The sequence below is a fragment of the Cyprinodon tularosa genome, unplaced genomic scaffold (assembly GCF_016077235.1).
Source record: "Cyprinodon tularosa strain WSP-4 unplaced genomic scaffold, ASM1607723v1 ctg189, whole genome shotgun sequence".
NCBI classification, from domain to species: domain Eukaryota; kingdom Metazoa; phylum Chordata; class Actinopteri; order Cyprinodontiformes; family Cyprinodontidae; genus Cyprinodon; species Cyprinodon tularosa.
Window position 1 is genome coordinate 2,354 of NW_024038669.1, and position 71,575 is coordinate 73,928.

Consider the following 71,575-nt stretch of genomic DNA (forward strand, 5'->3'; position numbering starts at 1 on the left):
TAATTACTTAAAGCAATTTTAATTTTGATTGATAAGTCCAGATTCCTCTTAAACAATAAAATAGTCCTTTAATTTATCTCCACACCAACCGCATAACAGCTTTCATTCAACATTTGTGCCTTTCGATCTGTTTTACCTGCAAACACCCAAATATCACCAATCTAAGAAATCTTTTTAAGCCTGAGGAACCTCTTTAATGTCAGGAATTCAAAATTACTTTAAATAGTCAAAAATATTGCCAGTCTTCTCTTACCTCTAAATACAATGTTGATACCTACACTGAAATACCATAAGTTACAAAAAACAGGACAATGAAAAGCATTTTATCCACTACTGTACAAAGGCATTCATTAACAATAGCATTGATAGTAAAGTATTTCATCTCTGTCACTCCACTCGACACACACAACAGACAGAAAATAAGTAACATTCCCTCTTTTACATGAGTCTTATTCCAGTGTATTAACCTGTGTAACTAACTACATAGGGTCATTAAACTACATCATTTGACTGTGCTAATGCTAGATGCAAATCTGTTGGCATATAATGGGATTTACAGCAGTGTAATAACAGTGCAAACAGGGCACTCAGTTATAAGACCAGCAGCACCTTGTGAAGATACAGCTCTGTAGAAATTTGAAGGAAGAAAATTAAAGTTTTTGCCGGCATTACATTGGCTTTTATACAGTAAGAGTATAAAACTTGTATCACTGCATTATTACATGGTGTTATAAATCCTCCAATGTGCAGCAAAAAGCTTCCACCCATCAGTTAATACACAACAATAAGTCACTGCAGGGTGTTACTGCATTTTGATTTGTCCATCCATTCATTTACAATGCCAGCAAGAATAAGAAAGTTGTGTTGTACAGTTTTATATTCATCTTAGTAGTATTGTATCTTCACTTAAAAAAAATGAAAGAAAAGAAACTGAGAATGGCTGAATATTGACCTGTGAGGAGTGACAATCAGTGGCCAGTTTCACTGAGGGTGGAGATTTACAGACATGAGGATGACGCTCTGTAAGCCCTTCAGTTTGCACTACTCGGACCACATAGGGCTGCCACACAGTAATGCGGTCACTAGTACACGTTCTGTTGGAAACGGGGTATCAGCTGAAATGTATCTGATCCTTCAGGACAACGAGTCCGCTGAGTAGAGAACCTGATAGAGATGGACAGGGGGATTGTACAGAGCCTGTCTTATATTGCTCAGTGTGTGTGTGTGCGTGTGTGTGTGTGTGTGTGTGTGTGTATGTAAGGGTGTGTGTAGGCCTCTCTACCAGCATAAATGTGCCCAAGTTCATATTCATCTCAATAAATTAAAATATCATAAAATCATAACTTAATTTGATTGATCACATATTGAAACTCAGATTTGTTACACAGATGGACTCATTTCTAGCATTTTTTTTTTTAAATTTTGATGATGATGGTTTGCTGTTAATTACATTTTTTGTGCTTTTTTTAAACATGTAAATAAAAAAAATTAAATGCAGAAATATGATTAAACCTACCGCATCATAAGAAAACTAGGTGTCACAGAGCCAGGTGTCAGCAGGTGTAAGCCACCAAAGATTTTTTTTTTCTAAGGAAGCTGTCTATTTAAAGCACTGAATCCAAATACATTGAAGAAAAATTAAGTGCAATGAAAACATAAAAAAAACACACAAAAAAACACATATTGTATTACAAATTGAAGCTTGACACTATAGGTGAGAAGATCTCACCTACTGTATTTGCTATCAGTTAGTAGCCATGTTGGATTCTGAACTAAAGTTAAACCTGGAAGCGGAAACTTTCCCTTAAATCTTCAGCTTGGAGGCCATATTAGATACATATCAGGACGTGCTAAGAAAATTCAACCTGCAAAAACAACACAATATTAGAAACTAAGATAAGCACAACCTTAGATAAACTGGGATTAGAAGCAGCTTTTCAGCAGTACAGAGATTTATAAAGTATAGATTGCCACTGAAGTCAGGGCAAGCAGATATATCTACATATGCTAAATCTCTCACTCCACGCTTTAAACAACTTCTAAACCAGAGACCAAATCAGAAGCATATTAAATGAGCTATCAAAATAAAAGTGCCAGGACTGTTACTCAGTGGTCCAAAGCCGATCTTTAGGATGAAATATTTTTGCTTTCCTTTTGGAAATATGTCCCTATGATAGATTCAGTTGTAATATAATTATTGCAAAGACTTTATTAGTTTTGTTTTACCCTAAATGTTCTTCACATCTTATTTTTCTATGTTATAAAATTTCCTATCCATGCCCTGTGCTCAAGCATCTTGATCATTAAAGATACAGATAGCCTTCTGCAGGAAGTAAGCATTAAGGAAATTAAATATGTGTCAAACTTTCATACAAAGGGGTTGTGTTTTAAAATACATTTTGACGTATAATGCAGGTTTTATAGTCCTGCTTAATAACCAAAATATCACTAAGTTTATTTAGCCAGCAAACCCAACTGAGAGTCGATGGTGTATTTTAAATTCAAACCAAAACAAGGGAGACAGGATATGAAAGCTACAGGGTGTTTAATCACAACATTTCTGTCTTCATTATTTTCTTAGTATTATGTTGTATTCAAATTTTCTTAAGTCCAATATTTTTTGGGGGTTGTGTTTTCTGTAAGCCATCAAAAATGACATGAGGAAAGATTTAAATCTGTAATTAATGTTATTAATAAGAATTTTGTCTTTTTTTAGTAGTTGTAATCCTGAAAAAAAACTAATATCTCTGATATTATAATTTATTGAGATGCACCTTAATGATAACACACATCATGTCAAGCCTCATTCAGGACACACACGCCACACTGAGTATGGCAGGAAGACAGGTCAGGTTTACTGCGATGATGGAAGCTGTGTGGATACACGTGTCTCATTTAAGATGTAGTACCAAAACAATTTAGTGTTGCATGAAAATTGCCTTCTGGAAGATTCATTGCTTTTCCGTCATAGGATTCTGTAATATCGTAGGGGACACACTTTCATTTCTACTAAAAGAAAATATATAGATATCAGACTCCACTTCCCAGCATCCTTGAGAATTCAGGCTGGGGATGTGCAGCAATGCCAAAGCAGTTACCCAGTTACATTCCTCTGGCAGCCCGGGCTCAAACGCGGGTTCTTCTGTTCAAAACTTCTCTGTACAGTAAGTCACTTTGGATCAAAGCATCTGCTTGTTAGAGGACAATATTTTGGGGGGAATTGGCAGCTTTGGCGCAGTTCTTTAGGTCTTAACGGCAATTATTTCCACATGACTTTTAACATTTGCCACTGGATGGGCGGTTTAGAGAGGAATAATGTGCAATGTGTGTGTTGAGTAAATGCTGCACACTATGGTGCAGCTCTCCCATTCAGACAGCAGATGGCGCTGAGGCACAGTTTTTTTTGTGTTTGTTTTAATGTGTGGCATCTCTACAAATAAGCTTGACCAGTTTGATCAAGGGTACAACAGCCAATCAGAAGGCAAGCTGAGGTAGTCCCTGCATCGTGTTCAACTACAGGAGTGCTTGCAGTAGGTAGAAACCTGATGCCCTCAAGGTAAAAATTAGGGACCCACTGCCCCTTGTGTTTAAACTGTAAGTGGGGGCAGTGCAGTGTCTCAGATTTATGTAGGTGAGGGGTACACAAGAAGAAAAAGTATTTGAAGGTGGGATTGGTCTGTGTGCTGGGGCTGTAAATAAATCATCATATGGCTCTCTCTGCGGAGGGTGAGACCTTCTGTCTCTAGCTGGCTTCCTCTATGAGACGAGCCAAGGTGTCTCTGAGCTCTGTCAGCTCAAAGATCTTGCCGTCGAGAAGTTCCAGCAGCGTCCGCAGGCTCTTTCTGAAATTTTCCTGCTCTTCCTGGTTCTCCTCCAGTCGCTGCTCTGCTCCCGCTAGCTGCTCCTCCAGCACCCGACTGCGCAGCTCCGTCTCCTGTAGAAGGGGCCTCAAAGTTATGAGTGTGTTAATGCTATAGGAACAGGGGTAGCTGGGTGTTTGTTTTTTAATCACACAGCAAATTTTGTTACTGAGATTATATTGATGGACCAACACAAAATGAGACACAAGAGGAAGGAAATGGAGAAGATTTTTCTTATTTGTTACAAATATAAACTCAGAAAAATGGCTTTCACTTTTATAAAACCCTAATTCTGATAACATTAAATACATTCAATTACAGTTTAAGAGGGTTCAGTTCCACTGAGTAATACTTGGTAAAACCTTGCAATTCAAATTACAACTGCATGAATTTTCGAGACCATTCCAAGACATGACAAACGTGGCCCTGACTGGGTCTCTGGAGGGCAAACTTTCCCAAGCTATTCACAGCCTCTAACAGGTTTCCTATTAATACTTTATCTGAATCTGACCTGAAGAAAGCCATTCCTAAATATGAAGCTGCTACCATCATATTTCACACTAGGGATGGGTCAGGACTGGCTATGCTGTTTTTTGTATAAGGCATCTCTTTAGTGCACTCTTCTTTAGACGGTGCTCCCGAGAACAGAGCGCGGCTTCTTTATCAGCTTGCTGGGTTTCTTTAAGTCATTTGCTCAGATGCTGTTACCCCAGCAGAAGAGACAACACTCTAAAAATCAGAGTTAAAGGACATATGCAACATCTTGCTGCAAACACTGAAGGACCAAAGTCTGCTCTGCCCCCTCTTGCAAATGGCTTCACTGTTGCACCTCAAGTCCAATCCAGATAAACACAGAGGTAGATATACTCTGCCACTTCTTCCACGATGTAATAATGTTTGATGTTTGTTTCTCATGAAATCTTCAAACATGTATTTTGTTTTGTTCATATTCATGAAGAGATTATTGTCCTTCCACTGTGCTAGAGATGCTTCATTAACTCTCTAGAGTCAGAGCATCGTCAGTCGCCGACAGACCTAAGGCCCAGGGGTGGATTTAGGAAATTTGGGGCCCTAGGCAAAGACAGGTAGGGGGCCGTCTGAATTGAGAGGACAACACCTAAAACAGACACATTATAGATACAGAAATTTTAATAGGATAGACATTCATTTTTTTGTTCTACGTTTTGTCCCTCTCTTCATGTCCTATTTTCTTGTTGTTTTGCTCTCTATGTTTTGTATGAGACAAACTTAATATTATAATATAAGCGTTCTGATGGCATTTTAGTGAAAGGATTTTTTATCAAAAACATAATATGCACCAATAAGGAATAGTTGTATCCACCATACATGTAAACAGATTTTTATGTGGTCCCCAGGAACTTGGGGCCCTAGGCAACTGCCTAGTATTACCCCCCCCCTTTCTAATGCTAATTGTTTTGAAAGGTAGAAGAACGACAGCTTTACCTCAAGCTTCTGAGTCAGAGTGTCTTTCTGCTCCATCAGGTCATTCATGTTTTCCAGTTCTTCTTTCAGCTTCTCCATTTCCTGAAGGATGACAGACAGTTTTATGGTTGTATAAGGTAACAGAAGGCGAGCGCTGCAATACTTCAACTGCAAAAAATGCAAATCTAAGTAATTTTTTACTTAAATTAAGTGCATTTTTCTTAAATTGAGCAGGTAAGTGAGACACTTTGCCAGTTGAATAAGACAATTTACATATAAAATAAGAATAAAACACCTGAAGTCTCTTATTTCAAGTTCATATTATCTTATCTTATTTCAAGGGTAAATATGCTCATTCCATCGGCAGATCATTTTATTTTCCTGCTCAAATTAATGGTAAATACAATTGTTTTAAGAAACTTTTAGTCATTTTCCAATTTTCTTTTTAGATATTTCCCTCCTTTACTCTCCAAACAAACCTCTTCTTTATCCCGCAGCGCATTCTCTAGCTCCTCTATGGTTTGGTTGAGCTCAGTCTTTTGGGATTTGATCACTGGGGTTTGGTTGCTTTGGCACTCAAGCTCTGTCACCTGCAGAAACATGACATATATCTTGATTTAGTCACAAAGCTCCTGATCTCAGCCTGTCTCCCAGTCTGCCTTTTATTTACTCTCCCATCCACTCATCTGTTTCTTTCATTCATCCTCCCTTCAAAGCGTCCCTCGCAAATGAGTGCTCCCATTTGATCAGAAATGATTTAATCACACATGAAAACAAACAAGCTCTCCTTGCGCTCCCTTTGCTCACCCGTTTGTGTAGTCTCTCTGCTTCCTCTTGATAGGCAGCCAGTTGCTGTTTCCACTGTTTGACGTTGGCCGTGGATTCCAGCAGAGCCGTAGTTAGCTTGGCGTTGTTCCCCTTCAGCGCCTCCAGCTCAGCCTCCCAGTGTTTTGTCATGGCCGGGCTGAAGAACACAGACATGTACAGTTTGTGTGTTTTTAAAATGGACAACATTTGGGAGCCTGTGGATGTAAGCAAAGCATTGCAGGTGATAAACGGCTGCAGAGCCATAGACACAATATGCTTAGTCTATTCTTTAGGTTCATTAATAAAAAAATTATTGTGGGCAAAAGTTATTTGCAGCAGCATTCCGATCATAAAGGCACTTTAAAGCTGTTTACAAACCAAACTTTAAGTCAGATAGGATGAATCTTTTGGTAACTTGTTACTTTTGGTAACTAAATGCAAAATTTTCCCCTGGACCTCACGAGTGGTGTGATGTTATTTTGCTAGATGTTTTGGAGTCTCCTTCTTTTCATAGACGAACTGATCATTGATCATGATAATTTCAGGCAAGTAAATATAACGTACGTCTAGTTAAATACCCCAGTATGGTGCAGTCAAGAGTTAAATTTGATGTTAATGCTTATAGTATTACAGTAATATGTCTAGTAAGCATGGGAAGAACATCACATGTTACTTTATTTAATATACAGATGATTATAAAGGAATTATATATGAACAGCTGCATGGTCAAAATGATTAGAAATGTTGCCGTACAAAATAAAAACTAGGCCAAAAGGTAGAAAAAAGCAAAGTATACCAAAAAGACTGAATCTCACATAATTTGACATAATGCAAATGATCTGTCCAAACCGAATCCATATCTCTATATATTATGGTATAATCTCACCCAGAACAACTGAGCAGAAAAGAAGTCCATCATTAAAGTATATTCAGTAGCAGTGAGAAGAATCTCTGGTAAAGAGTTGATTAATTAATAGAAATTTACTATTACTGGCACATGTGAATACAATAATTTTAACTACAGCAATTTAATTCAATAGTACTATTATCTCATTAGTTGTTTACATCTTTCCTCTTTCGAAGGCTGGAAAAATTTGACTTTAGAGATTTTTTAGAATAGGAAATTGAAGAAAACCCACCATAAGGTGTGCTGTAAGGAAAGGACTACAAGAAAATATCTATTTGATTCCAAAAAAATGAAAAACAATGCACTGGACTTGGTTTCCGAGTTTGAAGACATTTCTCTTCCCATCTAGGAAGCTTTTTCAATTCAGAATATCAGGAATAGCGTTGAGTTCAAGGTTTTATACACTAGCCCAACAAAGCCTTGTTTTTGTTTTGAAAACATTTTGGCCTCTTTTGTTAGACTGCAATACCCCATACCCATCTAAGTGTCTGAAAGGTTGGTCGTTAAAGGGGATTGTCAGACTGGCTGAATAGACAGACGAACAGGACTTTGTTGGGCTACTGTATAAAACCACAAACTCAACGCTATTCCTGACATTTTGAATTGAAAAAGCTTCCTGGAGTATGTTGAGGATGAAGCACCTATGATTCAGTTCCCGATGAAGCGGAAGAAGAGAGTACGAGTGTATTTTTAAAACCAGCAAAAACATTCCTCTTGAAGATTATTGCTCATAAAGCAAAAATAAATAACTAGGGTTGAAACAATGGATCAGATTAATCATGACTGATCGACTATTGAAATAATCGTAAACTAATTTAGTAATTGATGAATCTTTAACTAGAGTGTAGAGACTCTAAAACAAGCCTTTAGCTGACAGAGCTATATTCTCTATCCAGGACTCAGGAAAAGTTTTAGTTTCACCTGGTGTGATTTCGTAAAAATGTTCTTTAAGGAACGTTTTGCTATTGGATTATTAACCGAAAAAATTATCAAGAGATAAATTGATGTGCAAAATAATCATTAGTTGCAGCCCTAAATATAACACTAGTCCAATTTCTTCCAAACGTATTCAAATCAATGCAGATTTTGAATTTTAATGGCAGAGTAAAATTTTCTCATAAATGACTGCTCTTTCCAGGAGAAACTACAAAGCACAAAGTTTTTAAAGTAATCCATGACTGACTGTAGTATGAAAAGAAAAAACAGACTCCAAGACAGATGGAGGCGGCTATAATCTCAGTTACGCTCCATTCTTTCCCTCACACACACACTCCCTCACTGTATATCCTCACACACTGCAGCAGCCCTCCTCTGAGCCACAACACTTACTCTGCGAGGTGTGAAAGATGGAGAAAACCATGATATAATTCCCTCTGAACTCCTACAGCTCGCCTTCAGTCCTTATGCAACATCCACCCCCCTCTGCAAGCGTGTCTGCATGTGTGACGCATACAGGGAGACGACACCTCATCCTACACATGCACATACAAAACTGACACTCAGCCGTACGTACACACGCACTACAGCTCGCTCACACGGACGCTGCGGCGCTGTCACTGCTCCCGCCAATGTATAAACCTCACACAGCAGCTCGGAGAAGCAGAGAGCAGGCAAGACGTCAAGATGTGGAGATGGAGACAGACGGAGGGAGCAGAGATGAAGGATAAGATGCTGAGATGCTTTATTAGAGTCTGAAAAGGTTTTAGGCTGGTGGTGGGTGGGTTGGGGGGTCACCTGAGACCAGTTCTGGCTGAAGACTGAGACACATGGTGGGTAAGTTGGAAGCTGCTATGCTATTGATTTACTGAGTGAAAATGGATCCATTTATTATTAGAGAGACAATCAATGTTATTGTCAGTTTTTCTCTATAGCAAAACTTGCCGTTAAACAGGTTGCATGTTATTTGTCTTTCTGCTTTTGTACAACTTTTTAAATGAATAAAACCATTTTATAGCCTTTATGATTTCAAAGTTTCTGTATCAATTTATTATTTCTTCAAATGTACATTTCACTTTTCAAAAAAGTTATGCTTTATGCCTTTTCTCACTTCTGAATGTATTTTTTTGCCTGCTTGTACGTATATTACCAGTATATCATAAGCTTTTAATAAACAATTAACCCTCTGTTTTGTGTTTTACTGCATAAAAACATCTAAGAGGTTGTAATTCCTCTCACTCCTAATGAAATGATGAAGAAAAAAGTGTAGCCTATTCTGTAGCGCTCCCAAGTGCCCTGACAACTGCTGGCAATCAGGTAGGTCTTCCCTCCCCACACAGCAATTCAAGAAAAAAAAAAAAAAAAAAGGAAAAACAACGAGACACAGCAGTTGCCATGGCAGCAGCGGAGGAATGGAGGAGACGTCGCAGCGGTCTCCTTCTCTCAAACCCACAGCCTGACGCCTACATCCTCCAACACAAGAGGACCATTCAAATACAACCAAGGAAGTCCGAAAACCAAAGGTCCTATGATATCAATAAAACCATTCAAAACTACTCCAGTGAAGATTTGCCAAACACGCCTACATCCTGATTTAAGAAACTCGTCTTCCATCCACTTCTTTCTTCATCTTTTTCCAGACGCCCACACATACCTGCCCACACAGTGCACTGTGCATCCTACGGAGACAGGCAGAAATCCAACTCTAGATGTGCTTAAACTACTCAAGAGGTCCGGATCACACACACAAGAAAATGATACTAATACAGCAAACACCTGCATCTTTGCCATATAAAGGCATACATTCAAAACACATTCCATACATGTTTGAACACTAGAACCACATGTGATGAACCTTCTTCATGTTCTGGTGAATGTGGGTCGATGTGAGTCAGAGACATAAAAAAGCAGTATGTCTTGATAGTTCTTACATTCATTTTAGCTACATATTTGAGAAAATGTGAGTGAGGTTCGCTCGTTACGTGCACACTTGCAGAGTCGACCTCATCTCCCACGCATGCAGCATTTATAGAAACAGCAGCAAGGCTACAGCAGGCAGTGGGTGTCCTCTCCACATATCCCTCTCTCTCACTGCACTGATCTGTGCAGCCTCATGTAATAGTAGGGTACTCCTAACTCCTTCAACAATACCCATAAATCTGATCTCTGAATGTTGATGATTTCTTACAGTTACAGTCAGGGCTTTACGTAGTCTCACTGCGGGTGTGAGTGTCATGCTGTTTGGACTCTAATGATGCATTTAAAGCATTCCTTATCAACAGTGTCAGAGGAGATAGAGCAAACAACTAAAATCAGTTTCAAAAGCCAGAATCTGCCATTTTTCTTTCATTCCCACAAGGTCACAGTTATACATACAGGCTCAAATATATACATACAGCCTCATACTGTAAAAACATGTCCCTTAGCGAGTTATAGGAACACCACAGGATTTGTTGTGGCATTGAAAAGCTTCTACCACAGTTCTGGCTGGATATTTGACCACTTATCTTTCTAGAGCTGGTAAATTTCAATGTTTTGGCTCTCTGCCTCAAATTCAAACTATATACATAATCCACACATCTTAAACAGAGTTGAGTTTTGTCTACCGGGAATGCCCTTCTAATATCTCACTCATTCTTGATTTATCAGTTTCACAGCACAGATTGTTTAGCATTAGTGTTTTTGGGAACTCTAAGCTGTGAATATGGTTAAACCATCTGATCCAAACTACCAAGAAATTGATTAAAATCTAATGGAAAACCCCAGAAACCAACAGAGCTAGACCTGGAAACAACACAATCGTCATCATCTACTCTGTAGAGGGTTTCATATCAATGTGGACTGAGAGGCCGCTGACCATGTAACAAAAACATTTGCCTTGTGGAGAAAAAAACTTTATTGAGACAAAACTGAGATATTTGGCAACAATAACAATTATGTTTAAGGTATTTATGAATGAAGGTGAGGCTTTTGAACTGGAAAGCATAGTGTTAGCAGCATCATGCTGAGAGCTGAAGAAGTATTGTTGCCAAATCTTAATTTTAGTCTAAAATAAAGAGGTTGATGACTTAACCCTGACCATAACTGGATATTTCAGCAGCACTATGATTTTAAACAACCATCAAAATTGGTATTGGAGTTGGTACTTTTCTGGAAAGGCCCAAACCCATCAAACTCAAAGTGTTTGGGCTTTGATAAAAAGTCTTCCTTATTCCCGAAAACTGAACAATTTTGATCAAATCTGCTTTCCTGCCTAGATTAATGGTCACACATCCAGCCAGCATTATGGATATAGCTTGATCAGTGATAATAAAGGGGAATTCACCAGTAGGAGTTTATTTATATAAACCATTATGATCAAATTTGACCTTGTGTAGTTAAAATAAAATCCCACAAATAAAATCCAAACTTTTTCGACAAATTATTTAATGTACAATCCTATAGTGAAAAAAGGAAATGGTTCAAATGCATCATTTAGGACCTTAAATTGATGATATTCATGCCCGTAAGGAGTGTATGTAAACCTCTGACCAGAGCTGTATTTAAAAACACACTAAACTTCTTCACTCAAACACCAGAACAATCATCTTTTAAGTCAGGAATTGACATCTTTAATTAAAAGGAATCTCAGCTACAGATAACAACAGAAGTGGCACAAGTTACAGATATTTCACAAAGGGAAAAGCCCATGTACATTTCACTACAAAAGAAGACTTTACACTTTTAAAAAACTTAAACTCAGCTCCTCTCTCTCTATCTTTCCGTCTCTCTCCACTTTATTTACTTCAGCGATGCACTGTGTGCTGATGCTGGACATTTAGGTATCGGTGACTCATGTACAGACTTTATACAAAGCACGATCCTCTCTGACACACACGGTATGTGTGTGTGTGTGTGTTGCTCTTTCCATTCCTCCCACTACCCACATCATGTTATATAACTCTTACATAAACAATTCATCGACACATTTTTGGCGCTGAACCTCACAGCCGTACCTTTTGGAGTCATTTTACACAACAAAGTCTGTGATGTCTTACAGAGACAGGGACACATCAGCGAAGGTTTTCGTTGTTTTTTTTCTTCCAAAAAAGAAAAAAAAAAAATATCACATTTTAGATTTCGGTTTGTTAAGAGGACACAAAGAGGAATGTGTACAGCAGTAACTGTGCATGCATAGGTGTCCCACCAACACCCACTCGGATAAAAAATATTTGCATTTTATTTTATTGCACTGCAGTAGGCATACATATATGCATGCACAGCCTTACGCCTTGACATTTTGTCACAGTTTGTCACATTAGAATCAATATTATCAATGCTATAGACCAACAAAAGACGGGCACATAAATGTGAAGTGGAAATTTGACAACTTATTTCTACTAAAAGCTTGAAAACCTTTATATGCAAATGTTTTCAGCTGGCACAATCAATAAGATACCCCTGAAAAAGTTCAACTGCCAACATTTTTCTTCAGAGATCACCTTATTAGGACACTGCATTAATTATTTCATAGGATTACAAAACTTTTCAATAAACGGTCATCCAACTAAACTAAGAGACCTGATAAGGGGAGCACAGGATGGCCTATTGTAACTCTGGAGGAGCTGCAGAGATGCTGTTCATTGGAACACATTCAGTTCTGCAATTCACAAATCTGGCTTTCGAAAAGAAAGTTTGCCAGAAGGTAGAAGTTGTTGTAAGAAGAGTGTAAAAAGTTCTTGTTTGTTTTTTTGTAACAAGTCAAGTAAGCGACACAGTGAACATCTGAAAAAAAGGTGCATTGGTCAGATGAGTCCAAATCTGAACCTTTTGCTAACAAGAAAAAGGTAAGTTTAGTGGAAAACCAACAACACATCACTCTGAATGCCTGTTATTATACTGTAGGATACTTCAGCAGGGACACAGAGCTAATTAAGGTTGATGCAAAGATGGATGTGACTGAACAGGGCAGTGCTGCAACTTATTTAGAGCTTAAAGTAATGCATACTAAAGCAGAGTCCAGCAGGATGGGAACACCAAACATACATCCAGAGCTATAAAGGAACAGTTTAGATAAAGAATTCAACATGCAAGACTAACTACAATTTATAATTGGCAGCAAGACTTAAAGAAGTTAGGTAACCTGTTGTCAAAATAAAATGGGTGAAAATCTCAGTCCCTACATGTTCTAAGCTGCAGATAGTCCAATTGCAGCAAATGTTTTTTTAAATGTTCTGGAATACAAACTGCACACCACACTTTTGACATTTTTATTCAGAAAAACTTTAAAAACCATACCTAATTTTCCTTCCACTTGACATTGTGATGGTTTGCTACAAAAAGTCTTCATAAAACACATTGAAGCCTGTTGTTGTAACTAGATAAAATATGAAACAGGTTCAAGGGCACATACCTACATTTACAACCCTCTGAAACTAGAAATATGTATGAGGGTTCCTACAGAGCATGCTCAGTGTGGAAAAGAAAAAAAAGTGGATAATGGTTCATCAGTCCTGAGTAACAATCTATGTTACATGTCTTGCTGGTTTGAACAATTGAACAGACTTTAAATGCTTTAATTCCAGTAAAAAAAAAAGTTTTTTTTTCCAATCGCTTCTCACAGGATGTTCAGTATTTTATTATTCCTTCTAATTAGTAAATATTCAGTGCATCACATTTTTAAAAACAACCCCCACCCATCTGCAAACCTGGAGCCAGGCTCTTATTTTAACCAAACATTACATCTAAAAATGTTGTGTTTTTTTGTTTAGAGAAGTCACGGTGTCGCAGCAGTCAGGACTATCAGAAAGAGCAGACCCGACAAGTCTTAAGCTGCTCCCTAAAGAGGAAAAACACGAGAAAGCAGCGGTGAATAAAGGGAGTTCACTCTTCTGTGCCCACAAGGAACGGATATAAAGGTGAACGCAGACACAAAGAGAGACAGAGAGGGAAGAGTAGCTTGCACATCTGTACCGCAGATGACAGACAAGCAGGCAAAAACTCACATCCATCATTGCTTGGGTGAAGTAATTAAAGTGATCCTGGGTTAATCGTTTGGCGGTGAACAATGTGGGATATACCTGTGTGCAAAAGCTAGAGCGCTCTGCGCTGGCTCCGGACGGCTCTCTGAGTTGGGGGTGGTGTCACAGATCTCATCCGTGCCGTTGATGTTTTCCATGGGGGGAGTCAAAGGGGTCAGAGGGGAGGACAGCTCACCCGCCGGAGACTCCTGCAGGTAAGAGAACGTTTTACATTACTATCGGCATGAATCTATGAAGACAGCAACGATAACTGCATGATTTCATCTTTGTGCTAAGAAATAATTTGTTAAAACAAGAAAACCCGTCATTTATATTGTCATATTTAGGCAACAATGCATCTTAAGGACAAAATTTCTATTTTTTAGAAATTACCCTAAGCTTTAAGGAAATGTTTTTTTTAAGACAGCTAAAAATTAAGTACTGAATTGAATATTATCCTTCCAACTGATTAACTCGTTTCAAAGAAGACCAACTAACTAAAGCAAAAAGAAAATATAAAAAAATAATCATAGAATTGGGATACAAAAAAAACATTAATGAATTTACACAATAATTAGATAACTTTGAATGAGTCGTTTATGCTAATTTGAAATAATAAATATAAAATCAGATATACATTGTGTAAATGAGTATAATGGTGTTGAAACAGTTGTGGCAAGCCGTTTTAACATAAATTTGGTTGTACCGCCTTTACATTCAAGATATCTCAAATTGTTTTATGACTAGACGTTTTAGAGATTTAAGATATGTCTAATTATATTTTGACTAGTCAAAATACCTATTTGGGATATATCTCTAATTACATTCTGACAAGTCAAAATGACGTCAGATTTACCATTAACTTGTATGGAGACGTCAATTTAAGATATCTAGAATTAATTACTGACTATCTGAAATACACATTTCAGATATCTACGATTAAATTACGAAACAGCATGTTTTATTCATTAACCATGTGACACAAATTGTCCTAATTGGTTAGGATGTTAAAGGACAACCAATTAACCTTGAAAGCTTATAAAAAAGGGTGTTTAAAAAAGCTACTAGATACCACTGTGAGTTTCCACAACAGCAAGCTATAGTTCATCTTAAACTTAGAAGATATAGAGTAACAAAGAAGTTCCAGCTCTGAAATTGAATCTTTTATGCTCCACTAAAAAAGCAGAGATAACTAAATAGCTGGGATTAGCTTCTGCTTGATCACAAATTAACAGTCAGATTCAAACTGTGACACTAATAGGTGCTCTAACAGCCGACTGATGTCAACAGTTGGTACTGGTTTTAGGATTAGGGAAGCAAAGCAACCAGGGAACCACTCAATTTAAACCGACAACTAATATCTAGCATCTGGTCGAAGGCTCTCTTTTGGTTGCTTTGCAGCTTGATAATAGACATTTATCCAAACATGAGTATTTCACCCATTCAGCACCAAATTCTTCCGACCCAAATCAGTTAAATGTATATATTGTATAATCATAAAAATTTTAAAAAGGAGAGTATTTAAATGCACTAATATCTCATCACTAGGAATCCAGTAAAGCTGTCATCATTTATAGTAACCATTTAACTGATTCACTGCACTGACACAATTGCAACATGGCCTTTCGCTTCAATCTAAAACTGACCTTGATGTATTCCTGCTCTTAACTGGAAGCAACCACTATAGGAAACCTGTAAGCAAAGATGTTAAAAGGCAGAACTGGATGGGTTGCCGTTGAGAAAGTCATTTAAGCTCCAACAAATTTGGTGCAACAAATGTTGCCCATCTTATTGAACAATTCCTCATTTCCATGGGTGATTATACTAGCTTGCTTTAGCGCGGGGAAATTATAGAAGTACAGATTAATTCTTATCTTTATATCCCATACAAGCACAGACTTATATGAGAGACAAATCATTTAGTTGCTGCACTCACATAAAACAAAGCCATTAGGTCTCTGGGCTGGAGCTCAATACAGCAACACAATGACACAGAACCAAACGCCTCTGATGGCCAAGAAGGCAGAGAGAGATAAGAGGCAGATTATGGTGGGTTTTACATTCTGCGCTCCAAGTTCATTAACATTTAATAAAATATGGGTTTATGATGTGTTTCCACTGGGGCTGAGCCTGTTGTGGCCAGCATGGGTTTGGGTCAGAGTCTCCTCTTGTTTTATTGGAATAATGTCTCTGTTAGCTTTAAGTTGATTCAGAGAGGAGAAAAGAAGATGATGGAAATGCCAGCTGGCCCGTGGGTGAAGCTCTGACTCCCTATGATGGAGAAGCTTAAACAGACCTCTGCAGGCTTGGATCAGCAGTTCTGCAGGCTTCACAGTTACGGCCTGTCTCTGACTTTCAACACTGCCGTGTCGTGTGGCACATGCAGCTCTCAGTTCCTGGTGAGAGCGAAGCTGTCCTCTTTGCCTCATTAAAAGACATGCGGGGAGCAGAGACTGCACCACAGCGTGGGACTTTCAACCCTGGCTCCGTATTGAAGAGATGAGGATATGAAGCCGGGTAATGGCCTTTAGATTAAACCCCACATTTCTCTGGGGATTCCCTCGTCTTGAAACAAGTTAATTTTCTCTTACATACACGGCTGAACATCCCCTTAAGTGTGTTGTTGCTGTACTTCCTATATAGACTAACACCTTATATAAAGTAAATTCTGTTCTTCAGTGTAAGTAGACTTAATCCCCAGCATTGCTTTTAAAGCTTTAGGTTATTATGCAGAGAGGTGATCAATAACTGTTGTATAATAAAATCTAAAGTAAATTATGAACTTATTGAATTAAGTATAAACTACTTCCTCATTTAATATATTTTCATAAACTATGCAGATTTATACTTAAAATGTTATCTTTTCATATTTTCAGGAAGGCCTCACATCATATTTCTGCTTTCCATGTAAACCTGCATAAGAAATGATCATTTCAAAACATGACAAAAAAGGTTGAAACTACTTATCCTTCATACTTAATGCATTAATGGATTCAATTTCCCTACCAGAAAAACTTAAAAGTGCTTCGATGCGCAATCAAATGCTTGAGTTTCTAGGTTTGCAGACGGAAATAAAACAAGAATGGCCCGTTAAGTTAAAGGTGACCCCGAGTTCATTCTCCAATAGGGTCTCTGAGCACATAGAGCAAAAACAATGATGGATGTTTAAACCAGTAGCACACATTGTACCGCATAACTTTAATGAGTTTAACAGAGGTAAATGTTTTTCAAACTGTTTGAATAAGAAATGTGGTGAGAAATAAGTTATCACCTCATACCACCAACTTACCAACACAAGTTAAAACCCTAATATGTTTTATTAGTGAATTAAACAAGCTAAGCCAAAGCCATCTTCTACGTCTGAGACAAAATGAACACAGGTTACATTCCCAACTATAATTATTGAAGGGAGCTCTACTTTCCTTAAAATGTTGTTTCTTTGATGTGTTTACTGGAATTTTATTCCATAGGATTTTGTTTGATTAGAGCCTTTTGAGTGTGAAGTATTCCCCCATTTGGGAGAAAACAACAAACTGGCTAACTTCAAGCTCTGCTCTATAGAAAAGGATTATTTAATTTCCAAAATAGAAATGTCTTATGTTGAATCTAAATCCAGGTCTAGGGTTAACTACAGAAAGTAAAAACATCTAGAAGGTAAAAAAAAAATTAGTGATCAGGCAGTTTCTATTGGCTTTGAGAAAGTATAAACTGGTTAAAAAAAATGTAAGATATGATGTTTGAACCCAAAGAAGAAAAAAAAGAGGGGAAACCACCTAAAAAAGAAACCAAACATGAAACATGCAGATTTTCAGAAATTCAGATCTTCCTCTTTTAAATGAAGGAATTAAGAGTATGTTGATTCAAATTTACAATGTGCATTTTTAAGGTTTCTAAACTTATCCAGAAAATGGAAAATTATCAAATCAAATTCCAGACTTTTCCAGACACAGTACAAACAGCTGTGAAGAGCAGGGCTTGTAGCTGAATTGTGTTTTAGAAACAATATTATTGCTTTTATCTAAATTGAGTAAGCCTTTTTTTTTTACCAATACTTTGTACAATAGTTTATTTCAGAAGTCTTGGTTTCCGAGTTCACCCGTCTGAATTATCCATCAAGCATTATTTACATTGGCTGAAATGAGCTGGGAGGGTGCCTGGTGAATAGCATGTGCCGAACTTACTTGAGAAGGAGACGTGGCCATCTCCATCTTCTCCTGGCTCTTCTCCTTAGCAAGCCGTGCTGCTTCTTTGTACTCTGCAAACTTCTCTGCAAACTAAACAAACCAGACAGCCATTAGAGTGGGCTATAAAACCTGCACTCTGGTTTAATCTGATCAGTAAAGCTGTGCATAGGAAGAGGGGGGGTCAGCAGCATCTAATAGGTCAGATTTAGAGGATACGGAAAAGCTGCTTCCAGTAATAATCAAAGCTGAACCAATATCCACAGCCATCCATTATTCCCGCAGTGATCCCTTAGTCTGCCTTTGAGATTTTATGCAGTAGGCTGATTAATGTTGATCTGTCAGGGGTTTTATTTGTCTTCACACACCACCTGACCCAAAGACCTGACCTCAGTTAGGTGGCTTGCTACCCCCAAAACACCCAAAAAACACACTGTGCAAAAAGACAAAAAGTTTAATCTCACACTGCTTCCACAGTGATTAAGTACACATTAGAGCAGCAAGTTGGGTGCTGAGCAGAGGTGTCAAAAGCATTCATGTTTATTACTCAAGTAGAAGTATAAATCACTTTTGTGGAAGTTAGAGTATCAACTTTAGTTTTTAACTCATGTAAAAGTGTAAAAATAACATTTTTAAAGTTCTTAAAATAAAAAAGCAAAAGTAAAGCAGGAAAAAGTGTTAAGGACGGATACCTTAAACCTTATGGTAACTGCACTCCCCTATTAAAGGCACACTTTTTTACAATTCTGGATGATAACTTCCTTATACTTAATTTTCTTATTTTTCTAACTAATGGTAACAGTGCTAAATTTAACTTTGCATCACCTTGACTATTTACTGTTTACAAGTATTTATTTTGGTATGTGGTGAACAACAAGTTGGTACAGAACCGAGTCCAACCACAAAGAAATGTATCGTCTGGATGAAATCAATTATTTTCATGTTTTTTTGTTTGTTTGTTTTGTTTTTTATTACCAACAGGCCATAACAAAGAAAAAGTAAGGAGTAGAAGTAAAAAGTGGTCTAAAAAACAATTACTCCAGTAAAGTATAAATAGACAAAATTTCTACTTAAGTAAGGTAATGAAATATTTGTACTTTGTTACTTGACACCTCTGGTGGTGAGAAGAAAATCAAATTGAAGACTCCACTGAAGCCGTTTCTGCGCCGGCCATTAGCCCAGTTACAAAAGAAAAACCTGATATCATTTCACTTCGATGCAACATAAGAGTTGTTCTACATCATCTAAATGCAGATCTAAGTGCTTCTGAGACGTTTTTCTGCAGACATCTGAGAACTAAAGCTGCTTCTTAAAACTTTGATTCAGAGTAAATGCTTTCTAACAGGCTGCCAGCCTGCCTACTGACCCTCTCAGACAAATTCCAGGTAATTCTGTATTGATTACTTTTGTCAGTATCCGGACAAGTTCACAGATTAAAGACATTTATTTTCTACTTTTCTTTGATGTGTGTAACTATGCTTACAATTTCACTTTAAGAACGAAAAAGTAAGTTATTTTTATCGTAATATAACAGATAATAAAAAACACCTGAGAACACATCATGCATTTACAAGGTCACATTGAGGTTTAACAGCTTTCTTTTTGAAGATGGTTTTCTCTGCACTCAATAATTACATAACAGTTTCTTCTGAGCTCAGGACAGCAAGCAGGAAACTGCTATGTATGGCATCTTCAGTTATTTCCAAGTCCTTTATTAAAATAACATAAAATAAAAATTAAAGAAAAAATATTTAAGGGTGTAGCTCAATATCTAGTTTAAACCGAGTTTTGTTAAAATAATAATAATAATGCATTTTATATATAAAGCACTTTGCATTTGTAAAAACAGATCTCACACTGCACAATAATTGTTAAAATAAAAGTATTTATCTTTAATTTGTGCAGACAAAAAGAGGATCTGTTTCTGAGTATTTTTACCTTTAAGATAATTAGATATTATGCACCTATACAGTTGTTTTTATTACTTATTTTAAATGTAAACTGTCTCATTCCATTGGCCAAGCATCTCAGGTACCTGCTCAATTCAAGAAAAAATTCACCTATTTTAAGAACAATTGACTTTTGACAATTTCCAAATTGACAATTCATTTTTTGCTTTGGAAAGCTCTGCAAAGGAAAAGTTAAAATACATAAAAACATGCACAGTAATAAAACTAATAAATAACCTAATAAATAAATATTGGGGTTCTCTTTTATCAATACATTTTTTGTTTAAAGAAGGTGTTAAACTTATAACTACTGTAGAAAACTGTGATGTCTATGTTTAATACAAATTCAGATTAGTTGGCACTGGTTTAAGCTAAAGACCAAAGGGAAGATCCACTATCTTAAAATAGCTTTATTATTAAAAGTTTCACATAATTTATATTTCAGTGACCATTTAGGCCATATAACATATGTATTGTTTAATTAAACTGCAGCTGATAAACAGCCAGAATGAAGGACAGGAAAGAGTGTATGGGTGGAAACTTCAAAAAATTCAAAATGTATTTAAGTAAACTGAAACTGAATTTACTGGTTTTAAAACCTCATATTTTAGTTAACTTTAGTTAGAAAACTCAGACTGACATGTGACATCAGGTTAAAATGATTTTTTAACCAGATTTTGAGCTGAAACACTGCAGGGTAAATAAGCATGGTAGATGTTCATCCATTCACCATAGGAAGCGTATAATGGAGAAACACGGAGCGACGTAACGCCAGCAGAACACTGCGTTTTTAGCTACTGTAGCTGGACAGTTAGTACAACCACATCTCTTTCTTTTTCTTTTACATGACATTTCTTATAACTGATCATTTGACATGGTTATGATATCTAGTGAGCTCATGTATGCTACCCTGCTGCTGCTTAAAATGCCATAAAGTAAATCAAACCTAACATTAACTATCAATTTGTGAATTGGGTTTGATTACTGTGTGGCTGAATGACCAGGTTTGTTGACACAGAGAAACAGAATTATCAAACTAAAATGAAAATAGACTCAATATGATAACACTGACTTTTAAAACAAAGGAATTCATTTTCAATTTTATGTTTGATTTTTAATTACATAAATATAGATTCCATCAGGGTTGATTTAAAAATTCATTTTCTAATATTTCTGTCTTGAGAGCGCTCCCTCACTTTTCCTCCTGAGTGAAACAGATACCAAAAATGGAACATATAAGCAATTCCAGTCAGAGTTTCACTGATTTAAAGTATATTTATAAAAAAGAAAAAATTATCATGATAGAAATGACATTTAAAGTTTAATAATGTTCACTTACTTTGAATAAGGAAAGTTACATTCATTTCAGTTTATTTTTTTCCCATGGGGAGGTCATTGCTGGCACCCTGCCTCCAAACTTTATTGCTGTGTCTGTACGTCCACCCTAACCCCTAAATATCTCAATAACTATATACTGTAGAGTGGGGACTATATAGTGGACTTTATAGTGAACCATAGTCCGTTAGCGACAGCGGGCCTCTGTGAAAACAAATCCCATGATGCATAGCGAGGAGAGCTCTCACAAAACATTCAGGGACATATCTACTCGTCGAGTGACCATTGATGATCACTACCTTTCAAGGTGCATTGTGGGAAATTCCGAGGTCCACTACTTTTTCAGCCACTAGATGTTCGGACGCTCATTTAAAATGCGTCATCTCTATAGTGCCCTATATAGCGATTAGGGCGGACATTCGGACGCAGCCTATTTCTCGTTAAATAACGATCTGCTCTTGTAGAATTAACCAGCTAATCTAAACACAATAAAAATATATTGCTTTATAACATTTCTTTTGCATAAACGCTTATGACCTTTTAGAGATTGAAATACTTTTAAGATGGTATATTCACTTTAGTCTTGGGTCATCTTGGACTTAAGCTTTAACCTTCAGGATTAACTAATCTCGACTTGCTCAAACAGAAGACACCTTAAGAGTTATTCACATTTAATAACATAAGCATTTACCAACTAATTCTTTTCTATAAGCCTTATATTAAACATAGTTAGAGTCTTGATGCTATTTCCAGATTTGTTTTCTCTCACTGGTATCTTTGCCAATAAGCAGTTCCCTTAACTTTTAATCATAGGAAGAGCATTTTTGCAGCATGGTGCTTCCTCCAACATGTTTCTCCATGAGTTAATAACACTACAAGCAGTAGAAAGGACCATCTCAGCTGATATTCATACCATTGATTGTAAGTATATTATATACAGGTGCTGGTCATAAAATTAGAATATCATGAAAAAGTAGATTGATTTCAGTAATTCCATTTAAAAAGTGAAACTTGTATATTATATTCATACATTACATACAAACTCATATATTTCAGATGTTTATTTTGTTTAATTTTGATGATTACAAATGACAACAAATGAAAATCTCAAATTCATCATATCAGAAAATTAGAATATTACTGAAGACCAATAAAAACAAAGGATTTATAGAAATGTTGGCCAACTGAAAAGTATGAACATGAAAAGTATGAGCATGTACAGCACTCAGTATTTAGTTGGGCCTCCTTTGGCCTGTATTACTGCAGCAATGCGGCGTGGCATGGAGTCGATCAGTCTGTGGCACTGCTCAGGTGTTATGATAGCCCAGGTTGCTCTAATAGTGGCTTTTAGCTCTTCTGAATTGTTGGGTCTGGTGTATTGCATCTTCTTCTTCACAATACCCCATAGATTTTCTATGGGGTTAAGGTCAGGAGAGTTTGCTGGCCAATTAAGAACAGGGATACCATGGTCCTTCAACCAGGTACTGGTAGCTTTGGCACTGTGTGCAGGTGCCAAGTCCTGTTGGAAAATGAAATCTGCATCTCCAAAAAGTTGGTCAGCTGCAGGAAGCATGAAGTGCTCTAAAACTTCCTGGTATGTGGCTGCGTTGACCCTGGACCTCAGAAAACACAATGGACCAACACCAGCAGATGACATGGCACCCCAAACCATCACTGACTGTGGAAACTTTACACTGGACTTCAAGCAACGTGGATGAAGTGCCTCTCTTCTTTTCCTCCAGACTCTGGGACCTTGATTTCCAAAGGAAATGCAAAATTTACTTTCATCAGAGAACATGACTTTGGACCACTCACCAGCAGTCCAGTCCTGTTTCTCTTTAGCCCAGGCAAGACGCTTCTGACGCTGTCTGTGGTTCAAGAGTGGCTTGACACAAGGAATGCGACAGCAGAAACCCATGTCTTTCATACGTCTGTGTGTGGTGGTTCACTCCAGCTGCAGTCCACTCTTTGTGAATCTCCCCCACATTTTTGAAGGGGTTTTGTTTCACAATCCTCTCCAGGGTGCGGTTATCTCTCTTGCTTGTACACTTTTTTCGACCACATCTTTTCCTTCCCTTCGCCTCTCTATTAATGTGCTTGGACACTGAGCTCTGTGAACAGCCAGCCTCTTTAGCGATGACCTTTTGTGTCTTGCCCTCCTTGTGCAAGGTGTCGATGGTCGTCTTTTGGACAACTGTCAAGTCAGCAGTCTTCCCCATGATTGTGTAGCCTATAGAACTAGACTGAAAGACCATTTAAAGGCTTTTGCAGGTGGTTTGAGTTAATTAGCTGATTAGAGTGTGGCACCAGGGGCCATCAATTTTGAACCTTTTCACAATATTCTAATTTTCTGATATGATGAATTTGAGATTTTCATTTGTTGTCATTTGTAATCATCAAAATTAAACAAAATAAACATCTGAAATATATGAGTTTGTATGTAATGTATGAATATAATATACAAGTTTCACTTTTTAAATGGAATTACTGAAATCAATCTACTTTTTCATGATATTCTAATTTTATGACCAGCACCTGTAGTTTGCAGGAAACACCTGTGATAACCTTAAGCATACTGCTGGCTGATGGTGTTTCAAAATCTTCTATAAACTCAGATGCATACAGAAAACTGCCTCTACAGAGTGTAACATAAAAGTGCAACAACAGCAAAAGAAGGACTAAAATAACAGGTGAACAAAATGTGTTTTTCAACAGTGGTACCTTGGACAGATGATGCTCGGTAGAGAAGCCCAGTCCATAGACAGTGTTTGCCCGACTGTCCGCCCACTGGCCAAACTTCTGTGACGTCTTTGTGAACGTCATGTTCGGACTGATGGTGCTGTTGATTATTGCCTGCAATGAAAAGCCCGCATCACATTAAATGTTTCAAATATACTGCCGTTCGATAGATTTATGAGCACAATCAGAGTTTGCCAACAGGTAAAAACACACAGGCGTTAAAGCTTCACCCTACCACCCCAAAGGAATAGTTTGATACAAGTATTTATGGAGCTTTGCTCTTAAGGAAAGTTAGTTTTTTCTTCTAAACCCATAAGAGTTGTGTTGCTTGAAAGCTTTTATGCATTCTTTGTAAAAATGCAAAATGCAATAAATAAACTGAAACTGACTGGTTTTGATAAGCTCATGACGTTGAAAGTCTCATGTATGAATCACAAATATCTGAATTTTTGTTAGAAATGTCAAGTAAAGGGACAAAAATGTTTTGTTTCATTTTAAAAATTAAACTTTTATTTTTTCTAAGGTAATTTATAACCACTATTTATAACACTGATTGTTGTTTAAAATATGTCAAAACAAAACAGTTTTTGTTTCAAGCATTAGATTGTAAGATTTCTTTTCAGCCATTATTTTTTGTTTCTAGGCTATCAGAATATCTCTCATCTTTGAATACCAATTTGACTGTTTTTAAGCAACACCATAAATTTAGAAGATAAAAGTTGCTGCTAAATAAAGCCTTTCAATATGGCAGTCGTGATAGACAGCCTATAATTTTCTGTCATTTTTTAAGCTGATGATTTGAGAGGAAGTATTTCCAGCTTGAAGCCACTAATGGCACAAATAATGTTTGACAGAGTCAAAAAAATGAGAAAACATTTTAACATCAGATAAATATTCTGTAAAAAAACAACACTTTGCATGTCCAATAGTGGCTTGTTATGTGTCCAGTATAGAGTGTTTTAAATGGGGAATTTAAAAGATCAGGTATGAATAAAAACGCTGATATATATCAAACCCAGACTGAATGATGCAACATATTATTCAGTGCATAAATCTATTTTATCATTTTAATTTTACAGACATCTTTTCCTGTAAACATTCCATATAAAAGCCCTTTTTTTTTTTTTTTTTTTACAATTATTCATTTATTAAGCGATCAAGTTCAATTTACAAAGAAACTGACAAAAAATAGTAGAAATTAAAGAAAAAAAATTAATAAGGATAATGATCAAAAGGATAAATCCTTAATGACGTGTAATGATTTTTTTATTCAACAGAAACAAGATCCATCAAACTGAAGTTTTATTTAGTTTACCCAGAAACATAAAGCCTATTTTCAGCTTTCCCCCCTCAGTTTGATCCAGAAAATGTGGATTACATCTACTTCTAAGATAATTATCCTGCCTTAACAGAATAGTACCAATAAAAACCAGCATTGTCTGGCTTACTGGCAGCGTTGTGTAATAGTTGGCATTCCTGTTGGCATCAAGAAAGAGGTTTGAATCAGATAGCAGCGAACGAAGGTGTTTTTCACACGGCTCAAGATCCAATATTCTCTCACTGACATGTAATACTAGTTAAGCTTTAGTGTCCAAACACAGCTACAAAATCAGAGAAAACAAAATCATGTGAGGCAGAGATGGAGGAAACAATACAACAGAATTGAAAAACAAATTAAACTTTGGAAAATGTCTCAAAGGATCATTGGAAATAAAACAAATGAAGAAAATGCAACATTGAGACAAACCCTAAAAATCTGCTCGAATTTACACACAAAGTGCCTTTATGTGTTAAGAAAAATAAAAATAAAAACAGGGCCCCTTTTTGGTCACTGGTTTGAAATGACCTAATCAAATGTTCTGACAAAGCAGTCCACCTGGCTGCATAGGGATTTCTTCATCCTCTTCTTCATTTTCCTCCAGTAAAACTCAGCTATCTCAATTACATCCTGCTCAGGAACAAGGTCCTCAATTCCATTAATCAGATGATTTAAAGTCCAGACAAACAGAGGTGAAATTAACCCCACTATGAACCTGCTGGTTCTGGAACTTCCTGCAAAACGGATCTTGTTTATGATGTGTCTAAGCATTCGTGTTTATTGCAGAGAGTCAACAAAATGCATCTGGTGAGAAGTTTACACCAGACATCAACCCAGGAGTAGGCTACATGTTTTTACAGTAACAGTATCTGGTAATGCTCTGAGGTGTGTTGGCCCACCTTGGTTCCGTCCAGGCTGATGATCCGGTAGACATTACGCGTGCTGTCATAGAAGTAGGACACAGTGACGGCGTGCTTGCTTGCGGGCAGCCAGTTCTTCTTGGTGTTGGGGTCGATCTGGAAGACGTGGGCCCTCGTACTGTAGATGGGCTGCTCCCTGAAGGGGACAAAGAAGAAGTGGTGAACCTCTTTGTGCTTCAGCACCAGCGTCTCGCCGAACCCACCTCCGGCACCAGAACCCCTGCTGCCTAAGGGGGAGTTGGATCGCCCTGGGAGGCTGATCACCAACTCGCCCTCCTCCATTGTTACACTTCAGAAAGCGTTCCCTGTTCTCATTGCTTGGGTCCAAACTCAAACTAGGTTAACTTCTGAATCCCACCCTGGCCTCATACCCTTTCTCATGCTTTTGCTTTTAGAGAACCTGCACTGCAAAGGCAGCAGAGACTATTGCTGTCTGTCTGTGTCTCTCTATGTGAGGCAGCGCCGTCTCTGTGCTCAGATATGGGAATGCCTGCAGCTCTAAGTGAGGGTCGCACACGGGAACATAGAGGGTGTCAGTCTAAATATAGACTGTCGGCCAATGTTAACTACAGTAGACACACCCCATGTAGCTGCAGTTTCTACATGGACTCATACACATCATGCATAAACAAGTATAAATTACAGTGCCCTGCTAAAATGTTTACACCTCTTGAACATTACTGCAATCTGCAAACACAAAATACATTTTAAAGGGATTTTAAATAACCCAAATCATTGTATAATTGTTGCACGGAATGAAAGAGACAAAAAAATATTTTTTTTATAAAGAAAAATCTGAAAAGTGTGCCATGCATTTATTGTGATATCTCTAAATAAAATGTAGCACAACCAAGACCTTTGGGCAGTACCAAGATAGCCTCAGTAATCAGTGACAGAATATATCATAAAAGAGATTCAAATGTTCTTTAACTTTAAAAGTAAGATTTCAATACAAGAGCAGTTTTTTCTTAGTAAATTTAATTTTTAAATCAAATGTTTCATTTATACAGCTGCATAGGGACTAGAGAATGCTGAAGTGACATGATATGAAAATGAGTTTGACACCTCTGGGCTTATGTGCAAAATGTTAGGTAAGCTACGACTGCACATCTCTTTAAGTGAAACATGGTAGTGTTAGAAACGATGTGCAGGATGTGCAAAGGTTTTTCTTTAGTAGCAATCCTATAGGAAAACCTGTTGTAGGATGAAACAGACAGGGTTGGAGGTTGACCTTCCAGCAGGACTACAACGTCATTAGGCCAGGGCTACAATGCAAGATCAAGAGTGTTAGACTCCGAATGATCAGTGTCCTGCAACCTCAAGTTTTCCTTCAGGTCCAAAAAAACCACAATTCATGTCCGAAACTTAAGCTCAGAGTCTGTGGTGAACTGTAACACTTTTGTTCCCTCTTTATCCAGTCTGGCTACAGCACAGCTATTTTGCCAATAGAAATAAATAAATAGCTGGTAGAGACACCTAAATAATTCAGTATAAAGTAAAAAGGGGGGCGGAATCCAAATGCAAACCACACTTCTCAGATTTTCAAAACTAAATCATATATGCACCTACTTTATTTAAGTCTATGATCTGAAATGCCAGTGAAAAACTCTGCAGTGGTCATACTGTGATATGGCAAAGTTTAGAAACAGCTGGTTTAAAAACTTTAACAAGGCACTGTATGACATCACATACTGGTATTAAACATCTATAGATTTTTGCCTGTTTAAACATTTCTTATTTTTAGTTGGATGCATTAATTCCTAACTGACCTTTTCATGGCAATTATTATGGACTGTAATAAAAAAAAATTATGTCCTGACCATCTCTTCATCTAACCCCCCATTATACTTTGTTTCCTCTTGTATTGCTGCATTGTTGTGGCTTCCTTGGAGGGTAATATCTACAGTCACTACACAAACTCAGAGCACAGGGTGCTGAGGGAGATATTCTGGGCTGGCAGCGCTGGCAGAGAACGAGATAGAGAAGTGCTTACACCGCACTGTGGGGATGATGGGGAGGGGGCATCAAAGGCTGGCCATATAAATGAATATTAAAATTCAACAGCAGCTTCCCGCCTGTGTGTGATTAGCCAAGACAGGGAGAGCAGAGGGGACGGGGCGGATGAAGACAGGGAGACAGAGAGGTGTGTTGGACAGGGAGACAAAGAGGATGATTGGAAATGGGAGAGTAGCGAGTCAGAGAGTGAATCTGGGATGATTAATGCCGCTCCACAAAGCTGCTTGTGGAGTGCTGCGCACGAATTATCATAATCATCGCCAGCAGTGTTAGTGGCAGTACTGTGAGTCATTTCATTTCTCCCTCCCCATCACGCTAAAGCACGGCTTGTTCGTATGATCCCTGCTATATAGCCGCTTGACAACTGCCGGCATTTTTTTCTCTCTCTCTTTATTTCCTCTTCTTTTTTTATGTTTTATCTGATTGCATAATTCTGATGGAGCAAGGCAAATTGGTCCAAACGTAGCAGTGTTGTTCTCCGTTTTCTTGCCTGAGCCAAAGAGTTTTGTTTCAAAACGCCACCCACCACCTGTCAAAGAAGCAATAATTACTCCCACAACACAAGTTTGAAAAGAGAGGGAAACAAATGATGGACTGGATAATGAGACCTTTTTTCATTTCCTTAAAAACTAAAAAAAACATGCCTGTCATCAAATGAAAACTGCAGAGGGCCTCTTATGATTCAGCTACATGGTGGTCAGCCCATGGTGTTGAACTTGTATTTTTTTAGCAGTTGCTACTAGAGTAATTTCAGGTTCAGTAGCACATGAAAGAGGAGAGATTGCCCGGTCAGAGAAAGTGCACCTCTCCCTCCAATAAAAGAAGAAAAGCATGAGTGAGAAAAAAAAGAGAGGCAGAGCAGAAGAAGGAGGTGTTTGGCGAGTACATCCAATGACAGGAGGGCAGCTGAGAGAGGAGGTCGGAGGAGGGGGGAGTGATAAAGGCAGAAAAGATGGATGATGTGAAAAGAGAAAAGAGAGAGAGATGAGGGAAATGTGGAGGAGGTGATGAATGAAGAAGAAGCTGGAGTGATGAAGAATCCTCCCATCTCCTGGGAGAAGAAGAAGAGGATGAAGGCAGTGGGAAGTTTTTTTTAACTACTCCTCCAAGTGATGAAAGAAATGGGAACTTTGGGGAAATGCAATGGAAGTGTTTAAAGAAGGTTATCAGAACTAATGCTTCATGTCGTCCATAATGATTGACTCGTCTACAGATGTCTAAAAAGCCGTAATGTCAACCTTTCCTTTTAAGGATGATTTAACATTCACACATGGGGGGAGTGGGGGCCTAGTGGTTAGGGCATAGAGCTTGGAGTTCTGAGTTCAAGCCCCACTCCCACAGACTGCCACTCTGCGTCTTTGAGCAAGATCCTTGAGCCCACACTGCTCCCCGGGGGCCACACTATGGCAGCCGTCTGCTCCCCAAGGGGATGGGTTAAATGTAGAGGTAAATTTCTCCAATGTGAGATCAATAAAGTTAAATTATTATTACATTCACAACAGAAGTGAAGTGAGGAGGGTCATATTTACCTCCCTAAACTCCCTCCTTATCGATAAGAGAAACTCTGATTCATGGTTCATCTTATCGATCACATTTCCAGCTGTTATCAAGGTTTCAGTTCTTGTTCTTTGACTGTAAATATGAAAAAGGAAAGGTATCTTATTCTCTAGCGGCAGTTTCCTGGATTATGAGGACCAACATACACCTGTCTGGTTTGGGTACCAGGTTTTCTAGTCTTTATAATTTTAAAGAGAGGCTAGCAGGACCTGGAGTCAGAGGAAATTATAGATAACTAGTTAAAGGTTGAAAGACAACCTAATCAATGACAGAGAAAGCAAAATGAAATGCTTTAATTGAACTTATATAAAGTTTTAGCAACTTTTTACATTAGATGTTTTCAGAAATAATGCTTTCCTAATGTGGGCTGCTCTTTACTCGCTGAGAATAGTAAACTAGGTTGTTTTTATTTTATTTTAAATATTCTGGTGTGATATTATATTACTGAAAAAGCAAAAAAATCAAGCTATCCCAGAGATCATTTTAGATCTTTAGCGGAGTATATATTGATTTGTAAATATCTGTAAAACTGAATTACATCTAGGTATAAAGTCAATAATTACCACCGTGATTTACACCCCATTTCCTTAAAAATTATTTTTATTTAAAGTTAATAATTTGTATTAATTATGGACATATATTATCATAGAAATGCTTACATTTCACATTCCAAGTTACTCTTTTATTCTTTTTTTTATTTTAATCACAGTGCCCTATAAACACTCACTGGGGTTTTGATCTCTGATGCTGTAAGAGATTCTGACCTCTGATCAAACCAGACCTCCTGCTGGTCGATTTGAGTAAAGAAATGTTGTTTATCGTGTACTATGGGCAGTTTACAGAATATTCATTTTATTAATCTATCTGTATCAATTTTCCCTTTGGGACTGATAAATTGTTTGAGTGTGATTCCCAAACAAACGGGTCCTGATCAAACCATATAAATAGGCATAAAATGACCAAGTATGCCTCTTTAAAGCCTAAATACACACGTAATGGTTAAAAGAAATAGCAACCACCTTAATATCAAGGGTTAATTATTTTGCATCTGTCTCACTGTTTCGATCTTTTAATTTGTGCTCACCAAGTTTTTCCACAAACTGGGATAATATCAAAAATAATGCATTACCCATGCTTTCACAGTAAATACTAAAGGAAAGGTTTTTTTTGGTGTGTTTTTGTTTTTCCTATTATCCAAACACAAACCAATGTCAGGCCTCTGACCTTGGTTGAAGTTTTCTTCTCTTTAGTTGAGTTCAATTATCTGCAGTCTGGAGTTGTGAAAAATAAAAGAGCTATTTTTGCTGATGATGTCAGGAAGTGCATCATTGTTTCCATCATTGGTTATATGATTTAATATTGACTGCATGTGTTGTTGCAAAAGAACAAGAGGAGGCATAACTTTCCTTAGGAGCTGCCAAGTTCTGGAAAGGTCTTTGTTTAAACATGTACTGTCATTTTAAACATATAGTCTAAACTGATTCCTGTCATACACCTTAATATGGCTTACATTTTTACTTTGCATCTAAATTATTTATGCCAACAGTTAGCCAACAAAATAAACACGCAACAAGACAGCCATGAACTTTCAAACTTTCATAAGTTTTCATGTGTGGCTCCTGGGATGCAGCAGGTAGTGCCTGCACACACCTGTATCATGTTATCCCTCAGAATGCTGCACTTTTCTTCTACCTGAATGTGCTCTGCTCTTGATGTGCTCCTGCACCTCTTTGCCTAAAGATTTTGAAAAAAAATTACTAAAATCTTCATTTAACTTATTTTTTTTATAGATTTCCCTTGTACTGATTAAGCAGATTTTGATGGGAGGCAGTTTGTTGCTACATCTGTAGGGAATAGTTGGATTACGTCACCGTGCTCTGATTGCATTTGCAAACGGGAGTGTTGATAGGGATCACCTCCGTATGTCCAGCACCACAGTGTTCCTCTCTGCTATTATCAGAGCTCCAACAGGCTTCGTATTGAGCCGCGAGTCTGGAAGTGAAATATGACTCTATCTGCCATTATTACCAGTCAGGCTGCCAGGCAACAGAGCTGCAGCTTTATGCCAGCTAATCTAATCTGCCCCTGTGCATATACACAGTGCCTTTACTGAAGTTTGCAAGCAAACTTCCAGATCTTGTCTTCTCAGGAACGCACCATTGGGATTTATTTAACAAGGGGAGGTTAAAAAGTCTGAAGTTTGTGGTGGAACAAGTAAAATCCAGAAAAGCTGAAGTGGTAATAATGCTTTTATAAGTCACAGAAGACCTAAACACACAAACTGGCAGCAGCGGGAAGCTTTGGATTACAGTTAACAATAAAGTCCACTGTGGATCAATTGAGTCATTGAATCTGTTGCATAACAGTTAGTCACCAGCATGGCAGGAACCAGTGGAGAGCTGAAGCTGAGTGGGACATGGCTGAACGCTGGGCTGCCCACACTGTAGGAGGAGAGTGGGTGACTAAATAGTTAATGCAGGAGTTTTGGCTGACTTCTAGAAATTGCACTGTGAGTGTGCCACATTATTATTAACCTCCTGCTGTGTAATTAATCACAATGAAGTGCAATAGACAGCTGTTAATGAATGGCAGGCTGAGTGGAGGAAACGGACCGCTGAGCTCAGGGTTAGGGGGACATGCAAATGAGCATCACTCGCTGCACTCCCTGTGTGTGTGAGGCTTAAGGCTGATTCACTTATGGGTGCCTGTGGTTGGGGGTGTGCAGCGGCCGCTTGTGCTGCCATAGAGACAGAAAGCGGCTTTCTGTCAGCACAGAGTGCAGCTCTAGAGCTTCATCTGACATTCCTCTGCTGCTGACATTATGCTCTTCTTCACCAACCAGCAGAATAAGGAACAGGATGTACAGCTCATCTCCAAACCATCTCTGAATGAGAATATAATGGAGAAAGTGTTGCTGGTTTATAGATTGGTGCTCAGTTACATAACTGTGTAAAAATAATTGTACGTTATATTTGTTTTCAAGCAGCTATATAGAATTAAGGAAGCAAATGTAAGTCATTGCTTTTTACTTAAGTTAATATTTAACCTCTCAAACACAAACTTTCATTAGCACATGTCTCTGATGACATCTCATAAGGCACAAGGCAACACATTGGAGTATTTTTAAGAGGGTCAGTTTGTATTTTATCATTTTATTTTCACTTTCCTCAAACAGCTTCCACCTTCAGATGTGTTTCCTTTTATTCGTTTATGCTGCAGCAAATCGTTTGAGCTATATGTTAGTCTTCCAACTGTGAAATACATGGAAATGTGTTTGTGAGGAGATTTAAGGCCAGACTGGAATAAGACCAGACTTCATGATCAAAGATCCTCAAGGATCATTTCCCTGAACTTGCAACATGGTGATAAAAAATGACCTGATCTTGGAGCTACATTTCATCATCAAACATTCTAAGTCCCAAAAGGATTTTGTACAGAACTGCTACATCACCTCTTGTGATGTCATTGACCCAATTATACACTTAAGCAGTAGTAGTTTGTATTGTGTCATTATTTAATATTGTATCATATAAAATCCTCCATAGGGGTAATTCATCGGGGTGCTGCCTTTATTTAGTTGCTTTTTATTTATATATGAACATGGATCAGTGTGATGAAGATGCTGCTATAAATATTTTTTGCAGAGTCAGAAAATAAAAGACTGACACTATTTTTTTGTTTGTTTTGTTATGGAGCTCCAGCTGAGGACTGGTCCAGGGTCAGACAAGTTGGCAAGCAAGTCTGATATTGAATTGTTGCCCTGACATTTAATTTACTTAAGTATATTTTAAATGAACATCATGAACCATATATCCTGTTTTTATTATTATTTTTGCTATTTGAAAAACATTTTTTTTTTATTCAGCAGACCAAGGCCTCAAAGTGATGCCACACTTCTGAAAGATCCACATAAATCCACATAAAGCTCACTCTAAAATATGCTGAAATTTCATTTTTAGCACATGAACGACCAATCCATTAAAGGTCTTCATGTCAAGGCTATTCTTTTTTAAGTAAATTAACTCAGCTTGCAAGGTTAAATCATTCCCACTTACCCCATTGTTGTGGCTGGAATGAAAGGCGACACTGATCGCTTCTCGCTGGAATAAAAAAGCCAATGTGTTGGATGGGCTGCTGCGTATGAAGATCCCCCCCCTCCACCTCTCTCTAAAAGACAGTCTGCAGCGTATGACCGTCGGTGCGTCTGCAGGAATGCATTGACAGCAGCTCCATTCCTCTTCTCGTGTCACCGCATGAATTCACTCATACATGTCGTAGCGCACATGCCCCGGTGGTCAGACGCTCTCCTGCTGTGGATGATGGAGCTGCAGGAGCAGCCGCAGACCCCAGCTCAGAGGAGGAGGAAGATGATGATGGAGAAGATCCCACGGACGCCCCGCTGTTTCTTGAGTAAAACCCAGATCCTCTCTGGAAGGGTGGAGAAACCCTGCCGCTGTTCCAACTGGGGAAAGACAATCCTCATTTAGAGAGAAGACAGCGCGCAGCATCACTGTGCGCGTCTCTCCCCCACTCCCACTTTCCCTCACAGCCTATTACCACAGGCTACACCCCCCCACTCCTCCACTCCTTAACAGCGTTTCCTCAAAGTTTCATTTTTTGTTTCTCCAGCATCAGTTCTTGTTCCCCCCCCCACTTTAACACGAGTGAAATCCCGACATTCCCAAAGAAGCCAGCTCCAAATTATCCTGCAGTAACCCTAATTACCCCCCCAGCCCCACAGCTGGATGATGCATCCGCTTCCTTCCCACTGCCGACGTCACCACCGTCCTCCGCAGTGACGTCACTCTGCGCTCAGGGGACTGATGCCATTTGATGCTTTTTTGTTATTTTAAATAAGTTTGTGGATGTGGATTGGTCTCAATGTTGTTGTAAAGGCAGTGTGTGGTATTTTAAGAGTCAGAGAAACACCTAGAAACACGTTGTCATGGTTATTTCTCTTCTGTTTTGTGTCTAGCTCATTTTGATTTGGGGCCTTAAAAAAATAAAATAAAATAAAAAATGTTAGAACTGTAAGTTTACAGTCATCTTTACTATTTTTATTTTCAAATGTATTAAGATACCTGCACAAAGTGAAATTTATATTCAATTAGCTTTAAATAAAATTGTATGTGTTATTAGGTCAATATGCCTTCATAATTTAGGAATTATACATATTTTTTATATATAAATAAATAAATATTATATATAAATAAATAAAATGGTGTTTTTCTTATTTTTGAAACCTAAAGAAAAAACAAACAAAATGAGACAACAACAAAAAAACAAACCCACCCACCCCAACCACTCTCTCCATGTAGCAACACATTTACACTAGTAGTACTATAGTAAGCATTAACTATATTTTCTGAAAGGTCAGAATTAAGATAAAAGAGCACAACAAAAATATTGGAATAATTGAAACACAGTGAAGATCAATATTGATCAGTCTCTCAGGTCTAATATTGTTAGAATGTCCAAAAAGGGACTCCATATGGTCAAATTTAGCCAATGTCTCACATACCGAATGGAGAATTTTTTCAGGAGTGCAGTATGACAACAGTTCGTTGATCCAATGTTTCTTGTTTGGAGGCTCCCTAGATTTCCAGTTTTTAAGTATAGATTTTTTGGAATTTTACAAATTTTTTACTTAATTTAAGTTAAAATTACCATTTTATATGGAATCTGAATTAGAACTCAAGAAAAACTGATAAATTCAGCTCTAAAAAAAAGTAGTTTTTTATTTGTTCTGAAAAAAAAAACATTGATGCCATCCCCTTCTCATTTATACCCCCCTACCTTCAATCAAGGCACCTTCCATAGCTGCAAGTGTGACTTCACTGGGAGTGACACTTGAGAGTGAAGGGCTAGTGGTTAGAGACCGGTTTGGGATTGGGCCCCTGACTCACTATTTAAGGGCTGAATGTTCCACTGGCCTTATCCACTACATGGTTTGGGGATTGCACTTAATGTAGCAGACCCTCTGTGGTAACTCGACAATGAAGGGTTAGTGTTAAGGGGATGGTTTGGGATTGGGACACTGTGTTGCCATAGCAACGGCTGATTTCCTTTTCCGTTGGAGGAAAGAGGTCATCCCATTCCCCAACCTTCAATCAAGGCCCCTTCCACAGCGTGACTTCATTGGGAGCATGGGCGTAGGTTTGCATAGGGACCATAGGGACATGTCCCTACCAAAATTTTGAACCGTCCTAATTGTCCCTACCAATAATTGGATGTGAGCAACATGTTTATAATTTACAGCAGTACTTGTTGCAGCAGTGGCTTCTTTTCCTCTCGCAGCTCCTCTGCCTGCTCTCTCCTGTCCCTTTCACGTAGCAGCGCATGGAACTGTGCTGCGCTGTTTAACTCCACTCTCATTGGTTGTTCTGCCTTAGGTCCCGCCTTCTCTCTCTCTGATAGGCTGTTTTCTAGTCCGTCTGTACTTGGAGCACAAAATTGAAAATTTATTCACACTAGAATGCCGCGGTTACTACAATTAATATTAGGCTGCAAAACTAGTCCCAATTAAAAAAAAAAAGGAATATCATGTGCACTACAAAACAAAAACCTTTTTTTTTTCTTTTTTAAAACGAAATATTCTGAGTCAGCCAGGAGTTCTGACGACTGCTGGAAAAATTGGCAAATAAAGGCTGTAAGCCATCAACATTTCTGATTCTTAGCCACAGCCAATTAAGAAAGAAAATGTGAGGGTTTCCTTTTTACCGATATTTAGTTGCTATTACTGTTTTCATTTTTTGATTACTCTTTCAGGTATAATTATTAGCAGGTGTTATTTCTTTTATAGAGTAGCCTATAACAACAAGAAATGGTGCCTAAACATCTGCTATTTTTTGTTTAAAAAGCATAATTAGGGTTCCACATAATAATAATATTTTAATTGACTATTTATACTTCTAGAAATAGGATAAAGACAAGAACAAACAGAGGAAGAATATTAACATTGATTTTATCTTACATAGATTTCCACACAAGTAAATTAGTACTAACATTAATGTCTGGTAAAAATGCTTGAATCTGACTGTTTGTTTTGGATATTATTAAATTACAGATAAGATAGTGTTATATTGTCTTTTATAATTGATAAAAGTGATTTTATATTTTAATACACTTAGGCTCGTGCTCAGTGTTGTGTTTGTAGATGATGCTACTAAAAAAGAAAATATACATAAGGAGCTATTTAAACAGTCAGACAGTAAGCAATATAGGACGATGATAAAAGGTTGTGTTACATTTAATCCTTTACTATTAAAAATGTACTTATACATTATATGATTATAGGAAACACAGATATCCAGTAATAAAGATGCAGGGCAGCTTGTAGGTGAAGCAGCTGGCCCTTCAGTGCTTCAGGTGATGTCTAAATAAACCAGGTAATACTAAAATATTTCCTCTTGATGAGTTCTGGATGAAGAATATTGACAGACAAAAACATTTTTTTATCTTATATATTATATATATATATGTTGTATTTTTAAAATGTTGGTATAATTACTGATCTAAGTGGGTTGCTCTGTCGGAGAAAGGCATATTTTACATTTTTATTATGTTTAAGAGTCTCTATTCTCCAGTTAATGATGAATCACTCACTAAATTAGTTGACGATTATTGAAATAATCAATTAATATGATTCATTTTTTCAGTCCCAGATAAAATACATGAAATGGGCTACACAGAGTAACTACAGCCCAGATGTTCCACTTTTATAGTGAAGTTAATATTTTAATGAATGTATTATTTTTGCTTGATACAGAGAGAGAATAGTAGGTAAAAATATAAGAGTGGGGTTTAACCCTGCACAATTCTATATCTTCAGAAGAAAATACTGTATTTACCTTCTCTCTTAGTCGTTCAAATGAAACCATATTCAAAGTGGAAAACAGTCCTAATTCCACATTGATCAGAGCCGGTGATACTTCAAACATTAATAAACAGCATCTAATGAGTGTAGTGCTTATACAATTTTTATTAATGTAGCAAAATGATGCTTTTCTCTTTTAACAATGAATTCCTCTTATCAGTACAGATGCTCACACCGTGCATAAAAAAGGACATGCATATTGCATAGCACCAATGACAACCGACTGATAGTGTCCCTACCAAAGTTCAAATCAAACCTACGCCCTTGATTGGGAGTGATACTATAAAATTAAGGTTTAGTGCTTAGGGGGCGGTTTGGGATTCAGCCTATGACTGTCTGAACTCCCCTTAGACGCAAGCGCTAATTAAGCTAAAAGTTTCAGTTACGCAACCAAACAGATTTGACACTTTCCTGATCAGGCATATTGTTTGTTCTCTGATGTAGGATTCAATCTAGAAGGGTCTGTATGGCTTCTCTCTTGGCTTCTCAATCTGCTTGTCCAAAGAGGTCTGTTTTCAGATTCCAAAACACAGAGAGACTGTTTAACTGTGCTACAGTGCTGTCTTGTCGGTGGCCTTCATGGCAGATAAATCTGGATGTTACAGGTATAACACCAATAGCGGTTAAAGGAACAGTGCTGGTTTACAGAAAGACATTCAATTCACATTTTCTACTGAGCTCATTAAAAAAAAAAAGATAAAAACATTTGGTGTATTTTCAAAAAATAGCAACAGCTGATTTCTATGCGTCAGAACAATTTTCATTGTAAGATGATTCTAACATGCTTTTAATAAATGTGCATGTAATTAAATAAAATAACTATCTGTATCAAGAGCCTACGTTAGCTTGCATTTCAGGGGCTGAATAACATCCAAAGGACACAAACGGCCCCTGAGTTGAACTGTGTACACTCCCTAATTTAGACCAATGCACTTAAAACTAAACACAAAATGTGAGAATTGAATTTACTTTCTATCATTAATATCAAACTTCTATTTATTGAGTTTGCACAAAAAAGCTATTATTTGTTTTATCTTTGATGTCTGGATTTACTGACTGTGGAACTTAATAAAGTGTGGAAAAAGATATAATGGTGGATGTTATGTTCATGACATGAAGATAAGTTGATAGCAGGGATCATCATTTTATTGAACTTATCTGATTCACAGTCCACATGCAAATCAACCCAATTTGTATATTTTCAGAATAAATTTTTATTACATTAAGCAACGTTTAAACAGGTATGTACTGAAAGAAATGTAATGCTGTGTATAAAAATGATTCCACTTAGGTATAGTGATCGTGTAGCCTGCAATCACCAGGCTGCAAGTTAATTTGCTCTTTTTCACAAACAGTCTGAGTCATCTCTAAAACGGTCACTGACAGCAGCGCTTTAACTAAATCAGACACTTCGCAGTCGCTCTGTAAAATACCCCATTAATTTTAAGAATAATAAATTATTATAATTAAGTGTAAAGTTTTGTTTTTAATACACCAGATTTTTATGAATCTAATTGTTATTATTGTAATTATCATTATTATTATGGTTGTTATTATTATTATGTTGTCTCCAAATTCATTATCATGTCTTATGGATTTTATTTTAACACATTTTTGAAAAAATGTACTGACAGTGATTATCAAGCCCTTACAAAGATGTAAAACAACAACAAAAAAAAGGATATTACCTTCTCCATTGCTTAACACTTATGGAAAAATAAAATAAAAACATATTCAATCCATTTAAAAGCAGAAATGTACCTGAACATAAACAGTTATAGAAACATAGCTGGCACCGCACAATTTCTTCAGTAAACCAACACTGGCTTGTAAGGAGAGTTTATTACAGAAGAGGATTAGGGTCAGTGAAAAAATAAAAAAAAGTTGACTGACAGAATTCTGACTTTTTTCTCAGAACTCTGATTTTAATCTCAGAATTCTGACTTTTTTCCCCCTCAGAATTCTGACTTTAATCTCAGAATTCTGGCTTTTTTTCTCATAATTCTGACTTTAATCTCATAATGCTGACTTTTTTCTCAGAATTCTGACTTTAATCTCATAATGCTGACTTTTTTCTCATAATTCTGACTTTAATCTCAGAATGCTGACTTTTTTCTCATAATTCTGTCTTTAATCTCATAATGCTGACTTTTTTCTCATAATTCTGACTTTAATCTCAGAATTGTGGATCTTACAGTATTTTCTGAATGCTTAAGCGCTAATCGTGATTCTTGTAGCACAATTTCTAAAACTATTAAAACGTATAGCAAAACCACTCACTGAGTTTGCAAAACTAAAAGCACAAACACTGCATTGCACTCAGTTTGCAATTTTGTAACACACATTTTGCAAAACTGTAGGCACAATTTACTGCACAACATTCTATTACCAATTTCCAACACACTCCTAGCAAAATTATACACATGTATGGCTATCATTAACACTACATTGGCAACTGTCTGGCACACTTTCACATGTGAAAACTGTTTTAGATAATTAGTTTACTTTGCAATCAGCCTAAGCACTATAAATAAGCCACAGGTAAGCTGTCTATGTGGAGTACAATGGCTGGGGCAGTAAGAGTGAGAAGAGTGAGAATCAGAGGAGGCCGAGGGAGAGGACGTGGAGTTGAAGAAGCAAGAGGGTTAGAGGAAGTTAGAGGAAGAGGACAAGGAGAAGCAAGAAGAGGACGAGGAGGGGAAAGAGGAAGGGCAAGAAGAGTAAGAAATAGAATAACTAATGACATCAGAGCTACAATAGTGAACCATGTCATCAAACACGGGATGACCCTGAGGGAAGCTGGGCAACGGGTTCGGCCTAATTTGAGCTGCTACACTGTGGCAAGCATCATTAGGACATTTTGAAATGAGAATCGGTAAGTACTTTGTAGCACCCCCATACTATAATGAGAAACACAACAGTACCATACATGCAAAAATACTGAAATTGTTACTTTATAGAATTACTTGACGTGTAGATGTTTGGGGCAGAGGAAGAATGCTCACTCCAGAGCAAGAGACCCATATAGCGAACATGGTGATTGCCAATAATGTAATAAGACTGCGTGAAATGGTGTCATGCAGCCATAATCCCATACAACACTGCACACATTATTGCATCCCTGGACACCTTACATGACATGCTCACTGTTCAGAGACCAGAGCATACCCGATATGTCATCATATGGGACAATGTTAGTTTCCATAGGGCTGCTTTGGTCCACAACTGGTCTACAGACCACCCATTCTTCATGGCACTCAAGCTCCCTTCACACTCTCCATTCTTAAATCCCATCGAGGAGTTCTTCTCTGCCTGGCACTGGAAAGTGTACGGCCGTCATCCTCATCAACAGGTAGCCCTTTTACAGGCAATGGAGGAGGCATGTGGAGATATTGACCAGGCATCATGTCAGGCTTGGATACGGCTTTCAAGGAGATATTTTCCCCGGTGCCTTGGACTGGAGGATATCGCATGCGATGTGGACGAAATTTTGTAGCTGGACCCAGAAAGATAGTTTTTTTGTTTTTTGTGAAATTACTATTTTGTGTTCTTGGTTTTGATGAGTGTGAATAAACAGCAATACTTGACATTTGGATCCTTGTATGTTTACATGACACTATGACAAAAGTATGACCTCAAATGGACATCTGTACACAAAAGGAAAGCCAGATGTGTTTTGTATCCATACCATCAGTGTGTAGTTGGCACATTGTGTGCTTAGTAGATGATGGCTTGTGTTTACTGTTTGATATGAAAACACAATTTTTTACAAAGATGTGAAGAGTTAATCTAGCTGTGTTCGCTTTTGCAAGAGAACTGCAATGTTTTCATAATCGGGTGAAAGGTTTTCTTATTTGTGTGTAGAGTTTCGCAAAACTGGCCAATAGTTACAAAAAATGTGCTTAAGCATTCAGAAAAAACTGTAATATAGATGGACACCATAAAGGAAGAGATGTGGGAGCACCCAGCTTCACTGACAAAGATGTGAGTTGTTTGGGAGGGCCAGTGACACATTGGTGGAAAATTACGCAATTAGGCAACTTTTTACGTGAATTCTGAGAAGAAAAGTCAGAATTATGAGATTAAAGTCAGGATTGTGAGAAAAAAGTCAGAATTGTGAGGAAAAAGTCAGAATTGTGAGATTAAATTCAGAATTGTGACTTTTTTGTCATATTTTACTGAAATAAAATGTAAAAATCTGTTACTTTAATTTTTTTTTCAGTGGCCCTAATTCTCTTCCTAATTCTCCACCAGCACCACTGAAAAATCTCTGACAGTCCAGTTTCGTTTCAGCTGATTTTTTTAAGTACACGTCTCCTTTAAAAATACACTTAAGTTACGTCATCGGATCAATGCGGAAGTTTGTACGCTGCGAGTCAGCTTCGTTAGTTTTGTTTACATGTGATATGTAATTTGGGTAAGTGTAATAGAAAGTATGATGTTCTTTAGGGATACAATTTTCTACGGCTTTCAGTGGCATCGTGTACTCTTAAACCTCTGGATTAATCTTGTTCATTTATGCCAATTGATGGTAATCTAGGATAAACTTGAGCCAGCTAATATATTGTTAGCTTCGTCAAGGGCCGTCGTTAAGTTTCAGTTTACTTGGTAATGCCTTTAGCTGCCTTCTGGGATTGAGTACATTAGTCACGTTCGGGCTTTTCTTCAACCCCATTTGATTCATGCGGTCTGTTTTGGGTTATGTTTAAGACACCAGTAACGTTGATGTTGGATCTCAGTGGCTTTCATCGATATGTTTAACCGCAATAAGACGCCGACCCCGCGGTCAGCTTACAGCCGCGAGCCGTACCCTCCGCCACGAGCGCCCTGGGTTTATGAATCCAGCCATGGACCGAAAGCTGCGAACAGGTGAGTCCAAATAAGGAAGACATCCAGCAGACGTTATCTAAAGTGAAATCAAACTAAATATCCAGCCAATTAATTTCCCCTTTTTTTTGTTTTGTTTTATCTAAACCAGTTCAGTATTTAATCAAAAATTTACGTTTTAAATAGGTAGAATTAAACTGTATTTATCTTTGTAGGGGAAACAACATTACTTAAAGCAGCTGAACTTAAAAATAAATAAACTACATATAATGCCATCCATACCCACACTAGTTGAAATGGTACAATCTTGGAGAGTTTTAAGCTTGGATCTGGTGAAAAAAAAAAATTATTTGTCATTGTGAAGCATCAGCATAAACTCTCAAAGCAGACAGAAAATCAGCAGTCAGCCTGACCCAAAACAACTGTCTCTATCAGAATCTGGCTCCACTGCAAGACCTTGATGGTTGGATATCTTTGGCTCCTCTGGGATTTTATCTAAACATAATGCTCTACTCTGATGCTAATTCAGCCATGTCTGCTGTTCGCTTTATTGTTATGGAGTATTCTGTTCTTTCAAGACAGAAAGAGATAAATTAAGAAATGGTATGGTCAGAGTTTAATCGATTTAAAAGCAGGAAATTTCATAATCCCCCCTTTTTTCTTTTTTAAACATCTGAGTTTTTTTCTCAAAAAGAAAACAGATTATTTATGCTTTTCTTAGACTTAGACAACTTTTATTGTCATTTTATATACACAGAGTGTTGTCTGCTGACCTCTACTTCAGTTGCTGACTGAACTATTCTGCCTCTTGTGTGAACTTATTCGAAAATGTTTTTGATTTAGGAGAAATATCAACTTTTTACTTTCCTAGCAGAAGTTTGCTGATCTGTGGTCTCATTTCTGGTTTCATTTGAAACCTTAATATTAGATCGACTGTATCGGATGTGAAACCACAGTATGATAAATGCTGGCACTGCTGAGCCGACATGTCATACTAATAAAATAAGGTTTATAAACGACTGAAATTCAAAATCAAAATTTCTTCTCATCAAATTCCTCTCCCTGATACCCAAAAGGGTGAATCGATCCACAGATCTATGTATTAATAGAAATAGGAATTTACACGGATTGCTATAAAATGTTTATTACCACTAAACCACCTGTGCATAATAGATGCTTTAACTATGCTGGACTGTATACTGGAGAATTAGGTAACCGAATTTTAGGGATTATCAATGTTTCCTGACCCATGAGGATGACTTGTTTATCAGATGATAGGACTCCATAGAGCATTGATCTATGGGCTGAGACTGACCCGCTGAACCCACACCATCCCTGTTAATAGCAGGTGTTAAAAAAGGAAGTGGGTATAAAAAACTATCCGTACATATAGACTCTAAGATACATTAATGAATTATGTGTCCAATATCCAAAATAAACAAGACTATTTTTGTCCATATTAAATCTTACAGATAATTAAATAGACCCACTATTTAACTGCTTCCCCAGATGATTTTTAATTTTTGGTTCGTTTTTAATTAAGGACAGCTGATAACCTCTCTGGGTTTCCTGAGAAAGGGCTCCTAACAGAGCTAATTTACTTGTGTTTAATTAACAATTCATTAACTCTCTGTCTGAGGAAACGTTTAGAACCAGAATGATTTGATGAAATTATCCATATATCTGAGATATCACGCTAACTGCAATGTTTCCTTGTTTATATGATCAGGACACATCAGACTCTAAGGGAGTCATTAACCTTTTAAAGCCTGGACCATGAAATAACACAGGAAATTCTATTTTGTTTTATTAGAGTTGTGATTGAACTTTCTGATCAATTAAATACGTAACATACCTCTTGTATAAGTGAAATTAGATCATTTATTTACATACATTATGATACATTAGGCATTTCTTTATAATACTTTATGCATTTTCTGTTCACTACATGTGTCTGAATGTGTAAGTGAAGGTTTGCAAGATCAGAAATATCACACCGATGATGCAGATGTCTAAAAAACTGATGCATCAGATATGATACACTTGGCATTAAGGGATTAATAATACTTCCCTTTTATTTACTCTTGCTACCAAACATATTTTTCTGATTTATTTTATAACCAATACATCTATTTCTACTTGCGGCGCTCTTTCACATTGTTTTTTTGTTACGGTTGCCAAGGTAACCAGTAAATAACATTGATCGGCTGCCTCATTTGTGTGGATCATGTTAAATGTAGGCACGGTGGAGGCTTGCACACATTTTGAGCCACAGCTGTAATCTACAAAGGAAAGCTGCTTGGTTCTGTGCGTGGGCATGTTTTAAAATCAGGATTGTTTTTGCAATAAAGTGAGGGTAAAGACAGTTAAAGGAAATAGTTTTAGAAGGCCTTTATCTCACAGTGAATAGAAAAGAAGAAAAAGAGAAAAGAGGACGGTAATGCGGCATAGTTTTGGTTGCCACTGCCGTTCAAATACTTTGACTCAATTATCACCCTGTTGGTTTAACTTGCTGCTGCTCTGTAATGCTTTCATCCTGTAAAATAGTTTTCTTTTGTTATTTTTAGAAGAAATTCTGTTGAGAAAAAAATGTAAAGACATTTGATTTTAAAAAGATTGGCATTTGGAACGCATTCATACCGCAGTTTTATCGTTTTATACTTAAAGGATCTGGTTTGATTGATCAAAAACAGGAGATATTGCCCTATATAAGTTTGTGTTTTTGGCACCAGAGAAAGCAAAAAACAACCAATCACACAAAGTGAAGAGGTAGTCTTTCACTGATTTCTCACATATACAGTTAAGGTTACTTTTTAGATGTTTTTAACCAGCCCATATTGGGATGTTTTTTTTTTTTTTTTCAGCTTTAATTTTCCAAACGTGGAGATGTTGCCTCGTTACGAATGGAAGCCTCAACCATTCACCTCTGCATACGTCCCTCGGCACATCGCCAGTATAACCAGTGGGCGAAAGTAAGCTCCCTTTGCATACAGCTGAACCATCCGTGCCATACTCTCCCGTGTTTAAGGCGAAATTGCCTTTAATTGGTCACAATGTGCTTCTTCATCATCTCAACCTTTGTAGGAGGCGCCATAATGAGCACAGTACTTACGCTCTCAAACGCCAACGAGTTGAACCTTTGCTCCAGCTATCGCCCGCCTCCCCTCTAAGATTGGTTGCCAATCCTCCCCCAGCAGCGGAGGAGACCTTAAGATTGGGCATCGTGGGTTTTGATCACTTTAATCCCAATCCGCTCCATCAACCGAACACAGAGGTGCTCACCATCCCTGACATATCATTGAGCATTCAGAACTACATCACGGACAAGGTAGATGCTTGTGACTTTTGTAGATGTTTTTTGATTGATAAGTTAGTTTTTTGTTTTTTTTTTGTAAGCGTTAAATGTATTTGTGTGTTCAGCTGAGTGGTCAGATGGTGGAGTTGTTCGAGGCTTGTCAGCAACAATCTTCAGATCTGGAGAGGAAAGAGGCGTGTCGAGCACGGCTACAAGAAGACATACAGGAAATATTTCCAGGTTTGGATCAGACGGATTTAATTTCCTTACTATTAGCTAGTTGTTGTCCTTTTTGTTTTCTCATTATAAGTGTGATTATCTCAGTGGCACGGCTTTACCTGACCGGATCTTCGATGAATGGATTGGGTTCCCGGAGCAGCGATGCTGACCTTTGTCTTGTGATTAAGGGAAATGTACGTCTGCATTATTTTCTATCCAAATCAGAACCATTTACACCGATTTTCTCACAAGTAATCACTGCTGTTACCCATTTCCTGTTGCAGAAACGTCCCAACCCAATTGATGTCCTCTCTCGGCTCAAAAGGGCTTTCAGATCCCTCCGTAAGTGATTTAAAACCAAAAATTTGATTTCTATTTTTCCGAAACCATCTGGTCTCTTTTTTTGTTATCTTTAACATTCAGTGGCTTGCAATAGTTTTAACACTCCTTGAAATGTGTTGGATTTTGTCACCTTACTGCAGCTATATCTGTGACAGAACAAAGGAAGCAGTAGCTGCACGTGCAGCGGAACAAAAGATGCAGGGTTTAAAAAATAGTTTACAGATAAACTATTTTATTCATGTAAAATGGTTTATATGACCTATTGCATATGAATAAATACAAATACAGTGTGCATTTATATTCAAAATACAATCTAGAGTGCCCATGTCATTCATTCCCTTTTCGGCCAAGGTTCACCATCCCTCTGGACAAAGATCCTATATACATAATGGATGAAATGTCATTGCTTTTAATCAAAACATATTTATGTGTTGAAATGACCCAAGTAAAGTCTTAAGCTAATGCTATCTGTTGCAAAAAATAGGAGAAAAAAGGGGAAAAAAATCTGATCATGCGTTTCAAGCTTAGCAGGGCAAACATTTCATTCTCTAGATGAGACATAGCCTAAAATACAGCAGCTATGGGTGGAAATATGGTTCAAATATACAAATAACAATTCACATTACCCTTTCAGATATCTGCTTATTGTTTAAATAAATGTTAAAGTTCCCCGCCCCATTTTCTTTCTACACAGTTTTGTTCTGTTTATGTTGTATATGAATCTCCAATGGAAATACATTAAAAAATTCTGGTGTTAAAGGCACAAAACAGAAAAAAACATAAAGGATGTGAATATTTTTTCCCTAAAGAAATTGTATATTTTTCTGTTTAGGATGTTTTCTTTTAAGTGTCCACTAGAGGGACCTATTTACTTGACTTAAAGTACTTTCAGGTTTGCAGAAAACAAGCATCTGTGAGCCTGATGATTTATTTTTGATTTGTAGCATATATTGAAAGGATTCAGCTGATAAGGGCTAAAGTCCCCATCCTCAAGTTCAGAGAGAGAGGCAGGTAGGAGCAATACGTTCTTTAAGCTTTTGTTTACTTCCCAGTTTGATCCTAAATGAGTTTTTATCTTCCCTAATCCTCACCTCATCAGTTACCTGGAGTTTGACCTGAATGTCAACAACACAGTGGGCATCCGAAACACATTCCTCCTGAGAAGCTACGCTTACGGTGGGTGAGACGCTCTGCCACGCCGTTATTTACTGTCTCCTTTCATTTTGACTGAAAATCAAACTTTTTTTTAAATCCGTCTTTGTCTGTTTCCTTCAGCCGATGTCAGGGTTAGGCCCATGATTCTGGTCATAAAGAAGTGGGCACGGCACAACCAGATCAACGATGCCAGCAAAGGAACGCTGAGCAGTTACACGCTGGCGCTGATGGTCCTTCACTATCTCCAGAGTTAGTAAAGCAAACTTTATTTCTATTTTATGGATTTAAGGGCTGTTCTGTTTTATCATATGTGTTGTTTCTCATCAGCTCTTAAAGAACCTGTCCTTCCTTCTCTTCAAAAGGCTCATCCTGTAAGTGTTTTGGTTTTTATTCCTCAAAATCTGAACTTTTTTTTTCTTTAAGCTCTGCCAGTGTTTTTAACCTCTGAACTTATGAAATTAATATTAAGTCATGTATTTTTTCTTGATATACACACAAAGTACCGGTAGCGGAGTTGTTATGACTCGGTTTTAACTGTGATAATTTTGTCCTGATTTTTAGGAGAGTTTTAATCCCTTCATGGACATAGATAAGGTTCCAGACGGACCCAAAAACATTCCTCCCTACATCTCAAGGAACCAGTCGTCTCTGGGCGAGCTGCTGCTGGGTTTTCTCAGATATTACGCTACAGTGTTCAGGTATCAGTGTCGAAGTGGGGAGTATGGGTTTGTGCTCATTTTCTCACTCCCATTTCTTCACCTCTTTCTGCTAATCTTTTTCTTCCCTCTCGGGTCTTCCATCTGTCCTCACCTTCCTGCATCCTTCTTTGGTTTTATGTTTCTGGCTGAGGGGCAGCAGCAGGTGGGACCTTTGGCCTTACGCAGCACTAACATGACATACATGATCCCCGTATTTGCAGAACGTGCCGAGCCAAGTTTGTAATGTTGACCTAAAAACCAGCTAGTGGACCACACACTGATTGATATTTCTACTGGATCAGAACAAACCACATGCTAGTCTTTATATACAGAACCCTCCCTCTACATCAATACTCTGATGTTACAAATCTAAAAGAAAAAATCTAATACTTAAAGAGTTGGAAAAACCCAGCCTTTAATTTTCAAATCTTCATTCCAAAGCGGAGAAAAAATAGTTTTGAGCGAACTGAGGTTGTAAGGTTTCACGTTTTGATGTGTCCCATCTCCAACCTGAATCAAATGAGTGGCTCGTTAGCAAAGCTTCTGCAGAGCTGAACTAGATGATGAGGCGATTCAGGTGTGTTAGAGAAGAGATGCATGGTAGCACTGGAGGACGGGACCTGGCACCCGTTTACACCCACCTCCATCATAATGAATATTGACCTTTCACCAAAACATTGGCTGTTTATTCTCTCTAGATCATCCAATCCTTGGTCCTCTTGTCTTACCTGTTTTATTCAGCTTTCTACAGGATATTTTGTCTAGGGACATACGCTTGTTGAAATAGGTTCATTTTTTTGTCCAAGGAGCAATCAAATCCATATTGACATTACGGATACAGAGCACTATATTACTATTCAAATTGTCCCTCTGTCATAATGTCCTAATAATGTACCATACTCTAGCAAGGTTCCCAATTTGAAAGCAATAATGGCCCACAGCATCACACATTCCCCCCCCCCCCCCCCCCCCCCCCCAGCATTTCATTGTCATCACACTGTCACAAGTAAAGAACAACAGAATCCACTCTCTGCATTTAACCCATCCCTTGGGGAGCAGTGGGCTGCCATTGTGAGGGGCCCAGGGAGCAGTGTGGGGTTAAGGGTCTTTGCTCGGGGAGCCAGAGTGGCAGTCTGTGGGAGTGGGGCTTGAACTCAGAACCACCCAATGCCCTAACCACTAGGTCACCATTCCCCTTGTTAACAGTAAACATTGGCTGTTTTGTTCCCCAGCAAACCCAGTGTATACAATAAAGTTTTGCAGGCTCACAATCGACTGATTAGCTTGACTAGTAGACCTGGAGATGCAACCATTTGCTTTAGGTATAGAAAAGGCTTTACTTTTATACAGCTGAAAAAAAACCAAAAGTGAACTTGGAGAGTTGAACTCTGCAAACCCTCTTGTTTGCTAAATATAGCTGAAATGATGACCTCAGCCAGAAGAGCTAAAAATAATGAGCGTTGTGTCTTGTTGTGTTGCAGTTGGGATAAACAAGTGATCTCTGTGCGTGAGGCCACAACTTTACCCAAGACCAATTCTCAAGAGTGGAGAAACAAGTTCATATGTGTGGAAGGTAAACATTTATCTGGACACGATATACTGTATAGCTATAAAATCATGCTGAAAGTTTAATGGGGAATTTTTTTTATTGCTGATGTTTTGAAGGTTATACAAATATCTAACTAAAGTTAAAACCAAAAAATCTAAACCTGTAGACTTCAGCAAGTGGCTAACCAGGTGGAGCTTTCTCTATTAACATCATGTGGACTGTTTAATCAACCAATAGTTTAAATTCTTAGATAAATAGAATAAAATTATAATTTACTTTATCTCTTTAATTACAAAAACGTAAACCTAATAAATCTTCTGGTAAATTTCAACTTCAATATTTGTTTTTTATGGAATTATTATATAAAAGCAAGGCAAAAATAAAGGATATTTGAAACAAAGATTGCCTAAATATTCATGGGGTGAAGTCAATAAGAATATCACAAAGAAACTAGCTGTACACTGTGCTGTATCCAGGGAACTTTGTGTGGAAGGAAAACAACTAGTAAAAGTTTTTTTTTCTTTTTCTTTTCTGCATTCCTGTTAAATTAATTACAAAAAATAATTAATTACAAAAATTAAATTAAACCATGGTAATATTTAGGCCTATATCTTTACATAGGTAAGTATGTAAGCGAGTGAAAATACATGAAAAGTTTATTTAGATGAACCTGTAGTTGTGCATAAAATTTTTTATGAAGGAAATTTCTCTTTTTATTAGAGTGCATCAAAAAGTTGTTAATCCTTGTTCCATTTATAAATACAGAAAAAAAAAATCAAAAGGCCAAATAGCTTCCAGATTAGAAACATACTTGTGTGAACTGAAGCATCACCATGAGATGTTTTTTTTTTTTTTTTTTTTTATATATATATCGGAGTTAATCTTTTGGTTTCAGAGCCATTTGAGAGGAACAATGTTGCCAGAGCCGTCCATGAGAAGATGAAGTTTGATGCCATTAAAGCTCAGTTTGCAGAGGTAGAAATCAGTTCCCCAGGTCTCTGTCTCACTACATGCTGATCTCTCTCCTAAATCCCGTCTCTTCTCTCCTTTTGGCAGTCATACTGGATCCTGCATGCGAGGAAGGACCTGAACTCCATCCTCCCTCTCAGATCCATCATCAGTAAGGAGTCTGCGAGGCGATGAGCTGACCGGCTTCTCCCCAGGAACAATGAAAGACATTGAGGTTATACAGAGAAAGAGGCTTCATCGGCTCCCAGCTGAAGAGGATATGAGGAAGAACTGAGTTGATTTTGTTGGGCCTGATTAAAAATGCTGTACCATGTCTGATGTAGTTGTCACTGACTAGAGGATTTGAAGGCAACATCCATCCCCTACAGACGGTAAACCAGAGCAGGATAACAAAGGATCAGGCTGTATAGCTGCTTCATGGTCTTCTGTGCTTTTATGAGTAGAAATGATATCATCTCCCATCTAAGAAGGGCTTAAATGGAACTGACAGCTTTAAGGTGTAAAAATCTCTTCACCTCTGAGCTTATCTTATTGCAGCTTGTTTTTTTTTTGGGTTCTCCACAGCACCCTTCCTGAAGATGACAATTTATTTACATTTGCGGTATACAGACAGTTTTTATAACATGGAGACGTTGCGACCCTCAGTTCTATTTTTATAGGTCAACGTCGACAGCATTGTGTTTCTTTTCTAGTGCCGCATTAAATTAATGATCCTCTGCCTTTTTTTCACTATTTCTGACTCCTGTGCTCTTCTTTGATGTTTGAGGCAAAACAAGCACAGCAGGCTGTAGTTTTAGCGTTCTCCAGATGATTGCTCCTCCTGTGTATTAACTCTTCTCAGCTGTTGTCAGGGATCAGCTGCTGACAACTAGATTTATTTTGGCAAATAATTCCTGCGTTAGATTTCTATCCTGCTTTCAGGTATGTCAGATGCATATTTCTTCCTGTTTACCTTTTTTTTGTCTTCAGTTTTTCTAAGCTCTTTTTGTACATTTTGTAGTCTATAAATTACTGTTTATTTAAAAATAATTAAATCTCTTCAGATGTGTTTTTGTGACCCAAACAATTGACTTTGTTGCTGTAAATGCCAAAACACTGATGAGATTTGAACTATTATTTCTCTATTTGATAATTCTGTTTCTCAAAGAATTTCTTATATTGTAAGTAATGCTTTTAACATTATTTTGTCATTTATTTCTGAAAGGGGAAATTTTATATAATAAGTTCCTTACAAATAGAGTGAATATTTCAATTCACTCTCATTTTGATGTCTAGATCAGAGATAATCAAAACGCAAAATTCATTTTCTCAGAAAATTTGAAAAAACAAACACTAAATCTTATACTAGAAACTGATGATGTCACACCCTATTACGGTAACTAACTCCATATTCCTGAAAAGTTTCCTTATCTTACTTTAAGCCTCCTGTTGACAAGCTACATGTAGATGTGCTATTTTTTCTTTTTCCAGTAGGAATTGGCATCTGCTCACACTGCTAATGGTACCAAAAGCAGGTTGAAAAACCTCAGTGTTACTGTAATTGTTTAGCAAATTGTATGACCTTAACCTATTGAGAATATTTGGGATGAGGGATGCAGTATTTAAAGCAATATACTCAGTATATAGAAATAAATCTATACTTTTGATAAATACAATTTTTTTAAAGAGTTCTATTCATCAGATATAATTATTATAAGTCATGATAATTACGAATTAAAATTAAAAAAGTCTTTTACTACTGTAAATGTAAGTATTTTTTCATAACCAAAACTATAAAAGTTTTTCACAATATTCTAATTTTTTAGATGTGCTTATAGATATATAGTTACTGAAGCAAAATTGCACAGTCTTGTTTCCATGAATTGGTGTGACTGAACTAAAACTAAAAGAAATACAATTACTGCAGTAGGATATGATAATCTTCAGATCTGATCGTTTCAGTCAGCAGGGTGACAAGTTAGCAGAACAAGGCTATGACCCAACCTGGTCCTACCAGAAAAGGTTTCTCCTAATGTTACACCTACAGTAACTAACCGGGTTGTTTGGTAGCAACAGCTATTGTGAACCATTGGTAAAACGGTAAGTTGTTCACGTTGCATAGGCAGAATAAAATTTGCAGGCTTGCTATAATTCAGCCACATTAAAAGTTGTTTTTTTATGCTTAAAACAGTTAAACATCATACAGGATCTCAGATTATGTCCAGTTTTTTCATTGATATCTTTCAGGTCTTCATAGGTTCACTTGCTTGTATGGCTTGGAGCACTGCCTCTCCCTATGATCTAAGTAAGATAGCTTTACTTAAAGGCTAAATCAGCCACTTTTATAACCCAGTTTAACTGAATACAATCAGATTAACTTGAAAAGCTACACAAATCGCTATAGTTGGAAATTTGTTCCAATTATTTGCTTATTTATGCTAAGTTCATAAAAGCCACCTTGGGGCCAAGAGAGACTCTTGCAGCTCGGGAGCAAAAGGCTGAAGACCCCCGACTCAAGGTCACAAGTTAATGTCCAGGTGTCCATGGTGCTTTTCTGCTAATAATCAAAGTTTATGAATTTTTGCAGTTGCAGAAACTCACCCAAGCTTTAAAACAGCAAATCAGACCCACGGGATCAAACTACCACCACCATGTTTGCCTGTTGTTATGATAATTCTCTTAAAATCCTCTGTCAGCTTAGTTTTACACCTTTTAAAAAAAGATGAAGAATTCCAAATATGTACACTTCTTTCTATCTTCAGTCCACAGAAATTTTTTCCTAAAAGGGGCTCATTCAGATGTTTTTTTTTTTGTTTTTTTTGTTAGATATAAGAATCAACCTTATCAGGATTTCCTCTAACTGTAGAACTCTCTCATACTTTTTCCTCTTATTGTTGAACCACGAATATTGACCTTAATTGGCCCATATTTGTCTGCAGTACTTAGTTAGTAAATATTTTCCATGCTCTTTTGTGGCTTCCTGGATTAGTTAGCGTTACTCTCCTGGAGTATTTCTTATAAGGAAGGTTCACCACTGATTTAAACTCAAATAAAAGATCTCAAGGTTGCTGATGTTATTCGACAAAAGGTAAAAAGGTTCAAGGGTTATGAATAGTTTGGCATGGTTAACTTGTTAGTCGTCATTGGTCAATGCTGTTGAGGCAGTTGGCTTATTTTCTTAATTCATCATGGTTTAACAACTTATTAAACCTAATACGACTTCTGCATGGTGCCAGCAATGCAATGTGGCAGATATGTTACATGTGTTTTGAGAAGTACCCCTTCCCACCAGCAGCAAGGGGAGAGCTACAGTTTCAGCATAAGCCCTATTTATAACTTGGCAAACGTGGGTTTTAAATTTAAAGCCACATTGCTTCCGTTGACCATGAAGGACGGAGACATGCATGAGTGTATCTTCTAAAGGGTTTCTTCTCACACCTGAAAATCTGTAACTGGGCTTATGTCCACCTGTTGGTTTGCTGATCTATAGTGAATACTTAAATGAACCCTTTCTGTCTGTCCCCTTCGCTCCTCTCTTATCTACACTCCCCTGTTTTCATGCCCCAAGCTATTTCTGTCCCTGTCTGAGTCAGAGACGAAGCTCCCAGCTTTGAATGACACAAACAGACAGACCAACTCCCAAATCAGATTGACTTAGGGTCTAAAACACGCTAAACCCAGCTTTGGGCAAGAAAATAACAAAAAATAAAGAAAAATCTGAAGGAAGCTACCAAGATGGAAGAATGTGAAAGCGTGGAGTCTGAGCTGCAGGAGTTTCAGGATGAAGCTCTAAGCCAGGATGATGATGATGAAGTGGAAGAGCTGCATAACAGGTACTTTATGACTTGATTTACTTGTTGAATATCAACATGAGTTCAATTTGTTGAACTCATGTTGTTGATTGGTTTCCCCTCTGCTTGGATATAAAACAACCGTGTTTTCTACTTGCAACACATAAATGGCACATTTTAAAGAAGGAAAACAAATAGAGCATTTTAGCTGGTCCTTCCACAACACGCTCTTATTCCTTCCCTGTTTTAACTTTGATCTGTTATGTATTGAACTGACCTTCCCATGACATAAATAGTAGAAGACGCTGATATGTTGAATGTATCTGAGAAAGCCACATATCTCTTCTTCAACTTCGTATGAATGACGTTTTGGGGACGTCATCCTGCTGTAACCCAGCAAGGACCGAGGTGTATTCATAGCCAGAGGGAGAGCTTAGAGTGCCTACAAACGTTCATTTTTTCAGAGTATCACTCACACTGACATCTGGCCCAGTACTGCAACTCTACACTGCTCAAGCAATCCTCTTGAGAAGCAAAATTATGTGTCACCTTGTTTTCAACTCTGATTTGTTAAGCTGAGCGTGAATACAGGTCAGTGCTGTTCAAATATTCTTTATTTGATTCATTAGTTTGTTCTCTGCTCAGATTTCCAAGAGAGGAGCCAGAAAATATCTCCTCTCGCCTTCTGGCTGTTTGGTAATACTTTGGAATGGCACAAAGTTCCTGCTCTCCTGCCTCTGACTCTATCTGTTCCTCTCTGTTTCAAGTCTGCGAGAAGCCATTCAGGATCACTCTGTGAAGCCCAAACTCCAGTGCCTCATGGTGGACCCATCTTTTTCCATGGTGACAGTGCAAAGCGAGGACAGCGGTATTGTTTGGGAGACGGCCTCCAGCCGCTGCTCTACACCCTGGGCGTCTGAGGCTAGCTCCACATCTGAAGCTTGCAGCATGGAGGGCTCAGGAGGTGCGGGTAAAATAACCATTGTCTTTGATGAGGACAAAGTAATCCGCAGGAGGATGAGGTCTGGGGGAAGAAGCAGCAGGTTAGGGGACCGGCTAAGCCGACCTGGCAGTTCACGGTCCGCCTCCACCTTGGGAGTAGAGAGACCAGAGATGGCAGAGGTTTCTCTTCCTAACATCAAAGAGGAGAAAAGGCCAACAGAGGCAGATTTGGAGGATATAAAATCCAAAGATCAGCAGTTGTTCAGTTTAATTTCTGAAGGCTATGAGATTCTTAACATCAGAGTCCCGTCTAAACTTCCTACTGTGGACGAGGAGGAGAGTACAGACCTGCAAGACAATTTATCTTATTTGGACCAGACTCCAAAGATCAGGTCCAGAAACCACAATGATTTGACAAACCACAGGGAGCAACTGGAAGCAGAGCAAACACCGGATTACCCTGAGGTATGTAGACAAGATATTTCTACTTTTTTATTCATTCTGCAGATCTAATCATGAGAAAGTATTTCTGAGTGTAAGTTATTTTTTTTTATCTCTCCATAGTCCTCAGGAGACACTTCCCAGCCACTGGAAAACAAACAGACTAGTTTCATAGCTGCGGAAACAGAGAGCATGGGTGACATCGACTACATTGAAAAGTTTACCCTTTTGGATGTGGCAATACCTGAAGGAGATGCTCCCCAGCTTCAGAGGGAGGCAGAGAAGCCGCCTGCTAAAGTCCAGACAGAGAAGCATGAGACTTTAAAGGAGGCACGCGAGGATGGTGCCTCTGTGTCTGAAGACTCCTTTGTGTTTGTCTCAGAAGCTGAGATAGTTGGAGAGCACCTGGATGAGGTCTTCTATGGGGAAGGTCCTCCCATTGAAGCACCGAAGCAAAAGGAGGAAGGGGCAGAAAGGATGAGATTGAGGCGTGAGAGCCAGCGATCAATGAAGGATGGTGGTCTGGTGTTGTTTGAAAGTGAGGAAACTACACTTACTCCTATTTTCCTCTCCCCGGGACCTCCCAAGATTATTGACCCCATCCTCTTGGAGGAGCCAACGGCCATGTCCTTCATGTACACAGATCTGTATGAGGATGCAGTGGGGGAGAAGAGGAGGAGTGACGAGGAGCACTCAGAGGCAGAAAGTGTGGCTTCTGAGAAATCCTACAAGAGGCGGTTGTCGGATTCAGAGGAAGAGGATGGGTACCTGGAGAAGTTCAGGCTAAAAGATGAAACGCCAGCAGTAGACGTTCAGACAGAATCAGTGGAGAATGAGGCTGGGGGGAGGATGATGTGGCCACAGAGCAAGTTTGAAATGAATGGCTGCTTAATCAGAGCAGCACAAGATGAAGAAGAGGAAGAAAAGATAAAAAACGAGGAAATCAAGATGCAGGAAACGCTTGAAGAGAAACAAAAAGTTTTAAGAGAAACAGAAGAAAAACTTTCATCAGAGATGACTCATGACCAAGGTCCAGGAGAAGTCCCAAAGGAAAGGCATCGGGAGTCTAAATCAGTAGATCACACTGAAATTAAACTAGAGCAACAAGCAGTGGAGCCAAGAGCAGAAAAAACAGACAAAACTCCCCAGATAGAAACATTGGATGAAACCTCAGAGGGAAGAGATGAAATGGTCACTGAGGAAAGTTTCATTGAAGCAGAGCTGCCATCTGAAAAAGTGGCAGAAAATATGTCTAAGCATCTTGAAGTGATGCCAGACAAAACAACATCAGCTCAACCTGAAAGGAGAGAGGAGCCTCCAGCCTCCACTGAACCCACTCCGGTTACAGAAAGCACTGAAAGGAGTTTCTCTGAGGAAGAAGCACCTGTTATCAAGGCTGCTGATGAGAAACATCCACCTGGAGCAGAAGCTGAAGCAAAAGAACCTGGAAATGCGACACACGTCCAAACTGAAAACCTCACAGCATCAAAGGCATCTTCTACAGTATCTGTGCATGAAGACAAAGAAGCATCCTCTGAAGATGTGGCCTCTCTCAAAGCGGCTCCTCGCTTGGACTCTGCAGTGCAAGCAGTGGAGAAGGTGATGGAGGGAGCTGTGAATGAAAAAGAGATGCAGACCCAAATGAATGCAGATGTAAAGGAAGCAATTCAGCTATATCCCGAAAGAAAAGAACATCAAAAGCACCTGAGTGATGAATATTCTGAAGAGTGTAAGGCAGAAGCAGATCAGAAATCAGGAGTTAAAACTGACAATTTAGGGGAAATAACTCAACCAACAAAAAACAAAGAAATTGATTTGGAATCTATCAAAAGAAAACAACAGACACAGGAAGAAGAGACAACTGACTGCAAATCAGACAACCTAAAACAAGCAGCAGAACCAAGATCTGGAACAGCTGTAGAGGACACTGGGAGCTGTGAGAAAGATGCAGTGAATGTTTATGAGAAGGAACCTTCTGGGGAAAGTAAGGCTGCAGCTGCTGATCGGGAGGCAGAGCTTAAAACTGAGACTTTAAGAGACATAACTGAGTCTACCGAGCATCAGAACTTTAATTTGGAATCAACCAACAGAAAACAACAGACACAGGAATCAGACAACCTAAAACAAGCAGAAGAACCAAGATCTAGAACTACTGAAGAGGATGCAGGGACTTGTGAGCAGGATGTAGTGAACGTTGGTGATGAATTAGTCGTCCTAGTTCCTAAAGGACAGGCTGTAGAGATGGACATACAGATTGATCAGTGGTCTGAGGACATTATCAAGGATGTAGATTCTTCTCCTCAACCTGGCATCTCATCTGAGGTTCAGGTACCTGAGCCTTGGGTAGAAGAAGAACCAGTGATTGCAGAAAAAGAAGAGGAACCTGCCAGTAATGAGTTAGACTCTGAGGCTTTAATAGCTGCACCTGGAGAGAAAGACAACACCAAGGACCAGGAGACTCATGAGGATAAACCTGTCTTGTCTCTGCTGAGAAGCTACACCCCTAAGGAAGACTTATCTGAGCTTCAGGAAGATGATGTACCACCAGAAGAATCTGAACAAAAAATGGATATCAAGGAGATGGAGGAAGAACCAGAAATAAACCTTGATGAGGATGCGGTGCAGCGTTCAGATCTACACAGGGAAGAAGTGAAAGAAATGCTGGCACAGAGTGAGACGGTTATAGAGGCAAGTGAGGAAACGGTGGAAGACCTTGGATATGAAGTGATTGGCAGTGAAGAAGCAAAAGATATGGTTGAATCTGAGATCAAGAGAGAAGAAGATGATTCTTCCCATCAGAGGCCTAAGGAGACAGACACAGAAACAGAGAAGGATGAGCTGGAGGAGGATTATGAAATTATTGATGCAGAGGAGCAGAGTCAGGCCCGCTTGGCTGCTGAGCTCCTGGGCATGGACTGGTTCTGTATGACCTGTGGGTGTTTGCTGTCAGAGCAGGATTGCAGGTCTGCTGAGCATCACAACCACCAGGTCTGCTCCGTGGAAAAGGCCTATGAGGATATCAAGGTTAGTGAAAGGGGCTGGACCTCTGCTTGTCATTATAAAGGTTATTTAACTTTGAACTACAGTCATCTGCATTAAGGATAGAAATAGTTTGACCCAAATACCCATAAACGAGTCTTTCAAAGCAAATCCAAACCAGCGGACTCAGCTTTCAGTCTGCAGCCAATATTGACTTGAGATGATGCAATGCTTCACACTGATGGATAAAAAGCTCAGTGTGACGTTAGGAGGTAGAAACTGACATTTGATCTGTTAACAATGTTTTCTACCCCTAAACTACAGTAAGGTAATGCCTTCTAACAATAATAAAAAATATTTTTTTCTTTTTATTGGTTTTCTATCGCGTTGCCTTCAGCCACAGCTTCGTCTTTTTTAAACAGATCCGCAAACTGGAAACTCTTTAGGCAGCCGCGTCCAGTTGTTTCCCTGGAATATTTCATTGGATAATTGAGAGTAAATGAAAGAAGCGGAAGCTGTCGAATATTATTCCCAGATGTTTTTTGAACCATGTGTTTATAAAATGCTGTATTTCTATGAAGCTCTGACAGATAGACGACATCAAACCTGAAACGCAGCATAAAGAAGTGAGACCCACTCAGGTCCTCCATCTCAGAAAACTGACTCTGACAAGTTAACCAAAACAACTGTGTAAATCTGAATGCGGGCCAGTTTCTCTGAGGCCAGAATGCCCCCCTCCCACCCACACCTCCTATGGAGTGTGGAGGCATGAACACAGCTTTACCTCAGCCTGTGAGGAGACTTCTGTGGCCTCCTGCTGGTGAAGCTGGCAGGGAGTGATCAGTGTCCGGAGCTTGACCTCATTAAATGTGAGATGGCTGTTTTCGAGAGGTGTCGGGGATTCCCGCTGCCTCCCCTCTACCCTGATGATTCAACTTCAAGCTACAGAGAAGGCTGAAAGCTTAAACACCAGGGACATGATCCGCAGGTTTTGTACGATGCTGAAGTTTTAATAGTTTTTCTATCAGTACATCATGTGACAAACCAACACAAAATAGGCCGTAAATGTTCACATTGGTATTAATCCTCCAACCCCTCTTCCAGAAACACATTTTGTAAGTCTTTAGGGTACATCTCTACCAACTTTGCACATATGCAGACCAAATGTTTTCTGACTCTTCTGCAGCATCTCTTAAAATCAAATTTTAACAGGGCCATTTTTATTTTATCTTGGTTTGGGTTGTTTTCCTGCTGGAACACTGCAGAAAAGATCTAAAAATTAGTAAACATTTCTTAAATTAGGTGTGTTTACCCTTAATTTGAGTAGTTAAATAATATGATCTGCCAATAGAATGAGCATTTTTACTCTTAAAATAAGTATAAAATACGATAATTAGATATTATACACTTGAATTAAGAGACTGCAGTTATTTTTTCTTTCTTATTCTAAATGTAAATTGCTTCATTCCATTGGCAAAGTGTATCACTTAATTTCTCAATTTAATAAAAAATGCTCTTATTTCAAGAACAATAAACTTACTTAGATTTCAATTTTTGCAGTGAAGGTAAACCTCTACCTTTAATAGAAAAATAACTTTGTTACATGGTTACTCTACATGTAGCTCCATTATTCTTCTGACCACTTTGAGCTGTGAATCTTTGCAGCTCCTCCAGAGTCACCTTCTGACTATTTATCTGATACTGCTCTACTTGCTGTCCAGTCTGTTTTGCCTTTTCTTGGTAGTTTTGCTTTAGTCACAAATATACAAACAGATGCGTTGTGATAAAACATTGACAGGGATAGATATGTTTAAGGAACCGTGTAAAATGTGACCTTAAATAGGACAGAATTAATATGTCTGATGCTGTCCAACAGGAGACTCTGGGAGGTTGGATCTCAGAGCTCCAAGCGAGATCAGAGAACATTGAGGACTTGGTGTCTGAGCTGGAGCTGGCCTACAATTCAGTAGAGGTACAGTGTGTTTTTAATCACTATTAACATTGTAATTCAGTAGCACTGTTACGGTCCGGTGGAATCCAATTCCTCTCCCTCGTCTCTAATGCTGCTCAGGATCAATTCACGAAGAGCGAAGCAGCCATGCAGGCGCAGAACGATGAGATGATGGCTCTGGTGATGGAGCAGTATAACACCATGTCCGTCAGTATGGAGGAGGAGAAGAAAGCCAAGCTGGAGCAGCTCTACGACAAGATCGTTTCCTATCAGGAGAACATAGACTCAGCCAAAAGCATTCTGGAGACCTCAGCCAGAGAGGCTGAGACGGATGCCAGAGTAAGTTCAGTTGGTTTGGTTAACCTGTGTTGGTAAATTAGTCCAATTTTTAACAAAGATATGTGATGCTTTCTCCCACCAGCCACCAGAAGACATTCATGCAAGGTATGCAGTGTGAGGCAGTCTACGTCACACAGAGACAGAGTTTGCTGTTTAGATATAAAATTATAATGAAAAATCCTTTCTGTTGCAGAGCTTCATATAGTATTTTTAAGTTGGTGAAAACGATATATTTAATGGAAGTTTTTCAGCTGTAGATAAATATTGTTTTTCTTTTACATGATTGGACACAAGCAAGAGCTTCAGACCACCAGTCGAAGCCCATTTAAACAGCTGATATGCCAGTGATGGCTAATAATGATGATGCTTTGTTTATTAAATGTTGTTACTAAGGCATATCCACCATTCAGACACAGAGTTTCAAAATCTTAGGGACAGTGTTTTTGATTTAATCTTTTGGCTGTTTTTTCACTGTAATCTTGCAACAGAACATTGATTCTTTCCTGCTTTATAAAATCAATGACAAACTTCTGTCAAATAGCATTTTAGCACTAAAAGGTGATTCCCACGGAGCTATTTGCTGCTTCCCTCTGATCTCCTGTCAGGTCTCTTAGAACAGAGAACGGAGAGAATATCTGGTAGAAATCAGTTTATAACGTTAGAAGCAAAATGCAAAGAAATGTAGGTTTCCACAAAACTGCCAATGATGCGTTTGTACGGACAGACTCCAAACTGCTCTGGACTCAGCCTTGTCGCTGGAGCTGGGACCCAAGGGACTGCTGGTGTTTGAGGACTACACCAAGGCCAATTCTGCAAGCTCAAACCTCGCACAGCGCAAAGGAATTCCAGGTAGCTGCTGTCTGTGCCGATTTATCTTCTGCCTGTTCAGGTCCATGTTGCATGTGTTACAAATGGTTTCATGTCCTCAGTGCCCCAAAGGCCCACCCTGCAGCCCCAGGAGCCCGGCTCAGCCTCTAGCACCAGTGTGACAGTTTACTGGAAAGTCAATCCAGGAGACATCATTGACTGCTTTCAGGTCTACTGCATGGAGGATCCACAGGGAGGTGAGTCCAGCCGGATAAACTTCCAGGGGTGGATTTAACTTAAGTTTTCCGGCTGATCTGCCTCACATGTGTATCTGCTGCTGTGTCCAGCTGTGTCAGAGGAGTACCGTGTGACAGTAAAGGAGAGCTACTGTGTCCTGGAGGACCTAGAGCCTGACAGGATGTACAAAGTGTGGGTGATGGCCGTCAACTACACAGGCTGCTCTTTGCCCAGCGAACGACTGCTCTTCAGAACAGGTCAGTACACCTTCTGATGCTTTAGTTTAATTTTGATTTTATTTTATCTTAAATGCAGTAGACTTTTTCTTTCTTTTCATTTCTACTCCAGACTGTAATTCAATTTTATAATCTGGTTAAAGGACATTTTAAACCCACCTGCTGTGTTTCTGGCAGCTCCATCTGGGCCGACGATCGACGCAGAGCGCTGCAGTGTCATGTGGGACTCTGCTACGCTGAGGTGGAGCTCAACGAAAGCGGCTCCGGGCCTGAGCTACACTTTGGAGTACTGCCGACAGTATGACCTGGAGGGAGAGGGACTCAGGTGGGGGCCTCTCTGGTGATTCTGGTGGGAATGGAGCAAATGTTTAACTGTTCATCCAGATGCTAGTTCCTTAAACATTTTCTTAATATTGGAAAAGTGGTACCTCAGACTTCTATGAAGGTATATAATTTGTACAGAAATAGCAATGTAAAGTAGACAAAGATTGACAATTAGATTAATGTATCAAATCTGTTTGTTTTTAATAGAAATCTTTGCACAGAAGCTAGAATTGTGCACATCTATGTATCCAATAGGGCGCAGTGCATCTGTGGACATTAAGTTTTAGCTGCTGCCACAGAATCATGATTAAATTCTGCTTCACTACGTTTCCCTTACCTCTGATTGTGACCTACTGAAGAGCAGCAGCCCCACACCATGAGTGGGGATGGTGTGTTCAGGGTGATATGCAGCACCAGCCTGTCGCCCTGAACCTTCAGTCTTCATCCCAGTCAGCAGAGCACTTTCTTTTAAACATCTGCTTTGTTCCATGTATGGCTGGAGTTTTTGTGATTTTGATGGTTTTCTTTAAACCAGTAAATTGTTCTTGTTCCCCTCAGCATGATGCTGTCACACAGTTTCTATTTTTATGCAGATTTTCAGTTAGATTGTCCCTCACATATTACATTTTAAATTAATTCAATGGCTTACATTTACATCTTCTAAAACAGAAGACCCACATTCCAAATTTTACTTGTTTCTCTTGCATAATGCATTTAATCTTTGAATAATTAATTTAGTAAAAGTACAGATGTGGAGATCTCTGCAGCTCATGCAGAGTAATGATGAGGCCCGAGGCTGCTTCTCTGTATTTTGCTCTTCTTCCCAGAGGTTGTCGCTTTAGGTGAGGATCCATGACTTTTTTTTTAGGTTTGCAGTTTTTCGTTACCTTTTCTCTGAATAGCTCCTGTGAGACGTTTACAATGTAGGACATTGTTTTATAAACTTCTCCTGCTTTAAAATCTCATATTTCTTCTTGACGGGTTTCCCTTCCTTCATGATGACATTTGTTCTCTATGTTCTCCAAGCAAACATCTGAAGCCCTCATGAAACAGCTGGATTTAGACTAAGATAGAATTACCCCATAGGAGGACTCAAGTTTCAAAAATTTATTGTCATTGTCAAAAAAAAGGCAACGAAATTATGTTTGGGGTACAATACTTTGTAGCAGCAAGTTCCAAGTAAAGTGCACAAGAGGTAAAAGTGACACCAGTGCTTGACCCCCCCAGCCCCCCCCCTCCATCCCACTTAAAGTGCAGCAAAGATTATTAAGTGCCATAATGCTTGCCCCCCCAACACACACACACACACACACACACACACACACACACACACACACACACACACACACACACACACACACACACACACAGAATAAATACACAGCTCCCAACCAGACTATAATAAGGGGGCCCTAATGAATAAGGCAAAACATTCAGAATTCATAATTTAGGTAGTCCGTTCCTCAAGTCCTGTGAATTCAAGAGTCTTATGGCCTGGTGGTATAGGCTGTTGGCCAGTCTTTTGGTCCGGCTCCATTTACTACTTAGGTGACCTCTGGATTTTATTGGGACATCAGGGTAGAAGGGCACTGACAATCCACTTTTCAACCTGATGCTATATCTGCACTACTTTTTACCACAACTACCTCTGCAAGACTGCAATATCTCATCAGTGCAACCATTATGTACATAAGAACATCATTTAGTTCTTGAACTATTTTTTTTTACGGCATTAGTGGCTCGTTTTGTCGACAGTAGGGTGACAGGAAATGGGGTATGAGAGAGAGGGAGAGACACGTGGGAAAGGACCACAGGCCGAATTTGAACCTGGGCCTATGTACATGGGTCGTACTTGCTAACCACTGCGCCACCTGCACGCCCATTCTTGAACTATTTTATACTGATTTTTTTTTTTATAATGGAAACAGATCTTTGTATGTATAGAACATAGCCTAGGTATTATCTCTTTGAATCTTTTTCATTTTGTAAAAAGTTGTGATTGTTTTATTGTGAGTTTACCATTTTTTTCCAGATCAATCTCAGGAATTAAAGGATGCGAACAGAAAGTGGTCTTGCAGCCGAATGAGAACTACCTGTTTTACATCAAAGCAGTGAATGAGGCTGGTGCCAATGAACAGAGTGAGGCTACACTCGTTTCTACAAAAGGTGCAAACAAATCCAGCCCCATTTCAAAATCTATGTAGTTATTTCTGGATATTTTATGTTTATGTATTGCTCTGACGTCTGGTACTTCTTTAGGGACGAGATTCCAACTCCTGAAATCCTCAGCTCACCCCACTCTGACGCTGTCAGATGATAACACCACACTGCAGTATTCCCAGGATGCTCAAAATACCAGCCCATCTGCAAAAAAGGAGTATGTTTAACCCAGAGATAGCGTCTTTCTGTGGCCTGTTGGAAGATTTAAGCCAGAGCTCGTTTGTTTTACAGATGTCCATCCATCCTGGGTGAGTTGCTGCCTTCACGAGGACTCCACTACTGGGAGGCAATTGTTGTAGAAAGTCCGGCTTACAGGCTTGGAGTAATGTGCAGTGCAGATAATCTCAACGGATCACTTGGGGAAGACAGCTCCTCATGGTGCTTGCAGTGTACTCATGGACCCTCAGGGTGTGCAAAGGACTATCATAATTAATTTTCAGTTTTTTCTTTATATAATTTGAGTCTAAAACCTCCATCTTCCTGTCTTTGTCCAGCTGTAGGTATCTGCTACTGCACAATGGCGTTCAGACCTCCATTTTTGTGACTGAGACACCTGAGAGAGTTGGAACCTTGTTGGATCACCAACTGGGCTGTCTGTCTTTTTACAATGCCAGTAGTGGCCAGTTGTTGGGTTCCTTCACCCAGCTCTTCAGCCAGCCCTGCTACCCTGCTCTGGCCCTGGAGCTGCCAGGCAGCCTGCAGGTTTGGATGGTGCCAGAGTTGCCAGAGTTTACAAAGCACAGCAAGCGCTGACATTTCCTCACTTACTGGGAGGTTCACAAAAAAGAAAACATAAACAACTGTTGGTTTTGTTTTATCTGACATTGTAATAAATAAATCAACCTCAAGAATAATGTTAGAAACCTGATCATAAAAGTGGGGTTTTATCAAACTGCTGTTTCTGTGAAAAAAGACTAAATGTGTTGTTTTTTTTTATGACAGAAATCACACCAGGTCACAGAAATGGTGGCTTATCCATGAGGTATGGCCAAGACACGCCTTCATAGCCATTAAAGATTTTAAATTAGGTCTCATCACAATCAACTAATAAAATTAATGATTCACATTCTGAAAAACAAACTGCAAACCACCTTCACCACGCAAATCGTCCTTCTTGCACATATAGATCAGTGTGTGCAATACAACATAAGGCTAGCAGTTGGGGAGAGGCGCACACCTCCAAATTGCACATATATAGGTTGCTAAGTGACCAACTTTTTCACGATGTAGTTCAAATTCAAAATGTATTTCTTGTGCCCCTAATGGGGCATTATATTCAACAGGTGAACAAGGGTGAAGAAAAAGTTCAATTATCAGATCTTAGTGAGTTTAAAAAAAAATTATAATTATACTATACGTGGAGCAGAACACGAAAAAATAAACCTTCAGGATTGAGAAGCTTGCTGCGATCAAATCACACTGATAAGCAGAAAGCCGATAGACATTATATATATGACCGTAGTTCCCTGTAGCTGCAGTAACTGCATACAGTTATTTAATAACAATATCCTTTGTGGTGTGCTATGTGCAATAGAAACCAACATCTACATGATTTACGTAAATGCTGCTGATAAACCGATAAAATTATCGACCATTCCTCCTCAGGAGTAAGACTCAGACCTCTGGTGGAGGTGCAGAGACCTCCCTTTATTATAGGTTCATTTAGCAGATTAGGATAAAACTTTTGGCAGATGTCACAACCGTGGTGAAATATCACTGTCACAAACAAGAGTTTTCCTTCTCACTGACATGATATTCCCCAATTTAGCTGTAATTCAGCAAATTTATTGCCTTGGAGATTCTGGAAACAGTAAGGTGGTCCTAATCATTTGTGAGGGTCATCTGAAAAAAGAACATATGATTGTTACCAAACTGTTTTTTGTTGTTTTTTTTGTAATAACTGATCTATATTGTGTTTAAAGCTTTGTGCTGTTTTTAAACTACTGTCTTTTTTGTTGCATATATGCTTTAGAAGTCATCTAAAATAAAAGGAAGTCAAACTTTTTTTTTTTATCTTCCTACACAACAATTAGTTCATGCCTTTTCTCTTAGTGTGATGTGGGTTTATACCTCCAAGATGACTGTTGCACCTTTTAAACTGTTTCATACTGTGAATAAGTTTTTTTTCTTCTTGTAAATAACATTTTTAAACAGAATTTATCTCTTCTTGGTGTTATTGTGTGTTACAGACACTGTTGTTTTTGTTATATTTTTAAATAACTTCCTTTTCTGAACAATTTGATTATTTCCATCTGACAAAGTTTAGTTGTTTTAACATATTTTCATCGCTAGAGGGCCTATGCACTCCAGCTGCTGTGATGCTGTCTTTCCTGTACAGTTTTACTGGAAATGTTCTGCAAAAAAGTAAACAATAAAATCAGGCCTTAATCATCTCTAAACCAGTCTGCCAATGGGTTTGTAGGTATTGCTTTTTAAATTGTTTCCTATTTTTATGAAAAGGGAGCATTATGCATACGACGATGGATTTATTCTACAAATTCAAACTCTTTTAATAATAACATAAATGTGTTTTGAAGATAACTTTCCATTACAACCCACTGTTGTCTTCCAAGTTATGAACTTTCCCCATGAACACACCTTTCACTTAGAAAGCAACTCTTTTCCAGGCACTCATAGTTTTCTCAGAAGGGATGGAGAAAGTGGGACGGAGAGAAGGACACACATGCAACCCATCAGGGATACTTACTGGTCTTCATGAGTTGGACCGCACTGCAGCAGCCTGAAGGAAATCTTAATGATAAACTGCTGCATGACTTTTTTTTTTTATTAAGCTTTTTCTGTCTTCCTGTTGGTGGATATAGTAATTTACTGTTAGAGATAAACAAATAAATACATGCAGTCTGTCTGGGAAAGATTATCACCTACTTCTGTTTCTTGTTCTTCAAAAAAAAAAAAAAAAATGTAGCACTGGAAATTGATTACAGAGTCCAGCTTTTCTCATCATTTAGAGTTCCCCCTAACAGCAACCATGTGCAATGTGCAGAATAGTGCCATTTAAAACACCTTCATTAGTCTTAAAGAGAAATTAGATTTCTAGTCCCTTAACTTTTCTCAGTTTAGTCACAAACTCCAGCATATTCTAGATTCATTTTACACAAAAAGTGAAGAGGAAGCAAAGTGACGCTTGTGGGTTCCAACCTTTTTTACAGATGGCATCTAATTATCAGCCTTTCTAAATGTTGACTCTGCTACATAAAATCCAGTACAGACCACAGAACATAGATGAGTCCAGAAAGTAGCTGAAATAACAATTATGTTATAAAACATTTCAGCTTTGAACATCTCATGAAACGCTGCCCACCACATCATCTGGAAATAGAGACGATGGGGAACATCTGCAAATCTTCTAGGCATAGCCATCCCATGAAACTGTTGGACTGGGCCAGGAGGGAAATAATCAGAGGAGCGGTAACTTCTACAAAACAAAAACTCAGATAACAGAATCTGTTGGAAGTCAAATTTGTGCTTATGCATTTGGTAATTGGTACAAACAGTGTTTGGTTTGCCCGATTGCTAATTGCTAATGATGAGGAAGGCCCTCTTGTGAGATTGTTGCAAATCGCTCTGAATAGAACGTCGCCGCACTAAAACTGATGGTGGCAACATCATGCAGTGAGTGCTCTTCATGACCAGAGGCAAGATGACAGGTCAGATTTGATAAGACTGAGAGAAAACCAGTTGGAAACTCCAAAGACCTTGAGAAGTATACCTTTCAGTAGGATAAAGATTCTATACATATAACCAGAGATTTGATCAAATGGTTCATATTAAGGTACAGTACACCAATGGAGTAAAATGGTAGTCAAAATCCAGACCTAAATCCTGAAATAAATAAAAACTGAGGAACTTTATGATTACACTGTAAATAATTGTCCTGTAAAATAACAGTAAAGAGCTGGCAGCAGAGACGCCAGCAATATACCGTTCTTTTTACGGTATTCATCCATAAATTGATATTACAGTAGTAGACTGTAAACCAGAAATATGGTATATTTCTGTATTTCTATGAGTTACGGTAAGAAGCTGGCAGCTAGGACACCAGCGATATACTGTAATTTTAGGGTTTTCATACCGTAAATTGACTTTACAGTAGTAGTCTGTTTTCTCACTGTTCAATGATTTCACTGTCTAATACAGTAAAAAATAAATGCATCATATTTTTATTATTTGGAAATTACAATAATATTCTGTTTAAGTTTACTGTAGAGAGGCACAGTAGATACACAATACAATAATCCAGTTTAGCAGTTTCCTAAAATATCAACCTTGAATACATGCAATCAATATAAGAACTTCATTATTCTACAGACAGTTGCACAGTTGTGCAAAATAAGCAATAAGATCAAAAAGAATTAAAATAATTTATTTCAAAAGGCAATATAATACTGAATATTGCTACTTTCAAAAAAAATGTAGAAAAAAAATAACGTGTTGGGTGATGCTGAGAAGATATTTCGAGTAGCAAACAGAGACAGCTGACTAGCTGACTTTGAGCCAATGTCAATGATTGTTTTATTGAACACTTGTTCAATATAACAATAAGTCTAAGAAAAAGACCAACACAACAAATACAGAGGAAATAAGAGTTTAAACATTATTAAGACTACTTCAAAGTAGGAACATTAAGACCTTTTTGATTATGAGTCAAAACATTCAGCAAACCAGCATGTGTTTTTCCCTCTTAAAATAGTCCTGTGAGGTAGATTAAAATTTTCCTCTAAACTCCACTTAAAACATGTACATTATGTAATCTGCAATGTTTTTTCTGATGTCTGTGAAAATGCAGAATACTGTATGCAGAATTGACAACATTTGGAAAACAAACGTAAGAACATTTTGCATCAAGGCCATTTCAAAACTATTACAGTACAGTTAGAACATGTGGATTTATACATCATTACAGTCATATGAATAAAAGAGAACATTTAGGGAAGAAACTGTACTTTACTTCTTAAAGTAGTCCTGTGAGGGTAGTAGTAGTAGTAGTATTCCCGGGAATCTGGGTGGGTGTGAACCACCCTGATTCAAATCTTGTGGATCCAGGAGAGATGTTCAGTTTGTTAGCCGCTGTTCCTCTGCAGAATTATTCCAGAGGATCCGCTGTCAAACAATAACAAACAAATATTATACAATCAGGAATGTACAATATACTCTCCAAGCTAATGCTTATAAAACGAATAAATTCTTGTGGCTTAATGTGGCAATGCCAGATTGTCGAAACAACACATGGACAGACAGCAGGATTAAGGAGAACTCACTGATCTATGTGAAGTCCCATTCAAAGTCAAGGCGTTTCTTCAGGAGCATGGAGACGTGTGTGTTCACTGTGGAAGACTTCTTCTGGGAATCACACCTTTCTTCTTGGAGACAACCTTCCCCCTTTTGGCCTTTGTCCCTCTCTCTGGATTTATACCAATGAAGCGCCTAAAATCATCAAACTAGTCTAAGATCAGAGTGGAGTAAAGTGGTGCATGCGTGTGTGTAAGCTGTCGTCCGGCTACTGTATATTATAGTTAACCAAGATTTAACAACAACAACAACAACAAAATAGTAGAGTAGTAGAGTAGAATATAGTAGAATATTGACTACCCTATTCAAATTTAAGCATCACTGATAGCTTACATATAGCGTTAGCCTATATCAAACATTGTTGGCAATATAAATAAAATAGCAAACCCAGGGGCAAAGAAAAAAAGATTTTGATTTACGTACCGTTACATTTTTTAGATGCAACACCGGAATCATTGTGATGAAGACAGATGGTAGCATGTTGTGTGCTCTGCAGTCGTCTTCTGGAAAATTTCCGGAAAATACTGTAGTATCCCGTTATTTAAAACAGCCGCATACCGTTTACAGCCTCTGTCCTGTTGCTCCAAGTTAAGAAGCCCACAATGCATTGCTTACAGTACTGAACTGTTAAACATGAAAACAGTATTTTAGTGTTGAAAATTTGCTGTAAATTTACAGCAATTGCTTACAGTGTAAAGTTCACAAATATCCTCTGACCAATCTGACTGAGCTTCAGCTATTTTGCAAAGAAGAATGTGCTGGTAAAGATTCTCAGCCATTCCAAAAAAGTAAAAAAAAAACTTTGTTTTCTAAGATGTTTCACTTCCCATCGAAGAGCCTTTTGAACTGCAAAAAGCTTCCAGGATCGGAAGATAAACGTCTTGTTAACTTCTTTGGAAAAGAGGAATGAGCAGTTTATGTTCAAAGCTAATTGGCTGTTTTTTTTAACCCAATTTTTAGCTTTTTATTGTAAAACATGTTGAAACTACGGTTAATTTTCTTTCTGTCTGTAAATTCTGCACATTATTTTGTGCCGCCACATAAAATCACAATAAATCCACCAAAGTTTGCGATCGTAATTAACTTAAATGTTAAAAAGCTTTAGAGGTGCTAATACTTTTG

General features: G+C 38.3%; 3 protein-coding genes across 7 annotated transcripts; 2 read left to right on the top strand and 1 right to left on the bottom strand.

Moving 5' to 3' along the window:
• Positions 1 to 1,469: 1,469 nt before the first annotated feature.
• homer1b (homer scaffold protein 1b) lies at positions 1,470 to 34,483 on the bottom strand. Of its 3 annotated transcripts, XM_038282914.1 has the most exons (9): positions 34,023 to 34,483; positions 26,374 to 26,530; positions 24,139 to 24,270; positions 18,134 to 18,226; positions 14,013 to 14,161; positions 6,111 to 6,267; positions 5,783 to 5,893; positions 5,325 to 5,405; positions 1,470 to 3,934 (listed from the first exon to the last, which is right to left on the bottom strand). In XM_038282914.1, exons 1-9 carry the CDS (start codon positions 34,025 to 34,027, stop codon positions 3,743 to 3,745), a joined length of 1,077 nt encoding a protein of 358 aa, XP_038138842.1. In that variant the 5' UTR covers positions 34,028 to 34,483; the 3' UTR covers positions 1,470 to 3,742. The 3 variants fall into 3 exon arrangements, with proteins under 3 accessions (XP_038138842.1, XP_038138841.1, XP_038138843.1); XM_038282913.1 differs by lacking the exon at positions 34,023 to 34,483 and having other exon boundaries at positions 26,374 to 26,889; XM_038282915.1 differs by lacking the exons at positions 1,470 to 3,934; positions 5,325 to 5,405; positions 5,783 to 5,893; positions 6,111 to 6,267; positions 34,023 to 34,483 and adding an exon at positions 11,530 to 13,771 and having other exon boundaries at positions 26,374 to 26,890.
• Positions 34,484 to 42,184: 7,701 nt separating this feature from the next.
• On the top strand, positions 42,185 to 51,447 carry tent2 (terminal nucleotidyltransferase 2). 2 transcript variants are annotated; one of them, XM_038282873.1, is made up of 15 exons: positions 42,185 to 42,260; positions 42,554 to 42,712; positions 45,535 to 45,642; positions 45,755 to 45,998; positions 46,091 to 46,205; positions 46,290 to 46,378; positions 46,469 to 46,526; positions 47,471 to 47,537; positions 47,626 to 47,702; positions 47,802 to 47,930; positions 48,009 to 48,052; positions 48,243 to 48,379; positions 49,861 to 49,952; positions 50,824 to 50,903; positions 50,985 to 51,447. In XM_038282873.1, exons 2-15 carry the CDS (start codon positions 42,597 to 42,599, stop codon positions 51,069 to 51,071), a joined length of 1,443 nt encoding a protein of 480 aa, XP_038138801.1. In that variant the 5' UTR covers positions 42,185 to 42,260; positions 42,554 to 42,596; the 3' UTR covers positions 51,072 to 51,447. The 2 variants fall into 2 exon arrangements, with proteins under 2 accessions (XP_038138801.1, XP_038138802.1); XM_038282874.1 differs by lacking the exon at positions 42,185 to 42,260 and adding an exon at positions 42,273 to 42,451.
• Positions 51,448 to 54,261: 2,814 nt separating this feature from the next.
• On the top strand, positions 54,262 to 67,542 carry cmya5 (cardiomyopathy associated 5). Of its 2 annotated transcripts, none has more exons than XM_038282871.1 (14): positions 54,262 to 54,709; positions 55,435 to 56,074; positions 56,174 to 59,074; positions 60,906 to 61,001; positions 61,101 to 61,319; positions 61,402 to 61,424; positions 62,044 to 62,168; positions 62,249 to 62,383; positions 62,474 to 62,620; positions 62,777 to 62,924; positions 64,956 to 65,089; positions 65,183 to 65,300; positions 65,375 to 65,551; positions 65,638 to 67,542. In XM_038282871.1, the coding sequence occupies exons 1-14, from the start codon at positions 54,612 to 54,614 to the stop codon at positions 65,894 to 65,896; spliced, it is 5,220 nt and encodes a 1,739-aa protein (XP_038138799.1). In that variant the 5' UTR covers positions 54,262 to 54,611; the 3' UTR covers positions 65,897 to 67,542. The 2 variants fall into 2 exon arrangements, with proteins under 2 accessions (XP_038138799.1, XP_038138800.1); XM_038282872.1 differs by lacking the exon at positions 54,262 to 54,709 and adding an exon at positions 55,064 to 55,258.
• Positions 67,543 to 71,575: the final 4,033 nt, after the last annotated feature.

Excerpts from the sequence above, each read along its gene's own strand:
- cmya5 (XM_038282871.1), top strand. The coding sequence starts at position 54,612 with ATGGAAGAATGTGAAAGCGTGGAGTCTGAGCTGCAGGAGTTTCAGGAT. Across the intron at positions 62,925-64,955 it reads CTGGAGGGAGAGGGACTCAG|ATCAATCTCAGGAATTAAAG; the intron begins GTGGGGGCCTCT and ends ATTTTTTTCCAG. Across the intron at positions 65,090-65,182 it reads TACACTCGTTTCTACAAAAG|GGACGAGATTCCAACTCCTG; the intron begins GTGCAAACAAAT and ends GTACTTCTTTAG.
- tent2 (XM_038282873.1), top strand. The coding sequence starts at position 42,597 with ATGTTTAACCGCAATAAGACGCCGACCCCGCGGTCAGCTTACAGCCGC. Across the intron at positions 46,527-47,470 it reads AAGGGCTTTCAGATCCCTCC|CATATATTGAAAGGATTCAG; the intron begins GTAAGTGATTTA and ends TTTGATTTGTAG. Across the intron at positions 48,053-48,242 it reads CTCTTCAAAAGGCTCATCCT|GAGAGTTTTAATCCCTTCAT; the intron begins GTAAGTGTTTTG and ends CCTGATTTTTAG.
- homer1b (XM_038282913.1), bottom strand. The coding sequence starts at position 26,676 with ATGGAGGAGGGCGAGTTGGTGATCAGCCTCCCAGGGCGATCCAACTCC. Across the intron at positions 24,271-26,373 it reads TCAGCCTGGACGGAACCAAG|GCAATAATCAACAGCACCAT; the intron begins GTGGGCCAACAC and ends TTTTCATTGCAG. Across the intron at positions 14,162-18,133 it reads TGGCCACGTCTCCTTCTCAA|GAGTCTCCGGCGGGTGAGCT; the intron begins GTAAGTTCGGCA and ends TCTTACCTGCAG.